The sequence below is a fragment of the Leuciscus leuciscus genome (genome assembly GCF_965113295.1).
Source record: "Leuciscus leuciscus genome assembly, chromosome: 6".
NCBI classification, from domain to species: Eukaryota; Metazoa; Chordata; class Actinopteri; order Cypriniformes; family Leuciscidae; genus Leuciscus; species Leuciscus leuciscus.
The window spans coordinates 27,418,105-27,490,193 of NC_138730.1; the positions used below are offsets into that span (position 1 = coordinate 27,418,105).

General features: G+C 37.2%; 1 protein-coding gene across 2 annotated transcripts; it reads right to left on the reverse strand.

Annotated features, from left to right (window-relative positions):
• Positions 1–5,454: 5,454 nt before the first annotated feature.
• On the reverse strand, positions 5,455–36,361 carry cdh6 (cadherin 6). 2 transcript variants are annotated; one of them, XM_082172238.1, is made up of 13 exons: positions 36,232–36,361; positions 22,693–23,029; positions 20,086–20,380; positions 19,355–19,474; positions 17,847–18,020; positions 16,954–17,141; positions 16,520–16,770; positions 14,816–14,952; positions 14,441–14,568; positions 12,305–12,422; positions 10,359–10,382; positions 9,822–10,073; positions 5,455–7,153 (listed from the first exon to the last, which is right to left on the reverse strand). In XM_082172238.1, exons 2-13 carry the CDS (start codon positions 22,903–22,905, stop codon positions 6,648–6,650), a joined length of 2,406 nt encoding a protein of 801 aa, XP_082028364.1. In that variant the 5' UTR covers positions 22,906–23,029; positions 36,232–36,361; the 3' UTR covers positions 5,455–6,647. The 2 variants fall into 2 exon arrangements, with proteins under 2 accessions (XP_082028364.1, XP_082028365.1); XM_082172239.1 differs by lacking the exon at positions 10,359–10,382.
• Positions 36,362–72,089: the final 35,728 nt, after the last annotated feature.

Sequence of the window (72,089 nt, forward strand, 5' to 3'; positions counted from 1 at the left end):
CTGCAAACAAACGAGATGTATAACCAGACACCAGCTTCTGGCAGCTTTTCTGAGGAATCTTAGGCCATTCCTCATGAGCAATGGCCTCAGTTTAGTAATATTTTTGGGTTTGCGTGCTGCAACCGCCTTCTTCAAATCATGGGGTTGAAGTCAGGTGACTGTGATGGCCACTGTAGAATCTTCCAGGACTTCTTCTGCAACCAAGCCTTGGTGGAATTTGAGGAATGCTTGAGATAATTATTCTGTTGGAAGGTCCAATGACGCCCAAGCTTCAGCTTCCTCACTGACGGCATGACGTTTTCTCCTAAAATTTCATGATACTTCAATGAATCAATCTTGCCTTCCACACGCTGCAGGTTTCCAGTGCCCGAGGATGCAAAGCAACCCCAGAGCATCACCGAGCCACACCATTCTTAACTGTAGGCAGTGTTCTTTTCAGCATATGCTTCATTCTTCTTCCTCCAAACAAATCGCTGATCCATTGAACAACCACAGAACAGAATCCCAAACTTCTGTGGCTGATTTGATTTGATATGATTTTGATCACTTTTCTTGTGCTTTTGGGTGAGTAGTGGTGAACGTCTTGGAGTTCTGGCATGGAAACCGCATGAGTTTAGTACACGCCTTACTGTGCAAGCTGAAACCTCAGTGCCTGTTGCCACCAGGTCTTGCTGCAGGTCTTTTGCAGTCACTCGAGGGTTTTTCTGAACCTGCCTTCTCAGAAATCTAGTTGCAGCCATTGAAATCTTCGTGGATCTAGGAAGTGTAACCACTGTTTCTTTAACTTTGAACTTGCGTGCTATGCTTTCAACAGTGTCTCTAGGAACATGCAGTGCCTTCGCTATCTTTTTGTATCCTGTTCCTTGTTTGTGAAGGGCGATGATATCTTCTCTTAGCTTTTTGGACCATTCTTTTGACTTAGCTATACAGTATTGAATGACATGCAGTCAATTGTGACTCTCAACAAACCTAGCCAGTTCAGATATTTCATGTGTTCTAGCTCAAACACACCTAATGAAGCGCTTGATTAGTTGCATCAGGTGTGCTTGAGACAACACCTGTTTTGCAGATTTGTGCTGTTGTAAAGGATTCTATTCAGGGGGTTGAATGATTTTGAGACAGCAGAAGTCATTAAAAGTTGCCTTTTCAGTTGAATTTGGGGAAACTGCTTGAAACATTTGTTGTGTTGAGCTATTTCAATTATTTTTGTTTGATTTCTTCATTGCAAACAGCTGAAAGTCTGTCATTTTTGCCAGTAAACCTGATTTGCAATGGGGGTTGAATAATTTCGATTACAACTGTATAAAATTTGCTTGAAATACCTAAAGGTTCTTTATTGGCATTTAAAATCTATGAAACACTTCCATTCCACAAAAGGTTCTTTATAGTAGAAAAAGGTTCTTTTGATTATTAAAATATTTCCTTGCATGAAGAAAAAAATGGTTTTCACTAAAGGGTTCTTTGGGGAGCAAAAAGGGGTTCTTCTATGGCATCGCTGCAAAAAAACACCCTTTTGGAACCTTTATTTTTAAGAGTGTATTTAAGGAGAGAGGTCTTATGTCCTAAACACACAGAGAGGACAGAGGTTAAAAGCTTTTAGGTCAGTCTGGAATAATGATAAATTATTGTTATTAGAAAACTAGTCCTTAAAATTCAAGTATTTCACACAATTAACGTAAATAGCTCTTCCATTTACAGCAGATTTAGTTCACATATAACTTACAGTTGTATAACCATTGATTTCATATACAATAAACCTGAATTAAGCGTTAACTTTTTTTGTAAAATATCATGAGTAAAAAGTAAGATTTGTAAGGCTATAGTGGTAAAAGTAATAAAGTAAAGATAGCCTGCTTGAAAATACACTTAAGTAAAATTGCTTCATTACCACCACTGGCAACTCATAGCTCAAAAGCTATACAACACCTTTCATATTTTTCATTATACATTTTCTAAATGGTTTAAATTTTACACATACAGTTTCTTGTAGTTTTCCCCACAAGCTTTTTTCCTCAATTTTATGGAGGCTTTCAGATACCAAAAAAAGAAAAAAAGAAACCATGGGCGAAGATCATGTTGCATTAATGCTGACAAGATTTTTTTTTCAGAGACTCAAAGAGTTTTCTATCAATGCATATTAGACTGAAAAGTTCAGGAAGTTTGGACACTTTTGAAACGAGAGATGTGTTGGACTCCGAGATAAGAGACTTCCCATCAGTACCATTCCAAGAAAAGCGCATGAGTCCATATATTAATTAGAATAATCCATCAAAAGCACTCACTGTATCAGAGTCTAATGATGGCTATGTAAAGTTTTAACCGTCACTGTTGCTTAAACTGTTGAACGATGGTATAAGTATCACTAAACATGCTGTTCGGGAGATTATTTTGAGCCATAGCTAAATGTCTTTTGTATGGAAAATAAACAGCCTATTGCTTGTTAAATGAGTCAGAACTACAAGTAACCGAAATGAGTGTACAAGTGAATGGGACTCATTCGGTGAATGACTGGAAAATAGGCCATGACACAACGTATTCAAAACAACATCAGGAGCTCTTAGATAACACAGACAACAGACCTTTCAGTGCTCTTCACAACATTTGCAGCTTGACAGATTGAATATAAACATCATTTTTGGCACAAAAGAGAGCGGGAACGGTGCTTTAGAACTCTCTGGAGTAAAGTTTAATCCGAACATTTTACATCTTTTTGTGAATAACAATGAAAACTTAGTCTGTCAGCGATGATGGCAACAGCGGATGATACGACACCCCATGAAAGCGTGGGGTAGAAAGAGAAGAAAATCAAAGCCCAAGATGAGGTAGATTGGTGTTCTGCATTTCCCCTAACATGACATGCCCATTACAGATTAAGGCTAAAGAGACAGGCGAGGCTAATGGGAAGCGACGCAGCGTTTTAAGCCTCGGCCATGATGAGTTACAACCCTCAGCAGCAGCACGGCTGCGGTGACATGTTGACTGCCCTTGATTCAGGCACGACCGCCGCGGATCCCCAGCGCACATCCAGCGCGGGCCTGAAGCACAACCAACCTTTAGTCGGCTTAATGTTACAGAGATTAAAACACACTTGAGTGTACATTTTTCTTCTGCTTCGTGCCGCCCTTGCTTTCATTACTGCGTATTTCATGTAATCTTGTCTTCGGGGCTTATCCTACGATTACCAGCCGTATTTGATTCGAGATATACGCTTGTAATGAACTCAAGTCTAGAGAGAGACGTCTTTAGAGTTTGCAACATTTTAGTGCAACATAACTTAATGTCTTATGCATATCAGGTAAAAGCTGTTAGGTTTTGCTCAGGCTCCATTATACTAAAAAGCTGTGCCTTATGACTGAGCATGTATTAGGCTATACGTTAACGAATAGATGACCCATTATTTACTCACCCTCATGTCATTCAAACCTGTAAGCTGTTGTTTCTTTTGAACATGGAACAAATAATTTTCCCCTAGATTCCCATAGATTTGTTTCCCATACAACAACAGTTTGTAATGACCGCAGTGGGACAACAACAACAAATCAATATAAAAACAACACAGAACCATTATCACTGAATTTGAACTGAGATGTGGGTCAGTTGTTCATTTAAAGCTATATCATAGCTTCAGAAGGTTTGGAATATGGCTTCTATGGATGAGTTTTATGGTGCCTTAAATGCAAATTAAATTTATAGAAAACCATACAAGAAATCTTTTTTTCCCTCATCTTTTTTTATTGACTAAAGACAAACAACAGACAATATTTTTGTGTTCAAATTTGTATTACTTTATATTATTATTTATTATTATTAAATTATTTTTATTTGATTAAAACAGCATATAGGAGGTAAATGTAAATTGAAATATTAAAATGATTTACATGGGGCCAAACTATTCCTTTAAACTTGGAATTATTTAGTTTTCAGATTTATCTGTGCTTCCGCTTTTTCAGTAGTGCATAAACCTCAACCAATTTCTCTTATAAGCGAAAGCCCTTCTGCTAGAGTACAATTTTTCCATATTTTTTTTCCAAGATATGCATACTGACCCTTCTAAATGAGTTTAGCGCACCTGAATCCTGGAGTGTTGCTTAAGCCCTTAATGGCCTTGTAGACACACAGAGACCAGATGAGACTAGTGTCTACGTACATATTTGCAGAGAGCGCTGGATGGCAGGGTGATTGAGTTAACATCGGCATTGTTTGAAATGTCACCATCTGCCTCACAACAGCTCATCCCCAATCAATTTAAAATGAATACTGTTTCCTCTCCCTCCAAATCCAGTAGCGAGCTTTGAGATCATTATAGATTGGCCTAATGAGCTGACGATCTTGGGCAGACACTGGAAATTTTCTGTTAACGATAATGACATTTGGCCTCTAAGAATCATGTAAAAGTCATGCCCATATATTGAGCATTAAAGATATACTAAAAATAAATTATATTGTATAATACTAATATGTGACCCTGGATCACAAAACCACTCACAAGTCACAAGGGTATATTTGTGGCAATAGCCAACAATGCATTGTATGGGTCAAAATTATAGATTTTTCTTTTATGCCAAAGATCATTAGGATATTAAGTAAAGATCATGTTCCAAATTTCCTACCGTAAATATATAAAACATTTATTTTTGTGAGTGAATGCAGCAAAATCGCGAACATAAATGGACAACTTTAAAGGCGATTTTCTCAATGTTTCGATTTTTTTGCACCCTCAGACTCCAGATTGTCAAATAGTTGTATCTCGGCCAAATATTGTCATATCCTAACAAACAATACATCAATGGAAAGCTTATCTATTCAGTATAAATAAGTATATATAGATATATAAATAAAAAAATAAAATAAAAAAAGACCCATGTGACTGGTTTTGTGGTCCAGGGTCACATATATACTTGTATGATTCTCTCTCTCTCTCTCTCTCTCTCTCTCTCTCTCTCTCTCTCTCTCTCTCTCTCTCTCTCTCTCTCTCTCATATATATATATCATAAAAAATACATTTATTTTAGGTTGATTGAACTTATCTTAGCTCACAAAATGGGCAGCAGACCAACTGTAATTTGCAAAATAAATAAATAAATACAAATTGCTTGTGATAAGTCAAAAGCTTAACGCAATGCATTTGTAAGTGTTTTCTGGGTGTGCAAAGAATTGCAAAGGTTTTCTGTAAAAGAGAACATTTATTTAAATGAAAGTTTGATTCCATTTGCACATCATCAAATGAACTGCAACCAGCTCACATTTATAGTTGAACACGTTCAAAACACGGGAACAATAATAGCGAATGTACATATTTCAAGAATATTTAGTCATCATTGTGGTATATAAATATTTGGTACAAAATTTCACAAGATATAAAGTAAAGTAGTACATGGACATAATCTACTCTCCCAAACCACTGGTACAAAGCACTGTTCATTAAACCAAGTTTTTACAGCATGAGTAACCATCTTTTTCTTTTTCTTTTTTACAGCATATCAATGACAAAGAATGGAAATTCTGCTTCTAAAACACAAATATTTACCAGCTCGAGCACTGTTCAGAGCTGACTCACCCCCTCCTAAGCGAAGAGGTGAAGGCAATCTCAAGGCTCATTTTCTGGTTTGAAGAGAGGGCGCAATCATTGCGGAGTGATTTACTTTAAGATTTGACTCACACCTCAATACAACACTGTTGTGGTTAACATTCAGCCGAGGAATAAATCAGTTGAGCTTTTATTACTTCCCTGGCTATTCGTTTGCAGCATGTCATTAAGGGACCGTGTGGAAGTGTGTCTCTCACAAGAAGAAAGTCATACTAAGCAGTTCTGAGTTCAACTAAACGTTAGTCAGACTGCTAAAAGAAGAAAGAAAAAAAAAACATTTAGGTCCAATGACATAGCAGATAATTGTAAGCTTCTGGCATTTTTTTTCATGTGGATGATGAAAACCAGTGCCAACCATGAAACATCTTCTGACCCATTTTCTAGATGGGTTTCACACAACCAGTCTTGATTCCGGGTAACACGACAACACATATTTTCTTGAGTGTGTAAGTAGATTAATAAAATTATGCAAATGGTTAATAGTAAGAGTTTGAAAATTCCTCCCAGTTATTTGACAACTCCTATGATGTTGAATTGTTTGATTCTAAGCCGCCTGCAACACATTGAGGTCTGATGGTGAATTCACAAGCCCGAGTTTGGCGGTGGCTTCATTACTTTCATAAAGCCTTTTAGTCAATGACCTGCTCAAGTTCACTTCAAGTGTTTCACAGGCTCACAGTCAACTGATAAACTGTTCTTTGCAGCAGTGTTTGAACAGCGCCTCCGCATCAGATGCTTGGCTTTTCAGTGATGGTTATAGATATGAAAAACCGTAGACATTTCCAGAAAAATCTGGGATTATGCAGAAAGATGTCACCGCAGATGATCTTTCTGATGAGAAGTCCGCAGACAGATACGTCCTCCTCACGGAGCGTTAAGTTCGTCTCCTCTTTTGAGAAAACGCACAGCCAATCACGACAGAGAAATCGGCTGCCTGATTGTAGGACAAAGAGAAGGATAAAAGGGCACTTTGTAAAAGAAATTAGGCTGCCTCATTCTGCCACTCCAGTCTTCATGTAGAAGCAGATCAGCAAATGAGTCTTGTTCCGCAGTCTGTCCATTAGGAGTCCCAGTCACTGTCCTCCCCGCCGTACATGTCTGCTAGCTTCCTGAAGCGTGGCCCCCACTCACTGAGGTAGTTATAGTCCTGCGCCCCCTCCGAGGACACGGACCCCAGTGAGCTGAGCGAGTCGGCCACCGATCCGTTACCTTCGTACGCGTAGGTAGCCAACGAGTCATAAGGAGGAGCCGTGGGGTTGCCGTCATTTTCCTGCACGCGCTGGTTGATAAAGTCCATCACGTCTGTGTTCTCTCGGGACGGCACAATGGTCCTGCGGAGCGGCGGAGGGGGGTAGAGTGACTCGGAGGGCAGGATGTCCCGACGCATTTTGCTGTCCTCCATTGCTTCCGGATGCCGAAGCGCTCCGATGTCGAAGGCCTGCGTGTCCTCCTCGCCGCCACCCTCATCATTGTAGCTGACGACATTGTCCCTCACGTCCTCCTTGGAGATGATCAGGGGCTCTTTCTTCTTCTGACGTTTCAGGGCAGCAAACAGCACTACAATCACTACAGAACAAGAGAAAAAGTCAATATTAGTGATGCACCAGAATGACAAAGATTGATGACTTTTACATTGTTAAAAACAATGTATTTTCTGTTCATCAAAGAATCCTGTAAAAAATATTTCACGTTTTCCACAAATATTAAGCAGCACAAGTGCACAACTGTTTTCAACATTGATAACAATAAGAAATGTTTCTTGAGTACCAATAGGGGTTATGCGCAACATACTTCCGGGTTCTACAAAACAGATATAACTACTTCCGGTCGTCAGCTACTGAGGTAAACACAGCGTAGGAATGGCGACCTTTTATAGCCGGTGTTTACAGGAGCTACCCATTCTATCCATTTCAGATGTACATCGTATTGCCAAACGGACTTCCAGAGCCCCGAGTACTCCGTTAGATAAAGGATTTAAGTTTTACGCCTCCTCATTTATTCATGATTATGAAGGTATGTAAGTTAGTATGTAGCTTTTGCTAATGGCACCCGATGTAGAGTTAGCTAACTATCAGTAAGTTAGTTTAGACTTGTATGCTATCATAGTAGTTTAACCTTTTATATTTGCTTGCTGACGATTAAAACAATCAAATGAAGACTGCATTTAATTTTTTTTATAAAAAATGTTTTTCTGATACTTAAGCATTGGTGACATTTTAATTAAAACAGAAATAAGATTTGTTTTCTAAAAAAGCGAAAAATAAGTTACCTCAGAGATCACCTACTGCTGCAGATGCGTACGGTAGTGCAAACCGGAAATGCTTATACCCGTTTTACGGTTCGAACGTTGGGCGTTCCGCATAACCCCTATTCAACATATTAGAATGATTTCTGAAGGATCATGTGACACTGAAGACTGGAGTAATTATGCTGGAATTCAGCTTTGCAGTTTAATTTCCTGTGGTTGAGTTTGGTTTCTTTGGTTTTTCATGGACTAATTATGATCTGCAAGTGTTCTCTATTTCATTGATTAGTTTGACTTGTTACTTAAACCTTAAACTTAAAAAAGTTCATTGTCCGTTCTCTGCAATATTATGTTGGTTGTTCAGTTCTACGTGTTTTTCTATCCAGTATTCTTAAGTGTTATCTTGACTACTGTGTTTGTTTTCAATAAACATTCACTGCTTGCAATTAAATCCAGCCTTTTATTTCATCGCGTTTGCAATCAGCACTGACAACTTTTTAAAGATATTGAAATACAAAATATTTATTTTAAATAGTAATTTTAAATATTTCACCATATTAATGTTTTTACTGTATTTTTGATTAAAAATACAATTAAGCATTGGTGAGTGTTAGATATATAGAATTACACCAACTTCATTTTGGTGTGGCTTTACAATAAGACATACTGTCTTCAACAAATTTTCAATATATATATTTCTACATTTCTACCAGATCCGATTTATATATATATATATATATATGAAGAGTTCAGATGCAAAAGCCTCTAAATGCCATCCGAAATTTTCTTCTAGAATGATCATTTTTATCAAGCTCGTATATTTAAGTTCAGTAATTTCACTTAAATGACAATTAATAGGTTATTTTCATTGCCATTTAAGTTAAGTTACTGAACTTAAATATACGAGCTTGATAAAAATGAACATTCGAGAAGAAAATTTCAGATGGCATTTAGAGGCTTTTGCATCTGAACTCTTCATATATATATTATATATTGTTCTTTGTTCACAAAAACTCTTACTCTGTAGCTATAACCACCTACGGAAAGCAGACGATAAACAAAATGTCATTTAAAAATGTGTACATAGTGTAAACTTCCATTTGATCTTTGCAGCAAATATTCATCAAATGATGTAGAAGAGCATTATAAACAGCCATATTTCCAGATGTGTTGTGTAGTAATGTATGCTTTCGGCATTTTGAAGAGGTGGTAATTAACCACACTATCAGTGGGAGCAATTCATTTTTCAGTAAACCCCCTTAGTACCATTTGGTTGCTTTTATCAGTGATCTTTCACTGCAATGGAGTAGGAAGAGTTTCATACATGATGCATTACCCTGTGGGTGACACCTACTGTAGGTGTCAGGTCATCAATATCTACTGCACACAGTTCACAGGTGAGAACTACGAGTAGCTGATGTTAACAGATAGCAAAACTCTATTAAGCAAGCTTTTCTATAGCAATTCAAATGCACTGTAAAAAAAAAAAGACAGTAAATTTATCAATTACACATGCATGTTAGTTATATGACAAGTGTTTCAATTAAAATTAAGTCTAGAACTCAAATGTGATATTCCATTTTTTGTTGAATTAAAACAAGACTGGATTCATTTTCATTTAATTGAAATGTAGCCCTTGTTTTTCAGTTTCCTGATTAAATAACCAACAAGTTTTATCAGTTCAGCCATCTGAGCATGTCAGAAACTGTTTCCTTTATTTTCTTTTTTCCCCTAATTGCTAATTATTTTACATGCAGATCAGGCGTGCACACTTCAAACCACTGGAATTGTAATTAATCAAATGGCAGCGCAGACAAAAGTGCTAACTGACAGGAAGACAGGTGGGAAAATGAACTGAAAAGTCTCTCTAACAAAGGGCTTGAAAGATGAACAGTCAGATGAATTCACAGATGGAGGAAGCGGGCATCAGACAGATGGACGTATGAGAAGTGAGCTGATTGTCAAAGGAGAGAACTGAAGGCTACTTACAGAGCAGGATGAGGATGCAGAGCAGGATGGCCACCAGCGCCCCTGTGCTGAGCCCCGCAGAGCTGCTCAGAGCCTCTGCATTGCACATCTCCATGTTGCCATCTCGGTCACACGTGCACACCCGAACTGTGAGCGTGCCCGTGCTCGTCTGCGTGGGAAAGGTTCCATCGGAGATCACCACCGCCACTAGATGGGTGCTCTTGTGCATTCGGCCAAATCCGGCGCGTTGTGTAAAGATTCCAGCTGTGTTATCTGTGGAGAGTTGAGCGCTTAGCTTATTAACCCTTAAACGCATACCTCTGGTCTTTTTCGACCCGGGACATCATTCACTACCCTCCCCCTCATTCATTTTCTTTTTTTGTTAGACATCCACCTTCTTCTTAGTATTCCTCAATCGATTCATTACAAACAATGTAACATTAATACTTTTTGTCTTACAAAAGAATGTCTGTTTTCTAATTCATTTTGGTAAAAAGTGTACAGGTATTTTTTTTGTGTATCAATTGAATCTCTGATGACCCAATAAGTGCAATTCACCTTTTTTCCTCAAGGTGGCAATGTCTGATACACAGTGATGACGTGATGTTTCACTCATAATTACCGCAGACATAAAACAAAAGAATACACAAATATAATCAGCAAAACTTTAAATGGCTTATTAATTTTATTTCAATCATCAGTTAGTGTCACTGTCACTTGATGGTGGATCTGGTGGGGAAGCTGTCAGTTTTGAAGACGTTGAAAATGATCGTTTTGAGAATATGGTTGAGATCGCAAATATGAGCCAGAAGCTGAAAGTACTGGGGATATGAGCTTTGACAATGACAGTGATGATAGTAAAAAGCATCTGCTCAAATCGAACCCTTCCAAATTAAAAGGTAACGAAACATGTTTATCAGGAGAGTTTTATACTATTGCAGCAGTTAAAGATTGCACGAATATGTATTTATGATTGGAGAAACATTTATGTATGTAAGGGTTAAAGTGCCCCTATTACGCTTTTTCAGATATTACCTTCTTATGCAGCGTGTAATAATGTAGCTGTTTGTGAATGTAAAAGGTCTGCAAAATTTTAAAGATCAAAGTGTGCGATAAATAAAGTTATTGTCTCTCAAAAAAAAAAAAAAAAAAACTGGACTGCTCAAACGAGTCATCAGTTGCCGTTCCAGTCTTACTTCAGTGACTTACATACGCAACAATGTAACACATTTGCATAATGCCCACCTAAGTTATTCATTGGCTGCACGCGAACAACGTCTACTTTGACCCACCTTCAAAAACTGTATCAGTGGTTAAAAACTGAATCAGTGGTTAAAATTACCACAGTGATACAACAGCAGTATAACCTTTTGACGATTGCTTCTCAAATCTCTGAGAGGTCTAAATGGGATTTACAAAACGCTTATCCATTAAAGATGGGACAGTACCCACTTTATTTGGACCAACTTGCTCCTCAGAATCACAGCCGTAAGTATGATTAATTATTGATGGATATATTTTCTTCCGGGTGTTTAAAATACGTAGTTTTGTGTTTTATATTGTGTAGGTCTCCAGCTAACCGGATAACTTGTGTTATTACTGTCTTACTGAAATAGTTCTGCTAATCAGCTGTGGGCCACTATTACCTAAAATATTGTCCATTAATACTGATTGTCTGTTGTTCTTACTACTTTGAGTAATGATAAAGGATGGAGCAAGATCTTTACAAACTTTAGTGCTCAGCTAAAGTATGCACCATAATTATTGATACAGTTAATGATACAGTTCCCACGTGTGCACCGCATTAAATATACACATCGGTTTGTTGATTGACATACACTTGTAAATGCTGGTGCTGAGGAATTACAGTTGCAACATCTCATAATGTACATCAAAATTGAGTAGCTTATCTCTGAGAAACGTCTTGCTCAACTCGTCCTTGTGATGGAGGTTCGGGTTCTTCCAGTGTTTCATAATTGGACTTGCGCTCGGATTGATATGGGAAAATCGACGGAAGCCTTCGGAGCTGAAATTCAGTTATAGTAATGGGCTTTTTGTTTATGACACATGCTGTGAGCAGTAGACCGATCACAACAGACTGGGCCATCTGGCCAATCAGAGCAATGTAGGCTCTCGGGAAAGGAGGGTTTAGAGAGACTGAATCTTCGAACGAGTCGTTTGAGAATCTTTGAAAAGTGAAAGTGTTTCTTGACCTTTTATGCATGCAAATTTGATGTAGGAGACCTCTAAAACAAAATAAGGAACCTTTAAAATAGCATAATTGGGGCACTTTAAGGAATGAGGCAACTGTCCTCTCTGCAGACCACAACAGGCCTAGAAAGACCTAAAGTTATGGCTACTGCAAAACAACATGGCTCAGTTTAAACAGCTAGATGTGAAAAGGCCATGTGTCCTAAAGATTTCTCCTGTTTGATTGGTCTGTGTTGTCATGAAGAGAGACAGTGAGCTAGTTAGAGAGCCAGACGATGTGAGAGGGCACCCACCTCCATTATCTCGGACTGAGAAGTTTGCTCGCACTTTGCTCTCTGGTGCCAAGGAGAACAAGAAGCGATGTCCACCGACCGGGTCATCTAGATCCACTGCACTTATTGTCTGGATTTTCTGTGGGAAAGAAGCAAATGATGAAAATCACATATTTACTGTACCAATATTCATGGGACATTACAAACTGTGTTTGTTTTGTTTTTTAGAAAGTCCACATTATAAATCTATTTTATTTATTATATTTAAATTAAATTAAAATCATATTAGTTTCTATCATCACTGTTATCTATTTAACAAATTTGGTTTAAGAAGATGTTGTCATTTTTGTCAAATTCTAATATCAAAACATGGCATTTTCTGAAGAAGTATTTGTGTTTTTTCTTCATTTCTCACACTCAAATAATGATATGCATAGGGCAAACAAAAAAGCTATTTTTTCCTATTATCTTTTTGAAATACATCAAGCAAAAATAAATAAATACAAATAATAAATTACATGATCAGTTTAGTTACATCATGATATGTTTTTATTAAATGTAGCAAAAAAATTAATATCCTTTTTAATTTAAATCTTTTCTTCTTTTATTTTTTTTTCAAACAAAACATGCATTCTTTAATATATATATATATATATATATATATATACACACACACACACAGTATACAATATTACACATTTTTTATACTGTTAGTTTTATTGTTTTCTGAATTTAGATAGCGTTAGAAATGGCTAACTTTTGCTCCATATCACTATCCTGTTAAGCCTCCTGTTAATTATCTTGACATTATGTAAATGGTGTGGAGTTATAATTAATAACATGTAATTGCATGAGCTTGATAGGCACATATTCATGCAAGTAACTACTTATTTTTTTTTTATTTAAGTTACAGAGCTGGAAAGGTACTGCATAACATGAATGACCTATTCACAATGTCATCTTTCAGACCTTACAAGTGTTTACATGTAAACACTATAATCATGTTTACAGCAAGGAAAGATGTTGGCTCAGTGATAGAGGCGCATGGTTATCTTTAGTTGTCACCAAGGGCAATTTTAGTTTAAATGCATCTCTCAAGGGTGCACTGGCAACACGCTGTGACAAAAATGTAATCATCCATTGTGTGCTTCATGATTTTTTTCTCTACCAGGCTTACGCACTGGCCAGATTTCTTGCTTGCGTGTTGCTGGCTGGCTTCCCTTTCCTCTGGGCTTTACTTCAGTCTGTTAGAATATAACTGCTGAATCAAAATCCCAGCCTTATCTCACACTGCCGTCGCTGAAATATAGCTAATAAACACAATACTAATGATTGTTTGGTTTCATCATGCATGTAACAGAATTGCCACAGTCTCCTTTACCTAAAGTTTCTTTTACCAAAATGTAATTAAATTGAATTATTACAATTATTATAAAATTTTTATAGATTTAGTTGATAGTATATGCACTTTATCTTAAATTTTTTAAATTTTTTTTTTATAATTTGTGTAAAATAAATAGTTAAATTGTTCTTGTTTTGAATATAAACCTCACTAAATTGTATTGCTTAAAATAGGGGGAAAAATGCAAGACGTCTATAGTATTTTATGTAATTTTGCTTCTCAAGTAAAATGAGAAAGATGTTTTGATATTTTTACAGGAAAAAGACCAAAATACTTCTGTATTATGCATATACATAGTCTTGGTTCTTTTTGTACCCAACAACTAAACCACGGCAAACACCAGGTTGAACAATTCTGCCAGGCGCTGAGGTGGGCGGGTCAGTGAGGTGGGTGATGACGGACAACGAGGGATACAAGAAGAGTCAGGAAATGGAGGAGAGGTGGACAGTTATTATGAAGTGCCTGTGATATGTGACAGCCCCTGTCATCCACCATGACACATAATCTCATCAAGCTTGACAGAAAAAGGCTCTGCCGTCTAATCCATGAAGGAGAAATACTCATCACTGATCTCTATCTCGCTCTGGAGGTGTGAGTTCTGTAGAGGTCACACACTGTTTAACAGACGCCCCTGCTTTAAATCAACACATCCATCCACTGGGCGAACAGGAGAAGTGGACTTATTCCTCCTTATCTTACATCGAAATTGACAATGTGGCAGATAAATGGGAAACGTATACTAAAATGCTCTTTACCTGTCCGACTTTGGCGTTTTCACAGACGAAGGTCTCGTAGAAGGATGCCAGCATAGGGGGGTTATCGTTGACATCCAGTATGCGGATGTACACAGGCTGGCTGGTCTGCTCTGGGTTGTCTGAGTGTCCTTAAAAAGATGTGGCAGATGATGGTTGACTACTTGAGATGATAGAAGCTCACATTATTGGAGCCACGGAAGGAAACTGGATTTCTAATTTAAAAAAGTAAACTAATATATTTAGTCAATATAAGCTGTCATGGTAAATGAAAATGCGGAAATCTTACTGGAGAAATGTAATGCTGGATGACTTGAACTTAACAACCTAAATTCATTCCAAATGAACTGCGGCTGTGAGCCGCGTGGAGTTACTTACTGAACTCGGTTGCGATCACTGAAATGTTGTGCCAAGCGAATTCCTCTCGGTCCAGAGGCCTCTGCAGGAATATAGATCCATTCCCAGCATAGACGCCAAAAACCCGGTCCACATCTGTGTGCCGATCAATTGAATACCTGCAAGTCAAACCATTCAGCTCAATTGTCACCAGTTCCAATGTGTTTGTGACAGTGTTCTTTTCAAAATAGTGTAGAGCAGTTAAACTATGATGTGACCTGTGACAAATCGGTTTGGCTCAATTATGCTCAGAGAAAATGGAGTGTGAAAATCATAAAAAATTTAGAGAAAAATGCAAGACTGTCAGTGTTGTCATAATCATCGTTTTGTAGGGAAGAATAATAAGATCCCCACTCCACCCATATTTGTCCCTTTCATTCTCATATGTAGCGTTGGAAAGTCCAATTCATTCTAGTGAGTATCAGTAATTGAAACTATTTGATTTGAGTCCCTGTGCAAAAATCCTTGGTGGCATTTTAGGTTTAGTTAAATATAACTAAATATAGATTTGAGTTGTAATTAGTTTAAATTGATCAGTTTAAGTAAAAATCTTTCAGCCTAGTTGAGTTTCCACTGTCATAGAAAACCTGGATTTGGCCTGGCCTGGAACCAGGCCTGGAAAGTCATCAAAAATCATTACAAAAGTATTCAAAATAAAAAGTCATAGAAATCTCTATAGTGACAGTAAAACTTAATTGAAGTTTGTTGAAAAAAAAAAACCCTCATTGTTTTGTGCCAGAAAAATTGAAATGATTGGATAGTTACTGTATACATTTCAAAAGATATTGCATCATCTTTTTCTGTAGTGAGCTCTTTTTGTTAGTATCTTGTAAAGTAAACTACTTTTTCAAAAAGGGTGCATTTACTAGTTTTGACTACTTTAAATTCTAAATTAGCCTGTAACTTGGCAAAACAGCTTCCCCAACACTGGTTTACAAAACCGTTAAGACAACTGAACCTTTAGAGCAGGAGACACTTGAGGATGCTTGATGCACACCACAGCTATAACTGCATGAAATCCCAGTGCCCTGAGCCCACACATGCCCAGTTCCCATTTGTTCTTCTTTCACCAGAAGATCACAATATTGCCCTTTCAAATGCAATCAATCAGTGGGATTGTTCAATTTCCTAATTAGCCTCCTGATGTTCAGAGCGACAGTGTTGCCCGTGCTTCAGATGTCCCTGATAATTACCAGCCCTGAAGTCCTGTTCTCTGCTGCAGAGGGCTTTTTAATTGCGCTTCCATTCTGCGTTCTTATTTACTGTGTTCTCCGGAGGGAAAAACATCCATTTATTGTCCTCCTGAGCCTTCTGCATCAGATTTATCATTAGGGCGCTTTGGACAGTGATAATATCCTCATTTATTCTCATAATCGTAGTTTATTACAATTATCTCATAAAAATGCTGCGACTGAAGGAGCTCTTGAATTAAATGTGAATTTAATAAACACGCTCCGAGGAAGCAGTCCATCTAAACTCATATTGCCATAGCTTCAGACAGATTATTCAGGGTTTTGCAGATATCAAAAGGTCAAGAGAAGAAACAGGCAGAGGTTTAAGAGGCTTGCAAGCTACTGTCAGGCTATTGTGTGTTGGGCAATGTGCATTTAAAGAGATTTATGGTGATCTTGTAAATCTAGATGATGAAAACAATGTGATGGGATGATATTAATGCAAAGCCCTTACTTGACCGGACTGCGGCGTATGTCAGGATCCATGGCACTGACCGATCCTATCACTGTGCCCACAGCCGCGTCCTCTTTCACCTCCAAAATATAGCTGATTTTCTCAAATTGTGGGGGCTCATCCACATCCTCAATGCTGACCCTGACAGTTGCCATGTCCTGAGCGTCCAGGCTCAGAAAGCGTGGGTCTGGATGAGTGTTTTGGACCTTGATATGAAGCAAGTATGATTTCTTCTTCTCATAGTCCAGAGGCTGCAACGGAAACACATTCACAGGAATAAACAACCCACTCCGAGTCGAATTTTCAGCCCCCATTCCCATTTTATTCACAAACCATCAAGTGTAATTTAAATTAAAAAAAACAAGCTTCTTAAACTTGCATGAGTGAAAATTCAGTTTTTCAAACTCGAAGCACGAAAGAAAGTTTCTTTGTACCTTCTTTACACTAAGTATGCCTTCTTGGGTGTTCCTGTCAGTGCTGATGTCAAACACATCCAGACCGTCTCCGCTAACAACGGTGTAGTCCATCTCTGCATTCCTGCCGACGTCGGCATCCACAGCCTTGATCCTGCCAACTGATGATCCTATGTTGGTGAGCTCTGGAACGCTGAACTGATATATACCTGGGGAACATAATGTTAATGTCAGGGTTTGTGCTTGAATCTGTGAATTCTCTTGAGAGAGGATCTACACTATATAGTGCAACAAGAGACCATTTACTTGTTCAAGAGAACATAAAAGAAGAGTTGAAGAACAAATCTCATTTGACCATTTGCATTTGTAAATCTACATATCCGATCCCTGTATCTAACACTGTAGCCAATTAAGTGCTTTTTAAAGCTTTTTCACCTACTCTTGGTGTTCTCTTTACTGTAAAAAATGGCGAACATGACCGATATTGTGCTGCCCGCAGTAAATCCGCTTTGTGCTGATAGCCTGCATTCCTCTAATTAACATGACAGAAATTCCAAGCATTTTCTATTTGCATGCAGGCTAAAAGAATAGATTATTTTAAGAGAAACACAAAAGAGTAAGTGAACTGAGCCCACTCTGTCCATTTAATCAGGATTAACACACAGACCTCACGCAGTTGGTAAAGCTTTGCCACTAACCGTTTTCCTTCCCACAATGAAAAAAAAAAAATGAAAAAAAAAAGTGTCTTTGTTTTGTTTTTTCAATTTGTGTATTGTATTTGTTGTTTATTCCAAATATAAGACTCAAATTAAAAGAATCATTGGAATTATGGAACAAATGTCTTGTGCAAATATCAATTTGTTGATATTTAAGAATTTACATATATATTTGCTATCTATTAAATGCATGCTTACTCTGTGTGAAATGAGGGGGGTTGTCATTGACATCGGTGAGGCTGATGTTTACTGTGGTGGAGCCTGTTAAGCCACCCTTCTGGCCGGCCATGTCTTTGGCTTCGATCACCACCTGGTAGTGCTCCCTCTGCTCTCTGTCCATATCGGAAGGTCCCAAAGCTGTCCGGATTATACCTGAGGGAAAGATGACTTAGTTTGTTAACATCCAATCCAGCCCAGTTCCTTACTCTAGGAGATGGACGACACCAGACCGCAGTTGCAGCTGAGTCTTTGTTGTGTTTTGAACAGTGCAGAACTAATTGCGTACATGCACTGAGACTGACATTTTGCCGCAGAGATTATTACAGGCAGCAGCTGCTGATTGAGAGATCGCTGCAGGTTCTGAAGAAACAAGACCTTGGATTATTAAAACCGGTGTTTTACAAGCTAAACCAATTTGGTGACAAGCAATTTCAGAGTAAGACACTGTTGGGGTTTGCTTGACAGTGTTGGACCAGTAATTTTTTTTGCAATAATTATTTTATATTCACAACAAGAATTCTAAAATAATACAAGACATAATGTACAAGTTGAATTGAATTGTTCAATTGATATTGAAATAAACTAATACAAAATAAATAAACAGGAAGTAATCATAATTCACTGTTAATCAGGCATAAAAATGCATTGTTATTATTTTTTATCATAGTCTTGATAATTTTTTTTTATCATATATATATATATATATATATATATATATATATTTATTTTTAATTTTTTATTGTCTTCATAATCTTTAATCAATGTAACAACTTTTCCTCTGATGTCAGTTAGGAAATGCAAGCTACTGGATAATGTTAACCAATAGCCAAATAGCTTTAATGGGATTGACTAGCAAACGTACTTTCTGACTAACGCCCACTTTTCATGACCCAATTAATTTTGTGTTGGATAAAATCAAGTCCCATCCTACATTCTTTCTTATTGAACATCCTGTTACATCACATTACAGAAGTAAAATGGCTTGCAAACAGTGATTCACGTTGACTTTGAACATAAGTATTCCTGATGTCCCGGTTAGATCCAAAAAAGGCAAAAGACAAATCCAGTAATTCACGTAAAGAAGAATCCAAGCCCTGCTGCTTCTTTGAATGGCACAAATGTTCTCAGATTAACCCCCACCTCTAATGAATATCCCTTTTTTCAGTCTTAGGATTTCATGTGCTCATGGACATCATCGTTCGTGTCCCATCTGGGCTAAAGCATATCAGTGTTAAGCTGGACACTAATCTGCCATGGGAGCTTTTGTGTTTCTATTTCTCTTTTGTTTAAACAAAGACCTCTGCGGGAAATGTTCCAGGGCACACATTAGCAATGATTAAACTCGCTGGGCGAATTTGCCCGGCTAAATTGCTTGAACGACAGAGCTGCAGTGCAACCCTTGCCCCATTTCAAATCATACAGATACACATTCTCTCTTTCTATTTCACCATTTATGTCTATTATATAACAGTTCAACATGAACTGACCTGTGTTTGGCTCTACTGAGAAGTACGGATGACCCTGGCTGATGCTGTAGGCTAGCTTTGCACTGTAGCCAAACATTTCATCGTCTGCATCCTGGGCGGTAACTTGAGTGACATAGGTGCCTGAAAAACAAGAAATTAGTTCAAGAAAGAGTTCACCTATAGTCATTATGTACTTGCTCTCATGATGTTTGTTATGACTTTCGTTCTTCAGTGGAAAGCATAAAGGAGGAAATAGGAAGAATGTGCCTGTCACTCTTGTCTATGACTAAGGAATTGAATTTCTGAATGATTCATTCACGAATCTGGCTGTTTTGGTTCTCAAGTTCAACTTACTGATTCAGTGATCCAGTTTCAGCAGTTAATAGTTCTTCAGGGGAAGATTATCAGTGAATAAAGACTAAAATGACTCAATTTGGATCCTTTTTTAAAGCTTGAAAGCTCTATAAAAACATTTATTAAACTGAATGGAAAATAGTGACCTGCACTTTCTTCAAAATATCTCCTTAAGTGTTCACAGAAGAAATAAACTCATACAGGTTTGGAACCAGATGCAGGAGAGTAAATAATAAGACTCAAAAAGTGAAAGACTTCCTTAAAGTAATTTAAGTTACAATTGTTTTATATTGCTATACTAAGCAATAGATTGTTTTGTAATATTTCTACAATATTGATATACTTCATATGCACCCACAAGACTTTCAGTGGTTGTTTTTGAAGCTGCCAAATCTTACCACTGTGTGACCTCTCAGGTACGGACGCTGTATAAACTTCCTTGTCAAACTTGGGCTCATTGTCATTGATGTCGTGTAGTTTCACAATAAACTCGGTCTCTGGCTCCAGTGGGATGCCGGTCTTCTTGTTGACAGCCTGAGCTCGGAGCGAGTAGAGAGGTTTCTCCTCTCTGTCCAGGCTCCTGGTAGCATGCAGATCTCCTGAGCTGGCATCTATCACAAAGATCGTTCCCGCACCTTCACCTGAGAGAACGTACATCACTGTGCCGTCTCCTTTATCCATATCTGAGTGAAGCTGTTGAGACGAAGCAATTCAAGCATTTCATCAGCACCTCCGCTCATTCTGCCATTGATATGGCTCATGAATATGTATTGCATTCGATATCCTGAATGTATTCAATGTCCGTTGATTTTGAAGGAATAAAACAATAACGAAATACTACAGGGGGAATGTAGCAATAGACAGGTACTCCATGGCAAATATGTGAAAATGAGTCCTTGTGGAATTGAATTCTGATGGCATATCAGATGAAAGTACAGCACCCTGAATATGCAATCAAGCTGAATGCCTGTCTATTATGAACAGTGACACTGCTGCATGGTATCTTTTGGTGCAACCACTTTTGTCAGATATTTATGAGGTAATCAAACTTTTTTACTTCTCGTCTCTATGTGTGTATAAAGCAGTTTTGAATTTGTGTTATTCACTATTGTTACACAAAATGATTAAATTGAGTGATAGGAACATCTCATTTTAGAGCTGAAGGTGGGATGTGATTAGCTTTGACAATTACATCTGATAGAGGAGTGAGAGAATGATTTGACACTTCTTTCCACTTGAATAAGCCGCTTTGTTACAGTAAAATAGGGTAGTAAAATACAAAAGACCATTCAAACACAATGGCTCTTATGCTCTACATGATTTTCCCTCTGAACACTATAGAAATGGCTGCTTCTACTCCACACTGACTGCTACATGATCCAGGCACATAATGTCCATAACAACAAAGAGAGCTTTGTGAATTATGCGCTTGCAACATCTCACATGAATAATCTACTGGTTGGTGATCCTTTGCAAGGCTTTCGAGTCTCTGAACCAGTGGTTCTCAGACTTTTCAGGCCAGGTACCACCAGATCAAATCAGAACATCCAAGAACCACTGAGTTAATTCACCTCTCTGCAGTGCAAGTTTAAGTTTATATTTAGATTCCACTATTCCTGTAAAGACCATTATCAGTTCTTTGACTGGCCTCATGCAGAACAGCCTCTACAAACACACAGCACGACATAACATGTTATTGCACTTGTTAATATACATATTTTACAATCAAATTTAAACTAATAAATATTCAATATTGTATAGTATACACTACTGTTTAGAGGTTTGGGGTTGGTAAGAAGTCTCATGAGTCATGAGTTCACCAAAACTTTTAATAAAACTTTTTAAATAAAAAACACAGTAAAAACAGTAATAGTGAAATATAATTACAATTTAAAATAACGGAATTTTCAGCAGTCATTACTTTAGTCTTCAGTTCCACAAGATCCTTTGAAAACAGCTTTATATTTTTGTGGAAACATGATACCATTTTTTCAGGAGTGGAAAAAACTGCATTACTTTGAAATATAAATCTTTTGTAAAATGTCTTTACTGTCACTTTTGATCAATTTAATGTGTACTTGCTGAGCAAAGGAATTATATAAAAATCTTACTAACCCCAAACCTTTGAATGATAGTGTATATTTAGGGATGCACAATATATCGGTACTACTGTATGTTTTTTTGTTGTTGTTTTTTTGCAATTATTTTATATAATTGTATATGTTAATTTCCCCTATTTTTACATTGAGATTACATTTACGTCATCTAATCTTTAATAAATCTAATAATTTAATAACACTGTTAAATGTAATCTTATTTAAAAATTTTCATATTGTACATTATAAAGCGTAAAATTGATTTTAGCTTTAAATCTTTTAATTTTTATTTATTTAGATATGGTAGTACAGAGCTTTAATATGGGCTATTTATCAGTTTTCAGCCATAAAATGAAAACTACGATCCACTTATTAGTATCTTCAGATTTTTAACACTGGTGTGATATTTCATATAAATTTGAAACACTGCCTCAATAATATGAAGTGTCTTGCGCCTTCATGTTCTGTTCGCAATCAATTCTTTTTTAAAGGAACTTTTTAATGGATTAACAGGTTCATCTAACAACCTTATTTAGTGTAAATCCTGAGGTGTGTCGCCTACCACCTGATGGCCAAAGTTTGAGATCTTCTGCAATAAGAAACAGTAGCATACTGTTATACTTTATTTTAATATTTGATCCTCTACAGCTCTGAGCTTCAGATGAAGTGTGAGGTACCAGGGAGGTCAGATTTCACCCAGCTCCTTATCTCAAATCCAGCAGGCTCTATGCTGGAGATCCCTACATATGACTTGGCCACAGTTTTGATCATTCTCTGTTTATTAACCTCAGAAGACAGAATTAGAAGGAGTGATGAAACCAAAACTATCTCTGCAATCGACTCTATCAACATTACTCCAGCATTGCTCAGACCACATTTATACTCTGAAATAGAAACATGATCTCTTACCTTGCCAATATATTGGTGGTCCGTTCCTGTGTATTCCTCTTGCAGAAAAAACTGTCTCCACATCCATCCTCTCTTTGAACGTCTGAGCAACTCTTTGTCTTGCAGTCCTTCAATTTCTTTGGTTTTCCTTCGAACCGGCCCTCTTGAAAGTGCAACTGCATTCACGGTTTTGTGTGCACATGCCCACAGAAGAAGTACAATCCAAGTCCTCATCTTTCCGGCTCTTATGGTGTCTTACAGGGGGATAATGATCCTATCTGCCAAAGTTACAGAGCTCTGCAGTGCAGGCGGCAGCCACCCTCATAGTCCTTCCTGCTGCCAGCGAGCCACACAGTACCTGCAATAAAAGATAGAAACTAATTGAAAAACAATCAGTTATTGGGCAAAGTCTCAGAGTCTCCTAGGGCTGCTGGGAATGCTCTTCCTAATTAAAGGCAACTTCAGCTCCTGTATCATATGACAGCCATCCCCTTATTAAAGATATCTTTGAAACATTCTCCATAAGATACCAATTCCACTGCAAGTCTTGTAGCCGATGCTCTGATATCTATATAATTGGCGTCCCACATTCACGAAGTATAAAAGCAGAGGCCATTCGAAGGGCTGCAGCCATCATGATAAAAGGCAGAAAGGCTTTTTTTCCCCACCTAGCCATTAACCCCCAACTTTTAAAATACTGCAAAGCAGGCCAATGGGCGAGATCTCACAAATCTGTAATCAATGAATCAATACGCATGCTCTCTAAATGCCCTGCTTTAAAGATCTAACCACTCACAGCGCTATTAATTCAGAGTTTCTTTGAAAAAACCACAACAACAACAACAACAACCAATGTGTGTTGGGTTTTATCAGCATGCATGGTCACAATAGCCTGCTGGCTCTGAACTGACCTGCTGGAATGACAGTCTGATAGACAAAAGCTTCCTGCCACCACATAATAATCAGCAATCAGCACGTTTCCTGTTTCCACATCAATCTGAGGCTTTGTCTGCGACTGAACGCATGCCCTCGCTCCCTCTCGCACTTTATCAAGCAGATTGCAAATGTGATTGCGCAAAGTGGTGAAGGGGAGACGTGGGCCTCTCAATGAATCGCATTTAAGTACCTCTGCTTTTTTGATTTACAATATTGCTTGCGACATTGGCGCACCTCTCTCCGTCAGTGTAAAAATGCATCAGGTCAACATCACCCTTCATCCAGGAAGAGCGACGGCTGAGGGCCAGCGATTCAGATGGAAATGCACAATTGCGATGCCGAATTGACTTTCATAGTTCCGTGTATGACTTAAATGGTGCAGCTATTCCCCTAATAACATTTTCCATTAGCTCCATTATGTTCTGCTTTATGAATTGGCCTAATTGAATTAGGTAACAATAGATAGCACAGGATATTGATTTACTGTCAAAGTCAATGAGCTAGAAATTATTATGGGGGCTCTACGTATGTATAAACATACTGTATGCATGCGCATGATTCTATGTGTGCATTTCAGTACAAACAGGGAAGCAAAATGGGAGATGTGGCCCCTGTTATGTCCAACAATTGTAGTTTACGGATGCTGCTCTTTAATGAATTTCAGCCACCCAAAACTCCTGGGCAAAGAGAACGGGCTCCTGGAGCACATTAGTCAAACTCAGGCAGCCATTTTGCTCAGCTCTGTGACCTGGCAAATCCCTTGACACAGTCCTGCCGGGGGAACTCAGCTGGATCTAAAGCGGTTTTGTTACATGGTGTGTCAGACTGAACAGACACAGTTTCCAGCACAAAATGTCTGCTCGTTCATTTACAAGTCCATCCTGCTGGGAGGGAGATGGATAGTGAAGGATGAAAATTCCCCTGCTGTCTTTAAATATAAGCACAAACCTAAGACAACTCAATGGGACACTTTGGTTTCACATAGTGTCTCACACAGCACTTCATTTTACAGCCTCACCAATGTGTCATTTGATACATGCTGATCCACATCACTACAGACTCTTTATATCAGTCTTATACTGTGAAAGTCATGATTGAGTTCCTAAAAAGAATAATACACACAAAAATGAAAAAATCTGTCATCATCTACAGTATTTACCCTAATGTTGTTCCAAACCAAGGTCATTATCATAAACTAAAAAAGAAGACAAAATAACATTACTAGGAAAACTTAATAAAATATATTTTCATGACTCTAAACCTAACTAAAATAAAATAAAAGTGATAATGTCTAAATAATATTTTCTATAAAATAAGAATTTTTTATTATAATTATATATATTTTTTTAAATTGTGCCATATCCTTAAACCCGCCATTGCCATTATGTAAAAGTGTCACTAGAGGGTGATAATATATATGCCTATTAACCTCATCCTTTAAGATTTTTTATTTTTTTTTAAATGTAATAAGATTTGTTTGCATTGGAGCGACTTCCAATTTCCAATTTAAAATGAAAAAGGGGTAAACATGTTAGTGTTTTATATTTTTTATGATTTTAATGGATTTAGAAAACTTAAAGGGATAGTTCACTTTGAAATAAATTTTTGGTATGTTTTAGCTTACCTCAAGGGCATCCAAGATGTAGGTGTCTTTTTTTCCGCAGTAGTTTCAATTTTGATATTTTTAGGTCAAACCGTTCTTGTCTGTCAGTCATATAATGCAGGTCGATGGTCACTGTCTCAAAGAACAAGCACAGAGTCCAAATTAAAACAATTCCCCGTCGTCCAAATTAAACAATTCCCCATCGTAAGTACACATTGATGGCCTAAGACACGAAACGAGCGGTTTGTGTGAGAAAACGAACAGTATTTATATCGTTTTTACCTCTTATACGCAGTCATGTCCGAGTGATCTGATCTGACGTGTACGCAGACTGGTGCATAGATATATACACTAGATGTCGCCTTAAAGACATTCGTTCCAATGAACTGCCGTAGACAAGGCGACATCTAGTGTGTATATATCTATGCACCAGTCTGCGCACACGTCAGATCAGATCACTCGGACATGGCTGTGTATAAGAGGTAAAAACTATATAAATACTGTTCGTTTTCTCACACAAACCGCTCGTTTCGTGTCTTAGGCCATCAATGTGTACTTACGAAGGGGAATTGTTTAATTTGGACGACGGGGAATTGTTTTAATTTGGACTCTGTGCATGCTCTTTGCGACAGTGACCATATACCTGCATTATATGACTGACAGACAAGAACGGTTTGACCTAAAAATATCAAAATTGAAACTACTGCGGAAAAAAAGACACCTACATCTTGGATACCCTTGAGGTAAGCTAAAACATACCAAAAATGTATTTCAAAGTGAACTATCCCTTTAATGTTGGTTGCCCCTGGTTATTTTATTATTATTATTATTATTACATGACTACTGAAGTCCAAATAAAATGATAATATATTATTTTGGTAAACTAACAATTAACTTAAAGCTGTAGTGTGTAATGTTTGTGTCACTAGCATCACTAAATCGAACTGCAAAAATAATAACAGTTTCTCCAAACACACCCCCTGTCAGCGATTGGTCGCAAACCAAATAGTCCCGCCCCAAACTCACGCCATTGATTAAACCAATGTTGCAGTGTCAAATTGGTGTGGAATCTCAAACAACCAGATGCTACCAGTTCAACTTCACACTTTTCTGAGAAATCAGCCCACATGGAATAAATGACACACATCACCTTTAAACTGACTCCGTTACACTAGCATGTTTACATTTTTCATGTTTCAATTAATGCAACGATAAAGTAATTAACTCTCAGGGTGCCTGCCATAAACTGTGCCACGGTTGTCTGCTATCCAAAACACAGACAAAACAAATTAACCTCAACAGCACCTCACTCGCGTCTGCCTGAACGTAATCTGCTTTTGTTTTCAGATCAGGCAATTTACCATGCAGTCTGACCTTGAGACATCACATCCTATTTTTATTCTATTTTTTTTATATATATTTTTTTTTCTTTCAAAGACACAGTACCCTCAGAGGCCCTTTGGGAACGCGAGCGAAGTGGGGGCTGACAGGTGAGGGAGGAAGACCGGCGACACCTGTGGAGGACGCGGGGAGTCGGTCAGACGGCAGGAAGTGCCAGAGAGAGAGAGAGAGAGAGAGAGAGAGAGAGAGAGAGAGAGAGAGAGAGAGAGAGAGAGAGAGAGAGAGAGAGAGAGAGAGAGAGAGAGAGAGAGAGAGAGAGAGAGAGGGGCGGGGGCCCTCGCGCGGCCCTCGCTGAAAGCTCTGCCACGCTGCAGACAGCCACAGCAGCCCTGATAAGTCCCACAGGGGCAATTAGGAGTGAGAGAAGGAGAATGTCAGCCACGGGCAGCGAGAAGGGAGGCGACAGGTAACAATTCTTGCTGCAGGAACACAGACCAGCAGAGCAGAGAGAAACAGAGCTAGCTAATGCCACACACTGTCTCCAGGCTCTCTATTAAAATGAATAAGTCACCGGACCACCAGCCATTAACTAGAAAGACTAGACGTCACGTTTTTTAAATAGGTCATTCTTGTTTGCATAGCCAAGGTACATGATATAGCGTCTCATGATAGCGATAGCATAAATGTTTGATTTCTCTGAGCTGTGTGAATCTGTTTTTTTTTTTTTTTTTTTTTTTGGGATCTCTGCAAAGAAATTCTCACGTAGCTTCTGGCTACATCACAGCTTAGTGAAAACACCAAGAGAAAACTCTCTAGCTAGTACTCATCTCTCTCGAGCAAATGGTAGGAGACATGTGCCATGTTTGATTGTGGTTCTCTTCCTACCACTGAGCAACAGTGCATGAGAGGCAAAGTCGAGATCAGGTGAACACAAATTCAGTCAGGGTGGCACACTTAAACAGATTCGAGCTCCTCTTCGGTCCGCTCGGTGCACTTGCCTGCCAAGCAGCGTATCCGTGTCATTCCCCAGGGCATAGTGGGTAATCAATATATATTGATTTGTCTGTTTGGGGGGAAAGGGCTGTCTAGACAGCTGGGTTTTCGAATGCTAAGGTATCACTTATCCTGCAACACTCTAGCTCGGCTGTAAGCGATGATTGATTTATTCATTTTAGACATACGTTTTTTTCCCATATCTGACCTACCCTACATTTGCCAGGGCTATTTATACACATCACTTGAGGTTTAAATGCAATAACACGTTTACCTGATGGCAAAAAGGCTAAGATCTGAAATAAATCAGTGATAGTAAGCAGATAAATATATACTGTGGGACTGGAGTATCATATAACAGCACACAATCAACTGATATACTGTTTTTATGATCGATACTGATGGATTTTTTAATGTTAAGAATTAAGTATCCAATGACTGATATTCCAAACTAAATTTGAAATAGCCTATTGTATTTGACGCAAATGAACTAAAACTACAACATATGCATTATTATTTTTATTATAATTATTATTATTATTTTGCCAATAATTATAACAATAATATTTTATATTTAATTATTATCATCACTTTTTAATTTTTATTTTCATTTTCATTTGCAATAAGAATAATTCTTTTTATAATAATACAAATATAATGCATAGTGTTTAGCTATAACAATACAAAAATAATAATGATACAAATAATTGTTATTATCATAATGAAAAAACTGAAATGTCATATTTTTGCTGTAATATTACCACTACTACTACTAATAATAATAATACATGAAATTACATTACCTATTGTTGGGTGCTATTCTTTGGAGACTTGCCAAACAAACCCAATGTCCCCCTGTAGTCAATCATTTTATCCCTTAAAAAAATCATTTTATATTTAAACGTTTTTTTTTCCTTTAAAAAATTAAAAAAATATAAATCTACACCCTTGCCTCATTTAGTATGCGCGTTTCTATGAATATGCAAATTAGCCAGGCCTCCACTCATGCCAGCTCAGAGATCCACTCGTTGACGGTCACACGTTGACGTGATTGGTTACAAGGTAGTTTGTGAAGTCAGAAACACCAGCGATTTCAAAACGCGTTTTTGAGACTGTCTTTAGATCACTGCAGTTTGAAAGAGAAAATACTCAGCAATGGTGTTGACTTGTGCATTTGCACATGGATTGTCTTAAAGCATATTAAAACACCACATAGACATATAAACAACATTAACAGCTTGATTTTCACCACAGGGGGAATTTAAAGAACCCCCTAACATTTTCATAAAAAGTATGAAAGTATGAATATCGGCCAAAACCGATTATCTCTAGTCTACACACACATAAAAGGAGTCACTTGATATAACAGCACATTGTAACATACTCCCGGCATGTGACTAGATTGTTGGAAGTGCTTAACCAACAGGGCTACCACACCGTAGACTTAATCCTCAAGTCTCGACCCTACAAGACACAAGCGTCCCCCGAGCCTCCACCATAATCTCCCTGGAAACATGTGCACCCTAATCTGAACAGTAGGAGATAATGGATTCATATGTTGGAGGTCTTTTTTTGCTCAATGGGATGGCCATGTGCACACCAACACAATTAGTGTCAGGGAGCGCTGCCCGTACCAGATGGGTCCTCTTAATTACGTAACGAGAGAGGCCATAATGTGATCTGGAAGCAATGTTGTGCCACTGACTTAGAATCTGCTTTTCCTGGTCGGCCATAAAGACGGTGAAAGCGTGTGTTTTTGCTGCACAAATTGCCTGGAGCAGACCGTACTGTGTGCTGAATTAAAGCAATTTAGCCAAACCTGCTAAAATCAAATGCGCCTCAAATCCCCATTTAGCCGCATAACATTCATTTGCTCACGAGAGCGTCGCGTGATAGACTGCAGCTTGTCCTTCCTTTGTCAATTCGTACAGACTGTTCAAATAGATAGCACAAAACACCTGTTGACCTTTGTGTCAGTGTGGCCCTGGCGTTTACAGTGGAGCTGGAAAGGTTTCCCTGTAATCCCATAACAGCATAGTGGGGTGTTTGTTTAGGGTTCCCCTCATGAGGCAAAGGAGAAGCCGTGGGAACAGCAGTTTTACGGCGTGTGTAACGAACTCCGCGGGAGCCTACGAGACAGAAGCCTCCCTTCAGCATTGTGATTCAGCCCTGGAATGCAGCTCCCATTGCAATGCAAATGTATCCGCGTCTGGTTGTTTTGTGCGTGCGCGTTTACATGCGTGCTTGTTTACTTGTCACTTCCATGACTGACAAATACGCAGATCACAAACATGGTGCTAATGGAGTTTTTGCAGAGGCTGTCAAAGTCAAACAGACTCTTTCTCGGATCATAGTTTATATTTATTGTGTGTTCTACCCTGAAGGCCCTTTTACAACTTGACAATGCCATTAACTCATCCTCAGACTCACAACATCTTGTAAGTGTGGCACCTTTACCTTGGTAAACACAAGAGACTTGTGTTTCAGACAGAATGAGACGTGGTTGTTTAACCCCCAGACTGTGTTTCAATTTATGGCCGTGATTTTCATGAAGGTATCTAAATGGAACCGTTCCTGACTAGGTCGTAATTCATTGTGTTGTTTTATGCCTTTAACTCTTGCTTTGTGGAAAGAAGTTTCAAAGACAGGATTTTTACAATCAAGGTAACAATGCTTCCATTTCAAAAGGTCACAAGAAGTCATCGTGATTGCAATCACAACATACTCTGACATTTGATTCTGCATCTTTGTTGATATAGTTCAGGCCCCACACGACAAGGAAAGAAAAAAATATATATCAACAGAAATAATCAATAATGACATTTATTGACATTAACAAACGCAACAATACAATTGAAAATATCAATGCTCTGTGACCACAAATAAATAAACCCAGTGACTGGCAACTGGAAAATTCTTTGAATTAAAAGCCACCATATATGCCGAAGGCAAGCAGAGAGCAAAGGTTAAAGGCTGTTGATTAAACTGACTTCTTTTCTTTTATACTTTCTTTCTTTGGACCAAGCTATGTAACGGTGGAAAAGCTGTACTCTGGCGGCCCGGGATTTGTCAACTGTGATGAAAAGCCTTATAAAATAAGATTTTTATGCTAGTATGGACAATGAACAATAAATGGCTGATATAAAAATGCTGCAAGTTTGTCTAGATAAGTAAAAAATAATAATAATAATTGTTTTATTGCTAGGTGCTACAAGTGAATATATTAATATTGTATATTATAATTAATATGAAAATTAGATATACATTTTGAGAAATGCTAAATATTACATTTAACAGTAATTTTAAAGGTCAACTTTAAGTGAGTGCAAAGGTAATCTAAATGAAGAAATACGAGAAATTAGAATGCACAATTAAATATCCAATATCAACCAATTAAAAACAAACTGATAAGCCGATTATTTTTTATGTAATGGAACAATAAACAATAAATATTGGATATAAAAATTCTACAATAGTTTGTCTAAATGAATATATATATATATATATATATATATAATTTAAGTTAATTAATTAATATTGTGTATTACAATGAATATAATTTTTTTTATATCTACAATACATTTACAGATTTGTTAAAGATGACTTCAAGTGACCAAAGGTAATGTATAAAAAAATAGGAGATGCACAATTAAATATCATGCACAATTTAACAACAAATTTAAAAGTAACTGATAAGCTCATAATTAAAAAAACAAAAAAAACAATTAGCCGATAACTGATGTAGGGGATTTTACTGCTACAGACCCAGATATGATGAAGGAAGACCAGGAGTCACAAGATGCAATCTTCAAAAGAAGAGTTTGCAGTTTCATCAAGAAAAGCCAGCCACAACACTCAGCAGGAGCTTAGACATAGTTGTCTTGTACAGCTATTATGAATCTTGGCTAATTTGGTTCTATCATCAAATTAATTGATTGCAAAGCAAATACATATTTATTATCTGGAAGCTGGGCTAAATGAGCAAGCACTGTATTACTAAAATGGATCAGACCCTCAGTCACCTCTCTGATACCAAATACAGATATTACCTGTAATACAAATACCATATATATATATCCTTTTTTTTTTTTTTTTTACTATGATTTCCAATTCATTATTGAATACAAGAAAAGGAATTGTAAATCCACTCCTTTCACTGATTAGGGACAAAGATATTTGTGCATACCTACTTCTTAAAAAAAGAAAAGCGTATTCTTCCAATAACAGATTGTACTTCATTTGCCATTAAATACATCAGCCATACAGTAATCTGTATGTAGCTTGTATTTCTTGCTCTTTGCTCTTGGGGCCTGTGCCCTTTCTGTGACCACACTCTGACTGTGTCGTCTTCCAGTTAATAACTATTTGCTTTTGGGCCATGCTGCTTGTATGACAGTTTGTTTTTCCAAGGGTAAATATATCAGTATTGCAGTTTCGGTGTGAGATGTCACCGGCAGAAAATATCCAGGCTAGATTGTCTGACCAATCTAGGTTTGAGACAACTGTGATTCCTCAACAGAATGGACATTTTCGGTGCTGGTGTAATTCATTTCACACATGTCCAGGGCAGGTTTGAAAATTGGAGAGCTGTAATACATTCTGCCTCATTTTGGACTGACTCGCACGTAATAAGAGAAAGCAATCAATTGAAAGAACCATGACAACTGAAAAGAACATTAATGACATTAGGCCTATTATTGTGCCTGAAAGTGGACTACATGATTGGATGCTGCCTGCGCAGATAGCCCATTTTTGACAACTCAGCTCTGCTGAGTAATTAGGTGCCGCCACATTTTGTGGACACAGTTTCAACTTCCAAAGGGGGGAAGCTTCTCAGTTATGCAAATCTAGACTGTGTTACAAGCTATGCTGAAGGAGATATATCGCTACACAGTGAGCGCAATAGAGTTCAATGGGGCTGAATTTCAAACACCAGCCACCAGATGATTAGCCACACACAAATTTCCATGCACATGGGACTTGTTCCCTCCTAGTGTAAAATGGTGGACATATGGAGACAGTTAGAGATGTCTTGTATATGACTATAAAAAATGTATATAGCGGACTCATGTTTCTCTGCATACATGGGTGGAGAACTCCGCTTCGACATGTACCAGCCAGAGCATATCACATCAGCAGAGACAGCCGAGCTGAGCAAGTCACTGCGAACATGAATCAAGTCACTTCAAACACAAATAACAAACTTTGAGGAGGATTTACGATTAAAGGATCTCCAGACTCGCAAAATCAAATTTGTGCTGAACTACTAATAACGCTTTATCAAAGCATCTCTAAATCTTAATGTTGATGACTGAAGGATACATAGGCACCGCAAACGTTTAATTAAAAAAGTGTCCCACCCTTCTGATTAACCGTACACACACTCAGAAGATTCAGAACTGAAGTTTAGCTAATTCACCTAATTCACTGTGATTAAGATGGGGAGAGTCACAGGTCACATTCAGAGTAGTCATGCGTTGACCAAATAAATAATCTTACATAAACGCAGCCATGGCAGGACCGCTAGCATGGTGTCTCTGTCATCTGCATTCTTATTACACACTGCACTCAGCACAAAGAAAGCAAGCGATCCTTATTTATTCTTAAGCACCAGCATGAATGGCAGAAATATTCATTGTGCATAGCAAATTCTGTTTCAAGTTTGTTTTTCATCATCAATGCTATTTTTTCCCCCCAAATTCCCTCCAACTCGCACTCTCTGTGATCTGCCCTGTCATCTTACACACTGACTGATGTGTTGAGTATCTATGGAGGACGTCCAGAGCTCTCATATCCCAATTTCCTATAGGGATATGTGGATGAAAGAAAATAACAACACCCTGCTGGAAGATGCAAACTTATTATCATAGACAAAAATGTTGAAGAATATTTTCCTTTGCGAGCCCATTTAAAGATTCACTTGAGACACGGTTTCAGTCGCCAGGCCCTCCGTTCCCATCCGTTCAAATTAGCAAACAACAAGAACAACAAGCCAGGAAACTGAAAACAGATAGCGGACGATGAATTGGTAAAGAAAATCAATCGCCTCGTATTGGACTAAAGCGGCTGTAGATAAACACTGTTCTATTGATTTTGGAAGTGTTCTACACATAAGAACAGCAAATTACCCATACCTTGGAAAAATAGGCTTAAACTCCAAGTCATGCTTTTCTTGAGAGAAGTTTTTTTTTGTTTTGTTTTTTAGTTCAATTGTCTGAAAGTATAATTTTTGTAGGTGTTCCATTATTGAGGTAAAAGCATGATGGATTCATAAATCACTCTTGGGAGAAATTAATCATGTGCATGTGCTAATCAATGTTATCCTGCTTCATCTCCTGCGAGCAAACACAGCTTTTACTGGGCCATTGTCATGTCAGGTGACAGATAGCTCTGATCTAATTATCATACAGAGACTACTGAAACATTTGCATACAGGCTTCCTCACAATCTGAGAACGCAAAACTCTCAAACTATTAAGACTGTCAAAGTGTGAAACTTTTGATCACAAAAGAAATTCTATTGTTTCTTAGAACATCATATTTTAAAATCTGTTTGTTTGAATGTAGCATGACAGCTATGACAATTGCCATTAAAATGCTTTTATTGTTTTGTGTTTTTTAATAAATAAATAACCTCTCAGACAGACTCTTAGATTTAATTAAAATGGCCATGATAAAAACAACAGCTAATATGCATTTGATTCTCCATCCAGTTGTAATGAGGCTTGTTGTCAAAGAATTTCAGCAAGTCAAAGGTCATTTGGCCTTACTATCTATCTATGTACAATTTGGCAATCTATATCTGAACCCAAACAGAATTGCAAGCATTTTCTAACCCTTTGATTATTAGGTGACATATTTCTCAATATGCTAACATTTTCTCAATATGCTAACAAATGATACGTTTGTATTTTAAAAAGCTGTTGGATGTTGTAGGCTTTCCATTATCTCTTAAAAGACCCATGTTTAACATTAAAAAAATTAAATAAAGGAGAACTGAACTTAAACTTGCATATCGTTGCATCCAGTATGCTATTAACTAACATCAACTTGAATAAACCCATCTAGCAGTTGCCTTATTATTTCTCAAAAATATTCTTAACATTAGAATTGTCATAAATAACCAAGTCTGCTGTTTATTACGTACACTATATGGCCTAAAATCCAACCAAAGTATGAGTAGAACACCTTAGAAGCAACCATATCTTCTGAGGACCACAGTTGTTCAACCAGTATTTGCCAGACTAAGATTTTTTACAGTGTGTCAAATCCAGCAATTTAGTGGATTAAAAACGGCATTGCCGCAATGACTGGAAAGTATAAATATTAATATATTTTTGTACAAGTACAACTAAATAATAACATTGTCAAAAAAAAAAAAAAAAAACCTCTGACACATTTTAGAATTTTTTTGCAACTACTGTGGTTCTTCCTCATAATAAAATCTGAAGAAGTCCTTGAATTTATGAATAATTTACATAATATAGAACAACTTTAATCAATCCACCCAAAAATCTACAGGTGCCTGACATAAAAGGCCTTGAACAGTACTACAGTCTGAACATGTTCCCACACCTTTTGATCATTGAATTCCCATGACTTCTCCATTAATTTTTCAGTCATTCATAATTACTGGATGAGGATTTTAAAATCATTTTATAGAGATTGTACTCGCGAAGAGTAATGTCTAGCATATATATATATATATGACTTTTTCAGATCTGGTAATCACAATAAAAAAAATTAAAAAACTCAGTTTTAACAGGCCTGACACTGAAATACGATGAATGCTGGAACAGGTTTACAAATAAATACAATAAATACACTTATTGTTTGGTGTTATCACCTCAAAAAAAAAAAAAAAAAAAAAAAAAAGCCATAATAGGTTACAAAAATAACCAATGACATTACTTTCTGCCATGCTACACAACAGACGGACAGTGCATAAACTGTACAAAATGTCAACCCACTAAAACTGAAAAAATTAAGTTTAATAGCTAAATTGTTAAGTAAAACCACCCGGTCACAATATGCAGTGATACATTCATTACACCTTTCCCCACTTTGAATTGAATTACTTGTTAAGAAAATCAAGTTGAAACCATTAAAAAAAATTATGAAAAAGTTATTATTTTCACAAGTTAAATGGACAGATGGAAACAAAGATGACAACATTTTTACAGTAGGTTGTAGCTTATAGACAACAATAGTCCGAACTTTCCTCAAAAAAATCATTTTAACATTTTGCATTAAAATATTAAGTTACGCATTTAAATAAAACAAGAGTAAATAAACAGCAGTTCCAAGAGGGTCCTCGCACCTGGGTGTTCGGGCCCTGACAACACTATCGCGTGCAGTATTATATCTGGGCGTGTAAAACTAAAAACAGAAAATTGGAAATACAATGAACAGGAAATAATATGGTAGGCTACACATGTTTTGATGCTATGATACGTATCACGCTGCGATACAAATCACTTAAAAGTAGCTTAATAGTTTGCACACAAAAAAAAAGTATCCCGGCAAATTTTGACAGCCATCATCATCATCCACGCGCATCCATGAAAGTCAGTCTACGGCATAAGCTAAGATCTAACTGTTGAGGTCACACGTTAAATGTTAAATGCAGAGCCGTTACATTAAACGCAAAATGAGGTAAGTAGGCTACAGTTAATTTCCTCCACTCACCTCAGTGCTGAGGAGTCGACAGTAGTCCTGGTTTCGATGTGTATCCTCTGAGCGCTGTGAAGACACTACTGTGTGGACTGAGTCAGGACTGCCTGTGTCCCCTCCACTGTGCGGAGCATCTCTCTCTCTCTCTCTCTCTCTCTCTCTCTCTCTCTCTCTCTCTCTCTCTCTCTCTCGTGCGGTCTAAGCGACAGAGCCGCTGATTGGCTGTCACATAGCGCGGTGACTGAGAGGGATCATGAACATTAAGGGATGCGAAAGTAGTTTGAAAATTAAGCCTGCATTATTTGATATCGTCTCGTCTGTTTGGAGATTTAGGTCACTAGCTGCTATTACCTCTACTTTAATTCAGTTTATCATGAATCTATTTATTTATTTATTCATTTATTTATTTTTGGCCGTAGAGGGAAATTTATTTTTATTTATGAAATAAATGATTAAAGTTCATTGCGTTTACCTGGCTTTTAAATATATATTCCCCCCCCCCCCCCCCCCCCCCCCCCAAAAAAAAAAAAGAATTCCTGTAATGTACTCATGTTATTTTAAACCTGACTTATTTTCTGAAGAGCTCAAAAAGAGATGTTAGGCAGAATATTAGGAACTGGCAGTCTTAGTCATCATTCACTTTCATCCTTTTTTTTTTTCTTTTTTTTTTTTCTCTATAGGCTATAATGAAAGTGAATGGTGACTGAGGCTGTCATTCTTACATCTCCTTTTGTGTTCCACTGAACAAAGACAGTCATATGGGTTTGGAACAACATATGAACATATGAACAAGTGAACTATCCCTTTAAGTCTTCAGAAACATGTTATGTGAGATGGAGAACAAGCTTTTTAGTTCATTTTTCAAAGACTCTGACTTGGTGTCATAAATCTGTTGACCCCGTGAAGCAGTTGTGGGCATGAAGCCTACCATTTTACATTGAAGTTTTACCATCCATATACTTTTTCTGCTGAGAATCAAAACCCCCAGAAGACCCCAGCTGACTTCTTTTGCACTATGATGTTTTAGCACTTTTCTGACTATTCTAGTGATAAAATAGTTACTGATGTATGATCTCTGGTTATAGAAGCAGCAGTTAGTCTCCTCAATAAAGGAAACGCATCAGGCTTTCTATATGAGAAGGATTCTGTTATTTACATCTAACTATGTGATGTTCTTGGCCTTCTTGCATTTAACTGAGCTCTAAATGAAAGTTTGTGATAAGCATGTTTATCTAGTCCAGTCCAGTAAGAAGCAGCTGCTCAGCTCACTTCCTTTATTTTGTAGTATCTCTACTGAATATTAAATGATGTAGTCTCGAGAGGAAATTTGGAGTTTGAGCGCTCCATTACAGACATTAGATAAGGGGTTACAAACTCAAAAGACTTAGCTGAACATTTGAAAAAACAAAAACAAATGGTTTACAACCATTACAACATTTTATCGAAAGTTATGGGCACATTTATACAGTTAACTTACAAACTGGCAAGTGTGTACAGGCTTGTTTGTTGCTGTCAACTAGACTTTTTCAAACTTGGGTCCAGGGGCCAAAAATGTATTTTTAGGGCTGTCAAAGTCACACATTTTCTAATCTGATATTCAATTTCCGAAATCATGAGATTAATCAAAACTATTTTATTCTATTAACAGTAAAACTGCAAAAAAAATTTATAATTATATATGTTATATATTATATTATATATTATACATTATATAATTATGTATATATAAAACTGTAAGAAATATATATATACACACATATATTTCTTACAGTTTTATATATACAATATAGTATGTACTATAAAATATTTATACATATATATAGTATGTACATCCAACACAACTGTAATAGTAAGTAGAAAAAAAAGATTGCAGTCAACATGCAAAGTATATCTCCATATAATATATGAACATTTTTGCAAATTAATTTTGAAAAGATTTTGTCTTCATAATATCACACTTAATTTTTTCACAAAGCATAAACAAGTCATGAAATAAAGCTGCCTTTCTTTTACAGAGAGGAGTCCCAGTTGCATTGGAACGGTCATGTTTGACAAATATGAAACTAGAGATTAATTGCTTCTAAGAATATAAATAAATAGGTGTTTAATTCCTATAAACCATGTTGTTCAATTTGTATCTACAAACGATTAGATAGAACTTGTGAACTGACTTGCTTTGATAACGTAAATAGCTAGCTATGCATCAAAAGTCAAGCCCTAAAGTCAAAAACCACATACCATGTTCAGTCATCAGTCAGACACCCCATGAAACCTGGTCACACTTTAACAAAGTCAGCCCCCTTCCTGTTGACTCCAACAACTCCTAAACACAATGGGAATTCCTCTAGGCCTGATGATGCCTCATTAGTGGGTCTGTTGGTGGGGGCACAGAATAAAGTTACTGTTTAAGCAGATTTATGACTCAGCATTTAGAAACAGACTTGAATGATGTGAATTTTTTCATTGCTTTGCTCACAAGACCCTGAGACATTTCACAACATCAGAAGACATTCTAAAAATTGACTTGAAAAATTGAAAAAAGAATGACCAAAAATTTGAGTTACCAGGAATGTGACAAGTGCGCTTACAGGCATGATGCTTGACTCAGGAAATGGCATGCGTTTACACACACCAGCTGAATTCTAACTGATGAAATCCTGACATGACCTAAATGTATTCTTTGACATGGCTGATGCACATTCCACTTGACTGCTGACAAAGCAGAAAGTCTTGCTCAAGTCAGCGTGAATGAATCTATAAATGCTTGTGTGTATAAAAATGGGAAAAATGGGGAAAAAGTGCATATATTCAGTCATACACTTAATGATGTATGTGCATGTGAATTAAAGAAAATGTTTGTCATGTACACAAATAGACTACTAATAATACAAATGGTTTTGAATCCAATAAACCGGCCTAATACTGAAAATTCTCAATCTTGCTGTCTCCAGTCTCATGCTAACAGAGATTACGGCTGTAATGTGAAGATGAGTATGAATGTGTTGACGGAGGACGGATGGATAGCACATGCTATATGTAAACAGCCAATCACTCAGCAGATGTTTATGTTGCATTAAGTGTTATCTAATCTAGCATTGCTACACACTCCATCACTCATTAACTATGAAAATATCATGTGGGGATTGTAAAGAACCTGAGTTTCATCCAAACAATATATATATATATATATATATATAACCAATCTACATGGGTAAAAAAAAGTCTTGTTTCGTTTTCTAATCCAGGTCTGCCAATATGAATATTTTAAAGGATTTCACTGAGGCTTAGGACAGCAAACGATAATCCGCTTTAAATCAGTAACAGCATATTGGCTCAGGCTTATACCTTATACCACCCAAGACAGAGTCAAGGAGCAATGGGTGCAATGTAAAATAATAAGCAGCCCAGATATGTCATGCAATGCCGTCAACATTTCAAAGTGGGTGGGGTGGGGGGGGGAGGAGTGCACAGAGCAAGCAGCGTTTTGTATAACATACATAATTATGGTGATGACTTCTTGTCACATTCCGAGTCTTCGTATCTCCATGTTTCCGATTGCAAATGTCTGAATTTCTTTTAATGAATGTGGAAACTTCAAGGGCATCTTATTTGCATGTCCTGTAAGGCTGGTGTGTTAAAGAGAGGAGCTGTAAAGTTTCTATTCCCTGAGGATCCAAATGTGAGTCATTTGAGGCCTAAGAAAGTAGTCCCGAGTGCTCTTGCTGAGCATGGCAAATCGCAGGGGTTGACCCGTCTCCACTACTGGAATGTGATTTCCACCCTCAGCAAGAGAGCAGATCCCAAAGACCCAGGGCAACATCACTACAGCAGGGGGAAACATTTATTAGACGTGCTTCTCAATAGACTTTGTCATGTTGCATTTATAGGGCTACTCTCATGGGGAAACAAGAGTGAAAGAGACAAATACTGGCCTTAACAGTTCAAGAAGGACATACAAGTACGTGTGTGTGTGTGGGTGTGGGTGTGTTTTCAAATAAAAAACGACCAAAAAAATAGGGTAACTTTGCAAAAACACAATTCGTTGACAATGTATTAGGTATAAAAAACTAACAATGAACAATATTGTTACAGCATTACAACTTAATGTTAACTTCTACATTTACTAATGCATTTTTAACATTATAAGATATATAAAATAACTTAAATGTATTATAAACACACATTAATAAACTAAATAAATTACAAAAACAAATCTATAGAAGATATGTAATACCATACAAAAACAATTAAAACATTTACAATATTTTAAGATTTAAGATAATTTCTTTAACTCTTTCCTCACCATTGACGGAAATTTCATGCTCTCTGTGTTTTCGCTGTCATAAGGTAGTAGGGGGCGCTATTACACATCTTCTGAAAGAGTACTGAATCTCCTGATAAAAACACAGGTGAAGAATAAGCAGAAACATGTGATATGTAAGCAGATGCATATGCATATGCAAAACAAGGTGATCTTCAATATTAAACAGCATATAAATCAAAACTGCCTATATTGTTACTGAATGAAATGTCAAGCTTTGGGGGTGTTGATGGACTCGATCTACCCCATGTAGTGTTTTGATCATCATTCTGAATCCGATCTAGATGTAGTCCTTGACAACAACAAACATATATATATATATATATATATATATATATATATATATATATATATATATATATATATATATTTTTTATTATTTTTTTTTATTTTTTTTTTTTATTAAATTTATCCACATTCAAGTGTTGATAAAAGAATGCATTAAGCTAGAATCAAACAGTTTGTTGTTGTTGTTCTTTATTTTGATATATATTCAGATATTCATGACAGAAAATATTCTGTAGGCCATGAAACTTTTGTAAAATTGATAAAAAATGCTGGCGGTGGCTGGCAACTTTTTTCAAAAACACTGGTGGGGAAAGAGTTAAAAATAGTTTATTTGAAATAAATATAACCATGATTGATAAGTGCTGTAACACAGTTCACACAAAACCCATTTACATTGTAGGCCTATATATCAGTAGGGGTGGAACGGTACATGTATTCGTATTGAACCGAAACGGTACAGGCGTCACGGTTTGGTGCACACGGAGAATACACGGTATAAAAATAAATAAAACTCGCGTGCAAATTAATTAATGTAATGCGGAACTACTGTTAGATACGCGGGTTCTTTAGGGACACCTAATCTGTAGCTCTGCCTTAGCTCTGAAACTCTGTGGCTATAATGAACAGGCTGCGATGTCAAGATTGCAATGCTGGAATATGGTGTGTGTGTGTGTGTGTGTGTGTGTGTGTGTGTGTGTGTGTGTGTGTGTGTGTGTGTGTGTGTGTGTCGGCTTTTAGCTATTATGCCAGCCGCAACTGGAACCAGCTTCCAGAAGAGATCAGATGTGCTCCTACAGTAGTCACATTCAAATCCAGACTCAAAACACTTCTGTTTAGCTGTGCATTTACTGAATGAGCACTGTGCCGCTGTTCGTCCGACTGTTTGTACTGTACTGTATTTTATTTTATTTTTCTAAACTGTTTTAATTATTCTTATTTCTTTTTATTATTTTAATTTCTTCTATGTAAAGCACTTTGAATTGCCATTGTGTATGAAATGTACTATATAAATAAACTTGCCTTGTGTGTGTGTGTGAAAGAGAGAACACAACATTGTGCTTTTGTCAAACTGTATACAGAAATCAATTATTTATAATTCAGATGAGAATAAAGTTAGTGTTAATTAAAATTTGAAGGAAAACAAATATATTGATCTGAAATATAGCAAATTCATTTTAAATTCATTCAGGTACAATTACCAAACATATCTCAAGGTCTTTGTCTTTTTATTAAAGGTGCTCTAAGTGATGTCACACGTTTTTTTAGGCCAACATATTTTTTGTCACATACAGCAAACATCTCCTCACCATCCGCTAGCTGCCTGTCCCCTGAACACACTGTAAAAAAACGCGGTCTCTCTAGACACCACAGGCTCCACAAACGGCAACAAAAACAAACTGGGCTCACCCGCACCACGAAAACATAACAAACTGTTCCAGCCAATAGCTGACAAGAATGATTTGGGGGTGGGGTTTGGGGGGTTAGTGCGCGGATGAGGAGGAGGGAGGGTCTAGCTAGCCTCCGTTTTGTTGCTGACAATACTTCGAACGTCAACAAGAAGTGACATCACCCAACATCACTTAGAGCACCTTTAATTTAATTAATAAACTAATTATATAAAACTATTGTCAATGCACTACAAATAAACTGGTTCTATTTCTTTACTTTATTAATAAAACTTATTTAAAAAACCCCCAAGGCTTAAGACATTTATTTTCCTTTGGTGGTACAGCCTGAGACATGCACAATAAAAAATAAAAAAATTGCCTAATACATTTTTGTTTTGCTTTTCCCTCCATTGTACCGAACTCGTACCGAACCGTGATGTCTGAACCGAGGTATGAACCGAACCGTGACTTCTGTGTACCGTTCCACCCCTAATAATCAGTAATTACGATTAACAGCCAAGACAGTGTTGATGACAGTCAAAATGTTTCTCATTGTTTATCTGATAATATGATTGATTTGTATGAAACATTAGCATCAATTACCTGTTACCTCTTACCATTGTTTATACACTGATAAAGATGCTGACAGATGATAAAAGCGATTGAAAAGCGAATTAACAGGCGATTACGTTTGTATTTTGAATGAGATTTTCTGCTGAGGTGTTGAGCTAATCTAATCTTGTTTATATTCTACAAAGGCATCTCATGTGGGTTGGGGAAATTACTATTTGAAGGGCGAAGGCAATCAAATCAATCATATTTCGAGCCGTAAGCCATTTCGTGCGATATAGAGACAGTTCTCTCTGCTTTCATTCTATTTAGACAGGTCCTTTTTCAACTGTCCATTCTTAATATCCCTCATACTGCACAGAGCTTCGGATTAATCAGCCCCCCCCCTCGCTGGCCCAGATGGACAGAGCCTGTTCACTGTTATTAAATCCCTAAGTGTTTTGTGCTTTAATAATCAACACATTTCACAGCCCCTGTCTTCATCAGATCACATATATACAGTCTATATATTTCAAGTGAACAAACAGAGTAACGTATATACTGTGAGCTAGATGGTCCAGCGATCTCTTTGTGGGTCCTCTGACGATCGCTCAGAAATCTGGGGTTGGCCCACTAATCTAGCTGCATTACTCTTTGCCAAGGGATTACGGAGTGACAATTTCAAGAGGAAGGAAAGATGTAATGCCGTGCTTAAGCCTCTGGCCCTATTAAAAGCCAAATTGTGCTGTGACATCAACACAAGCGCTGCTTCACAGTTGCTAAACATTTCATAAAGTTGATGCATTCTCTAAATGCAAATAAGGATATTTCCGTTCCGTCCCTCAGGAAAATCACTTTTCACACTTGTGCGGTTCCGGCTGTCTGAAGACTACCCTTAAGCACTTGGCATTTCTTAAAGCTTTAGAGACTGTTCAGTCGATTAATCCAAGAGGTATGTTTAAATCCATCTTCAAATTAACAAGGCAAAAAATGAAAAAAAATCTTTAGCCAGAGTCTGGCCCGTTTACAGGCCTTTTCAGGTGTTGGTGCTTTACAAAGCCAATGGACGTAATCCTCTTTTCTTTTTTTTTTTGAAGTGCCCCAGAATCTGCTTTTTCGAACTGCTAAGGACTAGGTCTTAGGTTTAAAAAGAGCCAAAAGGTGATGACCTACAGAGCCTTTGTCTTGACAGAAGAGAACACAATGAGAGGATTAGTCAAAAATACTGTTAACGTATAATAAAATGACAGGGCTACAATAAGAGTACAATATGAGTAGAACCTGCTGAAAACCTATGGTAACATTCCCTGGACATTGTTCATTTTAATACGAGGTAAAGGGCTCCAGGAAATGGCATGAATTCGCAAGTTACTGCTTTATATATTTTTTTTGCACTGAGGAAATCCCGCAGGAACACAAAATAACTTCAGTCTACGGTAATTAACTTTGGTGCACCCTCTGGTTGGAGAGTGCACTCGACCCTGCAATTCTTTTGCCACAGCACTTCAACAGCTGCCTCCAACTAGACCTTCAGCAGTAGACTAATGCTTTCATACAAACTAACCACGCTGGTCCATGCAATTTGTAGCGCACTTCTCATATCTAAAACACATTAAAGTTGAACAAAGACGAGCATTAAAAAAATGTTAGGTGAAATCTCTTAAGATCAACAGTAGGTCTAGCTAATTCATTGAATTTCCATTCCTTGAACTGTATTTGCCACAGATTGCTCTACTGAAGGAGGATTTTGTCAAAGAGCGATTTGTTCTCCAAGCTAAGTGATTTAGTCTTCTGTGTCAATATTTTGTTTTCCCAAACAACATTCTCCTTTATTTCGCATCATAACCCAAGCAAAAATGTATAATATATATATTACGGACAAAATTAATATATTCAGATTGGAAATATGTCAATATTGGCCAAAAAATATGTTAGGAAATAGTACAATGCACCAAAAATATACTTACGTACATTTATTTTAAAATACATTATAGCAATATATTGGTTGGACATTTTTCATATATATATTTTTTTAATTATATACTCTACCATTCAACAGTTTGCGGTCTATACGATTTTTTAAATATTTTTGAAAGAAGTCTCTTATGCTCACCAAGGCAGCATTTATTTATTTATTATTGTTACTATTATCAATAATACAGTAAACACAGTAATATTGTCAATTACTATTACATTTTTAAAATATTTTATTTGAATATATTTTAAAATGTAATTTATTCCTGTAATGGCAAAGCTGAATTTTCAGCATCATTACTCCAGTCTTCAGTGTCACATGGTCCTTCAGAAATCATTCTAATATGCTGATTTGCTGTTCAATAAACATTTCTTATTATCATCGATGCTGAAAACAGTTGTGCTGCTTAATACTGTTGTAGAAACCAAGACACATTTTTTTTCCAGGATTCTTTGATGAATAAAAAGTTCAAAAGACCAGAGATAGAAGATAAGAAGATAGACATCTTTTGATTCATTTAATTCATCCTTGCTGAATAAAAGTATTACTTTCTACTATATCTTACTGACCCCAAACTTTTGAACGGTGGTGTATTATGGGTTTTCAGGTCAGTTTAAATTGAAATGTACATTTTGTCGATATAATTACTATGATTTACGGTGATGGCATCGCCAATCATTACATGACACCCGTGGTTTGGATTAGATGTTAATACTCAAAACATCATTAAATAAAAGACCACCAACTTCAGTTGACCGGCAAGCTCAATTTAAGGAGCTCTGCGCTGAAATTAAAATAATTTTAATGTCATCTCCTGGTCTGATTTTACTTTATTCATAGGTTGAATTCTGTTTGAAGGATTTCTCCTTTGATTGGTACCTCATTAGCAGGCCTGCAAGAATCTGAGTGTGAGGAACTCCACAAAAATCTCTTTAAATATGGAACACCAGCATTCAAAACGTTCTACACATCCCTGTTTGTTTATGAAATATTTTGGCTAATTTGATTAGGCTTTCAGCTAGCAAAAAATATCTAATACTCTCAGCTGTTAACAGATCTTATTTAAATACATCCTGTAGATTTCCCTCCAAAATCATGCACAGAAAATACAAAGAAAGTCCACATTATGTGCAAAACTCTGCTCATTAGTGAGAGTGTGAATAGCAATGCTGAGCCAGCCACCTTAAAAATGAGCACTATAGTTTAGGGCCAGTACCACAGTGCAGACAATCACTCATTCATCTCTCTGTTGAAAAGGCTTCAGGGTCTAAAATAAGGCGAGAGGGGATTGTGAGATGTAGGGCTTTCACTAAATTCAAAAGATAGCAGAAAACTGCCGAAGATGAAAAAAGACATGTAGCATTAAAAATTGAAGACATCAGAGGTTTGATTTCTTAATACCACTTTGTAATATCTAACATTAATTCATAACATGTAACATTAAATCATACTGTGTGTGTGAATAAAAAAAGATGAATAATTCATTACTAATTTGGTATAGTTTTACGATCTATTTTGTACATGGTTTATGTTTAAATGCCTATACATGTTCATTTACTGCTCAAGAGCTCAAACGTTTTCTGGTTCCTACCGAATGTGCTTTACATAAATTGAAATGCAATGGACAACAGTTTGTACTCTCTATTTCTTGATGTTACCTCGAAACTAGAACTTTTTCCCTGTTTATCATGATGAGACAGGCTGATTAATCTGCTGTTATGTGGTTTAGGAAAAGCCAGAGAAAGATCCTCTTGTTTCCCTCCACCTGCACACGTGTAGATATGGAGGCCGGGAGACAGGCTGGGTGAGGACACTCTGTGTCTGATGTCCACCATTATCAGTAGTGGCGTTCTTATGTCTGTGTACTTTTGTTCTCTGACAGGTGATTAGCATTGTTTCACTTATCTTCACTTGATGGCTGAACAATGGGGCCCTAAAATGGGAAAGATGAAACACAGTTAGGGCTACAGGGGGTTCTCCCCTATCTAAATGAATCCTGAGCTAAATTTAACTGCTGTTTGGTATGGTTTAAAGAGTAACTCTCCTAACCATTAGCCATCTTGGCAAAAAAAGAAAAAAGAAAAAAAGAAAAAGAGAAGCTATTTTAGCATTATCTACTAGCAAAGCAACCAGATCATCCACGAATGTTAAATGTAATTTATGCTTTTAGCTCGGATTATAATTATACACTTGTACCAAATAAACCTTTAACTCAGATAAACCCTTAACTGATGGATGCAAATACCCAGCAGCAGATTTTTTGAAGCAATGCGTCTGATTTGCTCTGTCAAAGTATTCAGTGCAGCAAGTTTGCTTTAGCTGGTCTTGGTAGATCTAAGCTGGGTTCGCTGGCCAATCACCAACAGCACTGGAAATGCAGTCGGCACTTTCAAGGAACTTCAAAAAGAAGGTTCAATGAGAGTGCACTTTAATCAAGCACATCTCTTAGGAAGCTGTTTGTCAGGAGAGAAACTTTACTGATGTTAATTTTATGGTCAATATTTTACATCAGTTGCCCAGTAAAACTAACAAAATGTATATCTTGTTCTGTGAAAAAGGAGTCAGTCTAAAAGTATTAGTGGAGGTAATCGTAGCAGTATCTTTATATTAGCATTAGCATAGTGTTACATTTTTGCATTACAATAACAGCAAAAAGTATTTCGGAAAGCAGTGAGTTCACGGAAATATAAACTATGTATGTCCACTGATAAAATTCACTGAGCCTGGGATGAAATGTTTATGGGTGGGCCTGGACTCAATGAGAGGGGTTGTCAAACTTTTTGGTGCCAAGTGCCCCAAAATATAATGATATTCTTGCAATGGACCCCCTTCATAAAATAAAATGGCAGATAAATATGTTCATGGATGAAAAAGAAAAAAGAAAAACATTACTGTGTGAAAAGACAAAATATTTAAATAATTGCATTTGATTAAATCATTTTCTTTTTATTTACTACAGTAAGTTAAAATATATCTGTAACAAATACTGTTTCCCCCCTCACAAAAACAATATGCAGATTAGTTTTTATTTCTGTTCAGAACTAGAAAGTAGTGCTTTTATTGAATAAAATACTCACATATTCTCATTAATTATCGCAGAAATAGTATGTGTATGTATGACATGTATACGTATACACACACACACACACACACACACGCATGCACACACACACACACACACACACACACACACACACACACACGTCGTGTTTTCATATTTTATGGGGACTTTCCATAGACAGAATAATTTTTATACTGTACAAACTGTATATTATATCCCCTTCCACTAGCCCTACCCCTAAACCTATACCCATTACAGAAAACTTTATGCATTTTTACATTTTCATAAAACATAACATATGATTTATAAGCTGTTTTCCTCATGGGGACCAAAAATGTCTCCACAAGGACAATGATTTCAGATATTGCTATCTTTGTGGGGGATTGCTATTTTGTCCCCATAATGTAGGGTTTACTCTAGTCCTCATCACAGGACTATTGTCCCCCACAATGATAGCAGCTCTGCACTATATGTACTATACCATTACTGTAAAATAAATAGTGAAATAAAATGTGTGTTGGCCTCAGTGTAGCAGTATTTCAAAGACGGCAACCTGAGTAAATGACAACCTGAGTAAATCTACTACTGTATTCTAGCAATACGGCATTTGAAGAACCTTATTTAAATGAGTTTTGGCTTTTTCTTTTATTTTTTATACCTTGTCAATAACTATTGACACATATAACATATTAGCTCGTGCCTTGTTAGTGAAGCATACAGAACCAGGCCCCACTACCTCACCTACACCAGAGGTGTACAGTCAGAGCATATACCGTAAATAAAAGCGCAGGCTCTCTATTTTTGGAATATATTCTTCAAAGCCTTGTGGATAATATTGTGTTCCAGATCAATTTAGAGAGAAAAATGAACAGCATCACAGAACTGAAGCAAAACAATGCTAGTTCTCTGAGTGACTCCAACCACTCTGCAGCCCAATAATGAAGTGTGAAATTGAACTGTCAGTACACAGTGATTGTGTGTCTTCTCTTGCCAGAGGGATCACATTGTGGCTGATAAAGCTGCACACAATGCAGGTTCTGACACACGGTCGCAGAGAACATGTCCCCCCAACCTTCACTTATCTGCTCGTCATTTGTGGAGCTATACAATGACACCCCCAACACAAATCTGCTGTCATATCAGACGTGGTAAAAGGCTGATAATTCTGATGAAACGATGATAAACCACTGAAGAGTTAAGTGCTAAATGGTGTGTTGATTGGATTGTTTTCTTCTCTCACGTTTCTTCTAGGATTACAGTCACCATAGTGGCTTCATTTCTGAAACTAGCTCTTGCTACTGTTGCATGGATAACAGCTGCCTGAGCAACAACCAACAAGGAAAGGTGACACATTCATCTAGTTACTTAATGAGGTGACACTGGGAGCCTTAATTGGAGATAAATTAATCATTATTGTTGTGAAAATAATACAAATAATATGAAAGCATTTTTTCCATGTTATTAGTTTGGGGTCAGGTCAAGTACTTAATACTTTTATTGACCAAGGATGCTGTATTTTGATCAAAAGTGACAGTAAAGACATTTATAATGCTAGAAATATTACAATTATTTACAATAATGGTACAATATTTCTATTGCAAATAAATACTGTTTTTTCCCCACAAAAATATTTCGTAGTACAACTGTTTCCTGAGCACCAAATCAGTACATTAGAATAATTTCACCAAGTGAATACTTTTTTTTTAAAATATATTAAAATAGAAAGCAGTTATTTTAAATTATAATAATATTTGATAATATTATTTTTTTTTTTTACTGTATTTTTGATTAAATAAAATGCAGCCTAGGTGAGCATAAGATGCTTCTTTCAAAAATTTTTACAGACACCAAACTTTTGAATGGTAGTTCATATTAATAAATTCATAAACAAATTCATATTCAAATAAAACAGCCATTTGCAATGACAATGTGACCTAGACTCATCAACTATCAATGACAGTTGGCGAGATTCGGTGACATGACTAACAGTGAGCCTTGAGAACTAGATGTGGATGGATCCAGCAACAAAACAAATTTCCATTTATGCAAAGGCAGAGTTGATGCAATGACTACCAATAGGAGTAAAGACAAGGAAGCTCACATGATCCTGTCAGCTAATTTAATATAAAATAATAAAGAAAACGGATACATGAAAAAACATGCTTGAGATCCTGTATTGCATTCATGACAACTTATTGTGTCTGACATTCATAAATGTTTCTAGGGCAACCAGTATTAAGAATGCCTACAAGTGACCAACTAGTACATCGGCTGGTGACACGCAGCCAGAAAGACACTGGCACCTTGAATGGGGTTTTAGTGAGGGACGTAGCGCCCCATGCTGCTGTAGACTACAGAACTGTGTCTAGGTGATTATGTTGTCTCTGTCAGAGTCACTGATTAGAGGGGAAAATAATGTTTACTATAATAAACTGTAGTTCTGACCGAGTACACTTACTAAACAGAGGTAAAATGCATATACTGGATACAAAACACACAATCATACAGGAAATGGAATAGATTGACCAACATATCGAATTGAAGGTACTGGCACACTTTGCTGGATAATTCTGGCCCAGTTTAAGCCATAATCCATTACCCAGGACATATCAAATTCCTGAAGAAGAGACACTGACCTACATGCAAAGGAAAGGTGTGTGTGTGAGAGAGAGAGAGAGGACGTGCCATAGCATGGAGACAGAGTGAAAGTGAGCGAGAGAGAGAATTATCACACTTCCTTCTGTTGGCTCATGGTCTCACCTGTCTAATCCCATTGTTACAGTCATGCACATTGAGCCATTATCCACAGTATGCACCAGTAGCCCAGAACCACAGGTGAGGTCCGTCCGTCCTCTTCCACCCAAGAAAACAGCACCGCAAAAGTCAATTTCCTCACACAACCTCAAATATGGTTAGGCCTGGTAACAATTTTGAAGGAAAGTACAAGCAGAATTGATCAGTGCTGCTTGTGGGTGAGGGGTTTCGTTAGGGCGAATGAGGCGATATCGAGAAACCTGTCTCAGCCCGAGCCATTACTGTCTGTACAGGAGCGTTGTACGGAGATACATTCTGCCAAACACGTCGGCTGTCTCCTGTCGTTTAGTGGAGACAGATACGTCTGCAAATACGGGGGTTTGGCTCAGGGGTCTCGGTGAGGCATAGGGATGAAATGAATTCTGCCTCTCACTCCTGCTTTAAATTGACTGTGACATTTAAAACGCTGCGTGAGACAAGATGTTTGCATTAATAAGTTGCGCGAGCTCCCGATTGGAGGGTTCCCTCTGGAACAGCACTCATTTGCACCCCTTTTCCTCAGCTCTAGGGAACCTATGAAGCCTCCCTGCTTTATTGACAGATGTTGTTGTTATTGTTGTTGTTCTCATGTCAGCTTTACTTCTAATTTAACATTCTCTCCTATGATTAGAACAGGTTTGAGACCAAACGATTTCTGACGGTGAAATAGGCTTGGCAATATTCATAGAAATGAAGAGATCTTATTATTATGCAGTCATCATTTTTTTCCCAACACACACACACAAACATTTAGAGGACTCACCTCATTTTAGACCTCATGTATGATTTTTCTATTTTTAAGTTTGGGTTCTTTATTTGAACAAACTTGAAATTGATTCTCAAAATCCTAAGATCGATTTTACTTTATGCAAGTGTTTTCTGAATCGAACACCCTACTGCAAAAGGCATTATATTTTATTTTATTCAGATTTACAGTCTGAATTCAAATTAAAAGCTACATGAACAAATTACTCTTTTTAGCTGGTCATTTTAATGAATTAATCAAAAAGACAAACTTTTTACACCCTTTAAAGTTTATATCTGAATTAATTATGATTTTATGATTAAATAATATAGCAAATGAAAACTATGTAGATTGTGTTCTGTTATTATTATTATTATTAAATTACTATTATTTGTAATGTCCCAAGTTAGAATGTTTCCTGCATAATCTACAGAATAGCTGACAGAGAATTTGTCATATGCAAGATAATAATATTATTATAAATAAATAAAAAATCGGAAACTAATCAGATTGAGAGCTTATGAATTGAATTGGGAAATCATTATCGAGACGATACCCAGTCATAATAATGTGAGTGTAAAAGTAATGGTAATTTTGAAATTAACCTCTTATTTTTCATCAAAATTATTTTAGTAAGTTTCTCCCAGTCGGTTGATGACACTGAAGCCATATACATGCCTTATATATGAGATATATTATATATATGATATATATTATATACAGTATATAATGTAAATTATATAAATAACCATCTGTATAAAATAAAATGTATTATTATATATAAATTATAAAATATAAATTATTATTATTTATTATTTTAGAATGTCTGAGACTCCAAACACACAATGAAATATTTTTTTTTACCTTTTAAGATTATCGAGTTGAATTTTTGTTTATAATCAGTTCTCATAAGATTAGACAAAGTCAAAACATATGAACCACTTATGTTAAGTATGTTTTTGAGATATTAAAGGGCCTTGTGGGTCTCTCAGACCTCAAGCATAATATGAGGCTTAATAAACTGTTTATATCTTTTTCTTTTTTACAGTCTACACCCTCACTGTCCCACCAGATGTCTTCATTCAGAGAGCCGGTTACCCTAAACTGCTTACGCCCAACACATGATCCTCTCTCACATCTGTCAATTTATTTCCTCAAGGTTGCGATATGTATTTCCAGACCCTGTCAATTACAAAACTCTTCTCCTCTCCCCTGCCACATTCATAATTAAACTCTTGAGGTACAGTGCCTGAATGTGAGCACCGAACACATGGAAAGAAAACGGAAATAAGTGTTTTGGCTTAATGAGAAGCCTCGGCTTTGATCAGGTGGAATACGAGGGAAAATATTACGGGATCATCAGGCTTATATAAGCTGTCTGGCCCTCTCACTCACTGGACATCACGACACAGGCAGCTGTCAGTCAGACGTTTCACTGCAGTGTGCATTCATGTTTACGTGCACTTTTAGGTGAGTCTCTGTGTGCCCGAGTTCCACAGAGCATGTGCACACAACATTGTTTGTGCACAATACAAAATTTAAGAGCGATTTGGGAAATGTTGGGAAAGTGTGCGTCAGAATTTTTTGTCTCTGTCCTGGTTTTGATGCCTTCTCTCCGCAGGAAACATCTGGCATGTGATGCTAGATTTATCGTGGGAACAATAATTAAATGCATCACAGATGACCCCATCAGCGGAGCGAGATATGAGAAACACGAAAAACAAAACCAATAGATAATACAGCAAAAACTGCACTCGGTCACAAAACCGCTTTTAGAATCAGAGAAACAAAACAGATCAAAAGAAATTACTCTGTAATTGAAGAATAATCACAAATAGAATTGTGAGAGTAGGCGAAAGGCCTAAATGAACACCTTGTACGTTCATGATTGTTTTTTTGTTTTTTTAAATACCCGTTCTTATGTTTCTCTGTCCCTTTCTTTCACACACGCACACACACACACACACACACACACACACACACACACACACACACACACACACACACACACACACACACACACACACACACACACACACACACACACACACACACACACACACACACACACACACACACACACACACACACACACACACACACACACACACACACACACACACATACACACTGAAAGGCAATTGTTTGAAAGACCTTGATTCTTTTTATTAGCTTGGTAGCACACTTTGGCTCCAAATGATGCCAGGCTTTTGCTTTCAATAGTGCGGGTGCGGGGTGGGGTGTACAACAAAAGCTTTTGCCAGCAAGAACGAGGGGAAAAAATGGAGAGTCTGTTCAAATGACCATGAAATGCAGGCCAAATGAAATGCCTTGTGAATAACTAGGCCCACAGAGAGTAGCCTTCACTTTCTAGGCTTGAGTTATAGGTTATATATCATCTCCTCGGGAGATCATAATTTTGGCAGCGGCGATGCTTTTCAAAGCACTGATGAAATGAAATCACTACGTTTTAAAGCAGTGGAGAGGCATGTTGAGCATATGGGCGTAAGGCATGTGTCTTTCACAGTTTGTGATTTCAGAAATCACCGACTAGAGTGAGTCATGGGCCTACGGGTCATTGTGCAGGGAATTAAAATGATTTCCAAATGGCAGCATCTTACTTGTCTTCACTGGTCATATTCCTCAATTTTACTACAGTCATTTTTTTTTCCTGCACTAATTTGCATGTATAGCGCATGCTGTTAACATGCACTGGCATAAACTATTTGTGGTAATTAGCTGACTAAAGGCTGGTGTTAGCTTACTAAATCACTACTGACAGCGATTTAATTTTACTCTTTACAGAAAACAACAGAAACACCAAAAACCAAGAGAAACAATTTGGTCTTTGACAAAAAATGCAACGTTCTCAGGTTTTTGTTCGAAATGTTGTTTTTTATGAAACTTACCCATATTCCAGTGTTGATAAACATAAAAAAAAAAAAAGAATGAATAAAGCTAGAATAAAATGTAAATTTTCTTGAAGCAGATGCTCTGTTCTTTCTTTTGATATATTGACTGTTTGCATATTCATACAACAAAATATTCTGGGGGCCATTAAACTGATCAAAAATCCTGCTGCTGACTAGCAACTTTTTTTTTTTTTTTGAAAACACTGGTGGGGAAAGAGTTAAATATATGTCTGGTCATTACACTAACAAATCTCACAATGAGAAGATGAGTGCATGACTATTTTCTTTATTATGTTTTATGGTATTTTAGTGCTTCTTGGAGCTTTCATTGTTTTGGAAAGAACAACCTGAGAACATTCTTCAAAACTTCTCCTTTTGCATTCCTCAGAAGACAGAATATATCATATGGCTTTGGGAGGACACGGCAGTGGATAAATTATGACATACTTTTCATTTTTGAGTGAACTATCCCTGCAAGGTAGCTTCTAATTTTCCTAAGAGCATTGCCGTTTGATAAAACATACAAAATTATACCAAATAACCATAGACTTCAAATAACCAAGATACAAAAAGAGAGATTTGGGGTGTTACTGGAAACTGGTGGGCTAACAGCTAACTCTGACTGTAATTACAGGCTCTCTCAGCAACCGCTAGTCAAGTCTTATTACAGTCACTGCATGATGCCATAACTAATGGTGACCAACACAGCACCTCCCCAACACCTAAAAGACCAACCATGTTCATCTTCCATCCCTTCCATTTCTCTCAATCTCACTTCTGTACAGCTCAAATTCACTTAGAATACCTTTTCATGTTTCCTTCTATCCATTTATTCCCCCCCTTTCACTGTCATTTACCCTCTCTCTGTGAGTGCCTCTGTCTCTGAGACTCCAATTTACTCTAATTCAATTCCATATCGAACAGCTCATTCACTATGAAATAAGGTCTTTTTCAGCACTGCAGTTCTATGGACCGCTGACACTCCAGCTTCCCCCCATCATCACTTTGATTCTGGCCCTGTTGATTTGTTTCTCATGGGTTCTGCATGTTCCTCACTAAGTCTTACTGTGAGAGGGAGGTTGGTTTGTGTACTGCACACTGAGTAGATGTCGTTATGTCTGCCGTATAAATGAATGACGGCTCGTAAAATGTCACGTTTCTATCGGTCAGCCTGACTGATAAATGAATGCATCTTTTAATCATAACTCCCTAAGGACCCTAAGATATGACTGCTGTATTGTTGCCCTATTCTTTGCTAAATTATATTCATGAATTTGTGAGAGCCATTAATATACAAATGCAACTTTAAAGAACCCATGGTATCACATGACAAGTGCAGTTTTCTTTCCTACCTTCATATTTTCTATTGCGGGGGGTTTCAAACTGGGGTCCGGGGATCCACAAGGGGTTGTTTGGGGGACTGCAGAAAATATGAGGGGGAAAAAATCTGTCAAACACAACTTAAATATGTTAATCGCAACTATTATGATCAAGGAGAAACACTTTAGATTATTTAAATATGCTGATGACATGGCCTTAGCTGGCCTACTAGAGAAAACAAACCCCTCAGGCGATGCTGCCTATCTGGCTCACAGTAAGGCCTTTGGAACATAGTCACTTTAGCATTGATTATTTGCACAAAACATGATATGTTTCACTCGATGACCGACATGATGAAATTGTGGGAAACTTTAAATATCTTGGTACAGCTCTGGACACCCAGATGAGCTTCTCTGAAAATACAGAGTATATTTTAAAGAGATGCTTGCAGCGACTCTATCTTGTCAGACAACTCAGCAGCCTTGGTGTTAGTCAGCATATCTTGGAACTTGGTGTTAGTCATCATATCTTGGAACTTGGTGTTAGTCAGCATATCTTGAGTGTTGAGTGAACATGTTGAATGTTTTAACCTTTCATCTCCCTGCCTGGTATGGTCACCTAAATTGTAGATTTAATAGATAAACTTTCTAGAATTTTGTCAATGGCAAGTAAAATAGTTGGTAATCCCCAGAAGCCCTTAAAACAGCTTTTTCACAGAAAAGTCAAGGAAGGCGGCGAAGAGTATTCTGGCCTCTCTTCAGCCAGTTTGAGCCATTGAAATCCGAGAGGCGCTATGGAGTGTCTGGCAAATAAAAATGTGTTCAAGAAGTCCTTCATCCCAAATTCCACTAAAACTCTTAACTCTGCAAGTGATTGACAAAGCAACAGAAAGTGACATGAACGTACTTTTTTTATATATATAATGTGACCTTGTCTGTGTGTTGTTTTATCAATTCCTGTTAGTTTTCCAAAGACAAATTTCCGTCCCTGGTGCACAATAAAGATGTTCAAATTAAAATGTTAACACTTTTATTCTGCTTTTAGAAATGAGATTAATCATGTTTATTTTATTGTATTGGCAGTATTAGTAATATAAAACTCACAGTATTAATTGTGGGGCAAGGAACATTTTTTAAATATATCGTTGCCTTTTCAAAGGGATCATCATATTTAGTGGTTCCTGGTCAAATTTTTTTTGAAAACCCATGTACTATTAAAACAGAAATTAAGGTCACTGTCATGCACCATGAATTGTTACTTACCATTTTGTTGCAGATGGTATGGGAGGGACATTCTCATTCTGATTGGACAAAATGTGTGCTAGTGCAGGATGAGTCATCAATATTTTTGCCGCATTTTCCTGAAAGGCAAAGAATATTATATGTGTATATCTGTTAAAAGATAATTTTGTTGATTTTTTGTACACTAGCAGATATATTTAGACCTGCAAAAGCTAATACACAAGGACTAAAAGTCCCAAAACTCTAATTTTAAAGATTGAACTAGTAACACAAATTCTCACTCTGTATTTCATTAACATCTTTCAACTCTGAAACAAAACTAAAAAACATTTAATATCTCATTTACCTCCTAGTTTGATTCCAAATTGGAGTTAATCTTAACCAAACAAAGACCTCAGTGCTGTGATATTACTGAATCTTCAGTGGTAACAGTCTCCCAAAGCTTAATATTCAAGTAAAAATAAACCTCTTACCCCATGCTGCGGATTTCATGTAACTCGTCATAAATACTAATTTCCCCCATCTCATCATCTGCAAGCCAGACGCTGATGCAGTCTAGGGAGGAAATATAAAGCTAAAAGATCTAAAAAGAAAAAAGAACATTCCAATCTCATCTGATAACATGGTAATGTTGTAATAATTCAGTTCTGATATCATCTATGAATAATGTATTCATGATTTATTGGTGTTCAATCCACAGTGATGTTGAGATATGGGGTGTTGTTAACAAGCTCAAAGAGGCAGACTAACCAGATAACTTTAGATGATCTGCAGACAGAAAGGAGGGCATCTGCGCAGTAGAAAGCTTCTATAAAGCTCACCAGGGGTCAAGAAGCCTGAAGAAGTCTCAAAGAACTGGAAGCAGGAGCTCCCAAGGCCCGCCAAGTAAAGGGCATCATTACCATCTCCCCAGCAGCCCACCCTCGACAACAGCAGCCCAGCTTGGTGTTCTGTGCTTGGGGCAGAAATACCATAGGCCATAGGGTGCCCTGTCTGTAGGAGGCACTTCAACACAGCAGGAAACACCAGCAGCGTCTCCACAGAGTTTTGATCTGGCTATTAAATGTATGGCAGATTTAATATGCATTATTTCTGACAATATGCACTAGTCTGAGAGGGATACTGTTCAAATAACATCAGTCAGAGAATTAGGTCCAAGTGGAATTTAGGTCATAATTTGTAGAACCATCTTAGTGCCAAATGTCACAGTTGGATCAACAGCTGGTTCTCATCATATAAATGGAAAAGATTTTATAGATAATTTCCAACATGTCAACATTTTGTTCCTGTCTGTTCTCTTCACAATGGACAATGGTGGCCACAAATCTTGTGTTAATGCAACATTGATATTAACTACATGAGGTTGACACTCCTCAACAGATGTTTGAAATTAAAATATTTTGTGAATGACCAAATATAACAGGTTCATTATTCTTTGTAATGAATTATGAGATGCTTATTGTACTTCGCTTAGATGGTTAGATTTATTGCAGTAATAACATGTTCCTTTCAGTGCATTTTAAAGTCTTTTGGTCTTGAAACCTGAAGAGAAAAAAAACCTCACACTTAAAGGATGAATGTTGAACGTGGAGTTATATAGTCTGGCTTATGTGTGTTATCAGTTTATTGGGATGGAAATGTGATGTGGGATAACACAGAAGGCTCAAAGAGGAGAGCCGTTACCATTGCACTGAAATGGCGAGACGTAAATTACAGAGAATAAAGATGAATCAAGAGGATCTTCTTTTATTTATTATTTTACAATCCTATCAGAACAGCAGACAGCAATGAAGAAAATCCACTTAAGTAAAAACAAATGAGGTTGCTTTGAATTCATAAAGTATGCACTGCATGGCTCAGGCACATATTATTATGGGTCATGCAAGTGTACACCTTAAAACTTAGTTCAGGATGTGCGTATGATTCCTAAAAATTGATCCATTACAGCGAAAATCAAATTCATGCAGTACAACCTTATTGCTTTTCTTTATATAAGACCAATGGAAGCTATAAATTACAGTGGGGCTGCACATTATGCTGAGCTGAGATTCTAACCAACTCAACCAAGAATGCAGAACAATCATTTAGTTTTTCAGTTGGCTGACTTAAAGCAGTGCACCACTGCTCATTAAAAAAAAAAAAAAAGAAAAAAGAAAAAAATTGTAGAGTTAATAGGCAGGTTCACTTGTCTGAACCGAATGAATCATGTTACAAGAAGTCAAAGGTCTGAAAAGTTCAGCTCAAATCTCCATGGTCAAGGACTTCATGATCCCAGATGGTCCTTTGCTTATAAAGCAAATGATAGCATTATTAGCTCTGAGTGGTAGCACATGTCTTCTATTGATTCTTCTCATCGATTGGTCAATTACTAGACTTTTCAGGGTCACTAGGTTATATGGGTGTTGGCAACAATTATATCTAAAATTACCCCAGTTAAACTGAAACAGCTGGTCAATTACTCCCAATTGATTGCACTTTACTTCAGCTGCCTTCACGAATTGATTATTTATTAGTAATTACAAGGACATTCTTTATAGAAGTTGGTCCTGTTTTGCATTAGTCACAAAAAAAAACAAAAAAATTCACCATGACACTAGAAAAAAGCTTGGAAGTCAATACTTTCCTATCTTATCCTTTTCACCGCATGCTTAAGTTTCCTTGACGATTATAAGTAGAGTATGAAAATGTCGACTGGATTGTCTTCGTATTTCGATGCTTCAGGGTTTGTGAGTGAGCATCTGTAAGACATATGTGATTTTTATACATCAAGGCCGATTTCCTGTAATGGGAGGTAATTCAGCGATCCGGTCAGCCCAAGGCCAATTATTTTTGAACCTGAATCCATTTGCTTCTGCTCTGTGAAACTGCCTCTGGTAAAGACTGTCTAAAGGTCCAAGCAGAAGATGGGAGTGTCCTCTGTATAACCAAAGGGGATTCAATTGCATACTGTGATATGATGTCCATATGTTTACCTTTTCTCAATTAAAAAATACAGTTCATAGTCTAGAATCAGTTAGAATAGTGGAAGACAGGAACATAAAAAGAATATATATTGTCATATCTCTTTGTCCACTTTACAGCGGATATTTTCCCTGGCTGCAAGGTTGAGCAGGGAATGACATGTTTCCAAATTGTTCCTATAAAAATGCCACCCCTAAGGCATCTCTTCACTGTCAAAAAGGGGGTAAAACCGGGAATGATGACGCCAAGGAACAAGGACACAGGGGTTTGGAACATGTCGAGTCCTTGTTTGGATACAATACAAGGGAAATTGAATCATTCACAAGGAACTGGGCCTGATTCAGGGATTAGGGGACTTTTGTCTCATTGGTCAATGGCTGGCTGACTTAAAGGCGGGGAATGTGGAAAGCCCTGGTGGGTGGTGGAACTCAGGAATCGGAGGGGGGGTCCGCGACAGATTAGCTCATCTGAGGTCTGCAGAAACATATCTGGAATGGGTACATGATGGTTTTGCTCAAAATGGTAAGAATATACAAGTGCAGGCGCTGAGTTTTTCTTAATCCTCCTCTAAAGCGCACAGGCTCTTGGTTGTTTGCGCCCTCCATCTGTTGCCTGTTTTGGCAGTCGGAGCTGCGCTCAGCATTTTGAACACGTTCACCCAGATGGCATAGACAGACCCATAGTAACCTTGAGTGCTGGATTTGAAGAGAATTGAAATATAATCCAGATAAGAATATGTTTCCAGATTATTTAAATAAAAAAGAACAATTCGCCAGTGCCTGGATTAGGAGGGCGGGGGTGGGAAACGAAAAATAACAGCATCAGAAAGCAGCTGCGGGTCATAGCAAATGAAAGGCAGCTAAAACATGATGACAGTTTAGAACATGAGCAGAATATAAGGGACAAGGGACAAAATGACAATGGAATGATATAAATTTATTAAGGATCAAGAGGAGTTTTTCTACATCTTAAACTGTTAACCATAGTTTCTTTATCACAAATACTAATACATAGGCCCCATATCAATCTTTACCCTTAATGGGTTTGTGCTGTTGTTATTGTACAGACAGTCGATAAATCATACAGGCTAATCTAATGACCAGCACATACCTCTGTAAATTTCCATCCAGTTTTGCAGGTTAAAATATGGTTGGCTTAGCGACTCAGAGAAGACAGGAAGGGGAAGGATCCCTCCCATGTTATCTTCTCTGAGTCTGAGCAACAATTTGTCATGTTCTCAGAACCGTACATGAGCACGTTCACTGAAAAAATACATGAAACAAAAACAAAATAAACATGAACATGAACAGAATACAAGAAAACAAAATGACACAACTGATGACCGCGAGTCATGTGATAATCTACTATTCACAATCCTTTTATTGGCTTTTTCACATTTTGATACAAACTGTAAATTTGCAAACCCTTGTAAACTCTGTAAATAACATTGAGTGGATAGAGACAAGAGGCAAAAAGCACATAATGGGTTTCAATATCTGCTTGTCAATCTGTATACATATTATTACTTTATGTAAATGCCTTTTAAATATACTACTGGCCCTCTTCTGATAATACACACTCCAGAAAAAAAGATTGCTGTCACTGTTCAACACTTAACTGTTTCTCTCAGACGCTGAAACTAATAGCAGCGTGTGAGTTTTTGCATATTGTAGCATTTTACTTTATGATTGGTTGTTACTAGAGATGAAAATCCTAATTCTGGTTCTTTAGCGGTTCCATTAACAATTCTTTGAATAACTTCGAGGAACAAATATTTGGGAAAAAGAAATGTAGGTTAATTGCAAATGATGTGATCACTTCGATAAATCATTTTAGAGTGAATGTAAATGCAATCCAATAATTGGACTTAACAGTATACTAAATAACACTAAACAAACTATTTAAGTCTTAAGGTCAAGTACATTTTATCTGTGATTTCCTAAAAAGAATCAACTCATTAGACTCATTTGTTCCAGAATCAAACTATACTAGTGCACTTTTTGATTCATTAAAAAGGAAAAAATATAATATACTATAGTCATTTGTTCAGAAATCAGACTACAATGGTTTGCTATAGAGAATCAGACCATAAGAGTAGTTTGTTCAGGAGTCAAACTACATCAAACTACACTTGAGAGCTGTATGTTTCTGACTCATTAAACAGAACCAGCTCATAGTGGCTGCATCTGAAATCGCATACTCTCTTGTGTAGGTATTTGAGCCCGATCTCACGGGAAAACGTACAAATTCTACAAAGTGGCTTATTCGTACGAAATCATACGACCTGACTCGTACGAATTAGTACGATTTTTGCAAAATCGTACATATTTGACGAATTGGCCAATTCGTATGAATTCATACGAATGACCTACCCCTGACCCCGCCCCTAAACCTACCCATCACGTGGGTTTAGACAAATCGTACAAATTCGTACGAGTGAGGTCGTACGAATTAGTACGAATTAGCCAACTTTTTATCATTCGTACGAATTCGTACGAATTGGTCGTGAGATAGCGTTGGGTATTTGTAAGTAATTGCTTCATGACTGCTAAAAAAGTATGTAGTATGAGTGTGTGTATGAATGTAATCCGGACGTACTACATTCACCATGTTGTCATTATCATGTGACAGTGTCAGATGCATCGCGTCACCGCCATTCACAAATCCTCTCCTGTGGCCTCATGGGATAGTAAAGCGTTCATCGCGTGCACACTTCAGAATCTCGCCAGAAGAAGTACGTTATCCAGGTCATTTTTGCGTACTCTTTTATGAGGACTGTGAATTCGGACATTATATTGTTGTCACATACTGATTTTCACCTACTATATATTCACAAGTTCACACTTACATACATTTAGAGGGAGTAAAGTTTAATGCATATTTGGCGTGCTGTCCGGGGAGGGCTGTCCGAAGGGACTTTGGTCCGAACCCAGAATACTCCCCTCCCCATAAGTAAATGATCAGGACTACAAGTGTGGAGAAGGGGTGGTGGAGGGATGCTGCTAAACTTTTTGATTCACTAAAAAGAACCAATTCACAAAGTCAATTAGTCAAGAAACCTAATAGATATCATCATTGTCTTTTAATCCAAAAGCACTTTTTTTTTTTTACTTTTGACAATTTTATTATGTTTTACAACTGTTGTTTAATGTGCAAAATTGTTAATGATCTTGCACCCCCACCCTTAAAAGTATTTGTTTATTCGCGTAGAGAAAATATAAGATAAACAAGAGCTTCATCAAGAGGTGACTGTGAAGCACATTTTAGAGTAACTGAGTTTGGTCGATCAGCTTTTTCTGTAAGAGCTGTTAACAACTGGAATAATTTACCAATTAAGACAGTGTCATACTTTTGCACAGTTCAAGCTACATTTGAAAATGTGGTTAAAGAGGAGTCAGGTCTGTAATCATTAAATACTCTTATGCTTTGTCAAGGTTTTACAATTTTGGAGGATTGATTTTGTTATATTGTGTTATGTTATGTAGGATGTATATTGAGGTTTATTTGGTAGTAATTTGGACTGCTGTTTTTATTGTTAAGTGATGGACAATATGTCGTATATTTTCCATTTGTGGGGAGATTTTATTGTAATGATTTTTTTATATGTAATGATGTGATATGGTACTTTCCTGCCCAGGGACTGCAGATGAAATTTAGCTTTGTAGCTAATTCTGGGACAGTTTCTTACTGTCCTTTGTCCCAGTAAAAAAAAAAAAAAAAAAAAAAAATTTGGGGGGGAATCAGACTACCATGGTTGTGCTGTATGTTTTTGATTCACTAAAGAGAATTAGCCCATAAGAGGAATCAAACTACACTGGTGCGCTGTATATTTCTAATACACTAAAAAGAAAAAGCTAATTTATTAATTTGTTTAGGAATCAGGCTACCATGGTTGTGCCACATGTTTCTGACTAATTAAAAAGAACCAGCTAATAATAGTAATTTGTTCAGGAATTGTATTATACTGGTCACGTACGTTATGTGCTGTAAATTCTATTGTCACCTAACAATAGTTTAGTCTGTAAACACCCTCAAAATACAAGTTAGTGGTCCCTTGAAATTTACCCAAGGTTCATAGTGGACCACACAGAATCTGAACTTCCACCAACAACAATACCTCAACATCTTTCTTTCATCAACCAAAAAGTGTGAGGAAAACAAAGACCGAGAGGTATATAGCGCACACTTCCTTTGTAAAACGGACACACATTTGCACACACACTCAGTCGGTGACTGCAGGGAATTGAGTTTGACAGAGTACGCTGAGTGAGTAACTTCAGCTCTGTCGTGCAGGTGGACAGATTTAGGAGGACTGGCGGAGGGAGAGAACTTGCTCCACAAATGTTTAACGAGCTGAAGAAACATTCTCTCTCCACCCCCACATCAGAGGCTCCAGCTCCGTCAAATGAACTTCACCAGACAAGCTCCCCCAGAGCCTGTAAATCACTCCCTATCCTTCATTGATAAGAGCCCGGGGAGCTGTTTATGGGGTACGAAACCGGTGGAGCTGCGGCCTGAAACTCAGATGAACTATAACAGCTAAGCTCACCGCGACCCACGAATCACTCTCAGTCTAAACAGGAGGTTCGAGAAACAAACGCCTAGTCAGAGAGCAATAAGCCCAGTGTGGGAGCGCTTACCTCCATGACTCACATAGCCTTCTTCGTGGTTCTCATGATGATCATCGGACTCATTTGTATTTGGAGCGGGACAAACAGTTGCTAGGGTTACACTGATTAACCGCGAGCCAAAACTCTTGTATCCCATAGGTTGAACACATTTTGTGAGCCATCTCTGGCACAGCAGGTCAGGGCTGTGGCCTCTGTTCTGAGCATCTGCTGAAGGATCACACGCTCTTTGATGTGCTGTTGATCTGCTCAGGCATTGGTGCAACACCATCTGCTTTTAGCTGGTGGAGAGATACATTTTTCAGTGATATGAGATTCTCTCTCTCTTTCTCGCACATGCCATCTCACTTTCTCCCTCTCTCTCGAAATACAACTGCAAAGCACGTGTTTAGCTTTATTTAGCGCATTATGACTTCTCAAACTTAATGTTATCGGCAAAGTTGCTCAAGGCCAGGAATGATGGATCAGACGGTGACTAAATAACCCAGGACAGGACTGTTTCTTGCCTTTTGGGAAGCCCACCATGGTGCATTTAAGGTGCAACAGCTTGTACAATTAATCATGCCCCCATTAGCACAAGGTCCTCCATGAATCTCAGTCCAATGTGGGGAGAGACTCACTTATAGTTCAGAACAAAAGAGAACTTTCCCACACTGATGATGAGGAACCTGAGAACACAGAGCTGGAATGTCCAGGAGGTCAGATGGATTGTTCTGTTGCTTGCAGACGTTAATATATTGTTCAACTCGGTTCAACAAGATCTAGTGCACTACTCAAAATCACTGGCATTTAATGAAACCCTTTTCATTCTTTCTTTTTCTGACTATTTTTTCTCTCTCTTTACTCATTTTCTCTCTTCTTCTTCCTCCCTCCTTCTGCATCTTTCTTTCCTTCCTCCTCCACTTCCTCCTCCTCTCTTCTTCCTTCTCATTCCATTTTTCTTAATTTCCTCTTATTATTTTGTTCAGTTTCTATCTTCTTCCACCTATTATAACATTTTTCTTTCCTTCTTTCTATTACCTAATTTCTTTCTTTCTTTCTTTCTTTCTTTCTTTCTTTCTTTTTTTCTTTCTTTCTTTCTTTCTTTCTTTCTTTCTTTCTTTCTTTCTTTCTTTCTTTCTTTCTTTCTTTCTTTCTTTCTTTCTTTCTTTTTCTTTCTCAATATATCTCCATCTGCTAACTGACCTGACAATAACTTTCAAAACATGACCTTCAAAACCTGCAAGGTTTCATGATTTGGAAAATATGTGTTTTCAGTCACATTCTGTTTCTTTTTTTAATTTGTGCTGAAACACAATTTCTTCACTAAATGGACATAAGAGATTCATTAAACCAACTCAACAGATGGGCAATGGTCAAACGCTCTTAGCAAACTCTCATCAGCAGCCCACTGTATTATTATTATTAACACACAATGACTGAAATATCTCTTTCTCTTAGTAACAGCACCGGGATGTTTATTACCAGCTCTCACACTAACAACAGACACCAAAATAAGTGAATTATAATGAAATGAAACAGGCCACTGCTGCGACGATATTCAAAGCCAACAGCTAAATGAGTCTGACCTTGAAGCTGCTGAGGCAGAGAACTCCTGCCCTACAATTACTGGGGAATTGGGAGATGTTAAACCCATCAAAACACCCCCCACCTCTCAGATCTGCCCAACATCCAAATTTGACCTTGAGGGTGGTATAACGCCAGGCATGTCGACACTCTCCCCAGCAGCACTTGAGCTATTTCAGACACCTGTGTGAAACTAAGCGTTCTGACAAGGCGGAACTTTTTAGCAAGCGCTTGTGAAACAGAAAAGGTCAAAATATCTTAAATCACAAGGCTCGATATCGTCAACGCCCATCTGCATTGACATTAAACCATTGGTTAATAAACAACTAATGAAAAAGAAAGTAATTATTTTGGACATTGAATATTTTTTTTAACATTATTATTGTGGCCCAGTGCAACACAAGAGAATAAAGGTTGTGTAAATGCACATTATTGTATCATAATTCACAAACATAACATTATTTGGTTGCATTATAAAAAAAAGACCATTTTAAAACAACAAACAACTCTCTTTTATTCACAATTATTTGAAGGAATCATAAACATCATGAAATTATGTTATACTTTGCATTTTACTTCTGTTCTGGCTTTTATTCTATAATCGTATAATAATTTGTCGCGTTGGATAAAAGTGTCTGCTACATGAATAAATGTAAAATTGGCATTTCCTTCAGATGCAACACAGAAAATGTTAAAATAATTATTAAAAACAAATTTCTAAAACAGTCCTATCAAAATGTCCACCTTCAGATTATAGTTAGTAGTTGATCAGTTGATGAGTCACATTTCCCGCTCTCATTCATTTTTCTCAGTGATAAGAGTAGAAGTTTATGCTCTCCTCACTTCCTGATAAGATGTGAAGGCTATGGGGAACAATGAAAGCACTGGAGAGGTTTCCTCAGAAACCAAAGATAACTGCTATTCACCTCCTCTTTAACAAGGGCATCACAACATCAATACGTTTCTCTTATCCACATCACCCAGCAGTCTTCTCAGTGCTACTCCTGCTGAGAACAGAAACTTTCACCATGGATGTTGTAGAAAAATATTAGCAATTCAGGAATGGATACCTCTACACATCACACTTTCCTCCATAGTCCAGGAGCAGACATCTAACAGGCTGTAGGGTGTCATAACAGTTCGGAATGAGAATAAGATGCTTATAAACATGCCTTTTCTATTCTCTAGCTGATTTTCTGTCTTTCTTTCTTGATTAAAAGACAGGTGTTCATATCCTATGCAATATGTCAAAATTCCTCCTAACTTTAAATAATAATTCTTCAAATGATTACTTTTTATTGTAAAAACGTTTAAGTTCTTAATATACTGAAATTAATTTTTTGTATTGTGGTTCAGCATCTATTTGATCTATGAATTAATTGTAATAAACTCTTTAACAACACACACACACACACACACACACACACACACACACACACACACACACACACACACACACACACACACACACACACACACACACACACACACACACACACACACACACACACACACACACACACACACACACACACACACACACACACACACACACACACACACACACACACACACAGTTCAAATTCATAATTTGCCAAAATAAACCACAACAGTGACTGTTCACTTTTTAAGTGGCCCTGATTGCGGACGTATTTCTGCCATTAATGTTTTTCAGAGGCATTTAAAAAAAAATTCTTCAACAGCAAATTTTAAGCCTTGAACTAAAGTAACCTCTGAGATGAAGCAAAATAACTATTCAAGAATTGGGAAAGAGACAAAAGTACAAGAACGTCAATGTTTTTTATAATTGAAAGAAAAATTCTACATAAGAATTCTACATTTTTTTACATCAAATTCTATTGCAGAGTCACTATAAGAGAGCAACAAAACAATGATGTTATAATAAACAAAGCCATCCACAGATTCCACACTGCAAGAAAGCATGTTAATTAAAATGCAGTGTGGACAGCTTTTATCACAACGACCCATTCTAGTGTCACGTGCTTGAAGTGAAGAGCAGACAGGGTGTAAAAGGCTTTATAGCCTATATTAAATTCAGATTAATTCACACACACACACACACACACACACACACACACACACACACACACACACACACACACACACACACACACACACACACACACACACACACACACACACACACACACACACACACACACACACACACACACACACACACACACACACACACACACACACACACACACACACACACACACACACAAAAAAAAATCCAAATTCATTGAGCTACTTCTATTTGTAGTACCCGTGAAGCAAAGCATCAGGGTTTGCAAAATACAGCATCAATAATTGGGAATTTGTTTTCTTGAAAATAAATGTGAAATAAATGTTAATGTAAACACATGGAATTTTAATTACAGAAGAAGAAGAAGAAGAAGAGATAAAAACTAATGTCTGGCGTGATAAATCTAAGTTCTAAGACATACAGTAACTACGATTGTTGGATACATCACATTTTAAAACCAAATGAAAAGGTACTATCACCCTTCCTCACCAGGTCATTTTATTCTCTGGCTCATAATTACCTCATGTTTTCAAAAAGAGGCCGTCAAGCTATGACATTTCTTGAGAGACTGACGTCATTCAAAATGCTTTATAGGAGCGGACAGTCACTGTTGAGTTCATTTGATGTTTTCCCATTTCCTCGCCAAGAATTCAACAATTAAGCTTACTAATTTTCATTTTCTAAAAATGAGGCTGAGATCACACAATATCTGGCTTCTAAGGAAGCATACACCATTGTTTAACAACCTTAGAAATCATTGTAGGCCCATCTCCACAGGTTTACATTTAATTATATTGTTTACTTCTGGAACGCTACTGTTGCACTCAGTCGTGGCAAACTTTGATGCTGACTTTGATGTTGATTCGCCACTGAAAGTCACTCAAATCTTTTTATGATATCTTTGAACTCTCCGGCCTCATCATCAGGTGAATGAACACGTCGAATGAGAGGGAGGATATGAGTCAGGAGTAAAATGGTGTCAAAGTCTAAACCATACCTGGGGAGTTCAAGCATGTAACACAGGAAGGAAGTCTGTGCTGACAGCTCAAAGTCATCCCTTTTATGGGCTGAGCATCAGAAAAGGCTTTGACACATTTGACGCGGTGTCAGATCTGCCATAAATGGGTAAAAGAGATGTTGCTCTGTTATTCAATGTTATTCATGTTTATATGTATACAAACATATGATATTTTAACAAAAATAAATAAAAAGGCTCATATTTTGAAGTAAATGCGAGTAAATTCCCTGCGTGTTTGTTATCGCGAGTGAATAATAAATCTAATGCAAAAATAATACACTGTGAAATCCAATTATTGCAGCGACCAGTGGATAATACCACTCCACAGGGGCCTCAGGAGTCTCAGCATTCAAAGCTACTCTTCAAAGAGCATAAAACTTTACAGTCTCTTTAATCATGTCTTACCGGATGCACTGCGGAATATGTTTTGGGTCCCACACATCAGCAGAGGGAAAAAACAAAAAACAGAGGAATCTTACACCGGACACATTAAGATGAATAAAGCTAACAAAACTGCCACTCAAAAATAAAGAGCAAAACAACCAAACTCACGAGTCATATGATTAAAACCGTAGGTGCGCATCGGCTTTGGCTGGACCTGCTGTTCCTGCAACTTTTCAGAAGCACAAGTTCAAAAGGAACACTGCGAGGGGCTCAGATAACATCACAGAGGCCCCAATGGATTTTACTCGTCAGCTTCTCTAGATCTTTCAGGGCCGTCCTCCAGCCAGCATCCCTCCAAAGCACTGAGCTTAACAATCAGGAGGAGTGGTAAGATGGCAAAAAAATACATTTGAGTTTGATAGAGGGTCTGCAGGCATCAATGCAAAAACAGAATACGGTTTCTCTATGTCCCCGTTTCCCCCAATAGGATCATCACCTGGAAGATTACCCTGGTTACGCTGCATTGAGTCAAGTCATCCCTTCTTTTCTCGTCAATCAGACTCCGGAAAGTCTGCGTCTGGAGGGAGAAAAGCCCCCTATTGGATCCCAGTCTCTGCAGAGAGAATATGACAATGGCGCCCAACAGAGAAGCTCTCAGAGGTTGTAATTTTCCACAAGTGTAGAGCTGTTCCTCTGGGAATGAAGGGAAAGGCATAGCTAATTAGTTTTAAATGTAGGCCTTAATTCTGAAAAAGTGGGATATTAAAATTGCATTAATCTGGCCGTGAGCGACTCAATGCAATGGTCATTTTAAAAGGAATTAAATATTTTTGCTATTATGAGCAGTACCGCAAGCACTCAAAGACCAAAGTATACTTCGGCCGTCCGCGTGACTTAATTTTCGTCATCAGGAGGGTCCGCAGACATCCGCACACCCCATCCGCGTGCAGCCCAATTTTTGTCACCGCACGGACAGTGCTGTGCGGGCGTCCGCGGACCCTCCTGATGACGAATACAAATAGATAGATAGATAGATAGATAGATAGATAGATAGATAGATAGATAGATAGATAGATAGATAGATAGATAGATTAAATTTATCAAAAGTGACTGTAAAGACTTTTATAATGTTACAAAAGATTTATATTTCAAATATTTTTCTTTTGAACTTTATTTTATATAAACAAACATAATACATACATTAAAATGTATCATGGTTTCCACAAAATTATTAAGCTGCACAACAGTTTTTTTGAGCACCAAATCAGCATATAGAATTTTTTTTTGTTAAAGGATTATGTGAAACTGAAGTTATGGTAATAATTCAGCACTGCCACAGGAATAATTTACATTTTATATTTAAAGTTTTTACATTTTTACATTAAAGTAAACAAAACATTTAATTGTAATTATGTCACACAATATTACTGATTTACTGTATTTTTTATCAAATAAACCTTAGTGAATATAAGATATTTCTTAAAAAAAATTAAAGAATAATAATACTGACCACAAAATCTTACTTGGTAAACTATAAAATATGCAAACAGACCCAACTTTTTACAAACTGAAATCATATTTAGTGCATCCACTGGCAGATCCGATGGTTTCATCTTTATAAACAAGGATAACCTCATTCATAGACGCGTGTAGAGGACAGGCGAACACAGAAATGTCACTCATTTAAGTGAGATGACATCAGAAGTATAATACTATGCTGGTGAGTCATCATCATTTTGATAATGAAACAATGATGAAATCTGCAGATAAAGGTTACAGTCTCAGTTCATTGTGGATATTTGACACTCCAGGCCTGCCCATAGCCCAAAACCAGCAAGCCCAAGGGGCGCAAAGCACAATGCCTCCATATGCTCACAGATACACGGCTTTATCTGCCTCCCACAAACATTGTTGCGAAAACATGCAAAAGCCAGGGAACAGACTGACAGTTCAGTGCATCTCATTTCCCAATGCAGATTTATTTGTGTAATCATTTCCCTTCATGCAAACAATAGTATAGACCATAACAGCCTTTCTGAAGATGTAAATACTGTTTCACCCATTAAAAAATGTAATTTAGCAAATGGTAGTGGTTTCCATTAATTTTGAAAATTACACCGCACTCAAAGTCTCTCATTTTTATTCATTGTGCTATCACTTTGTGCACTCCAGATACTAAGACTATTAACAAGGTTTAAAACAATGTTATCCAGGGATTTGTGGATGAGAGTTAAACCACCCAGTATTAAATTGATTCTGAAATGCCAAGAGCATTTGCATTTCATTAAATCTCAACAGAACAATTATACCTTTGTGAACAATGATACAGTTGTGAAGGTGTACAGATTACAAATTTGCATTATTTGCACTGGGGGCTGGGCTTTCTCTGCTTGAATTAAATTAAATTTCTAGTATTACTGTTATTTTGCAGTCTAAAATGAGCTTTCTAGAAGCGCTTACAAAGTTGATCTGCCACGTGTACTGTGACTTTTGCCTTTGTGCTCTCAGGAAGGTTTTGATTTAGGTCTAAGCGAGTTTGATGTATAATAGATGGAATAAAATATATTTTAAATACCTTTATTTCATACTAAGTATACTACAAATCCATTATTATCATATTTATTGACATATTACTTGAGACCTACTGATATAAATATTATAATTAAACTTTAT

Excerpts from the sequence above, each read along its gene's own strand:
- cdh6 (XM_082172238.1), bottom strand. The coding sequence starts at position 22,905 with ATGAGGACTTGGATTGTACTTCTTCTGTGGGCATGTGCACACAAAACC. Across the intron at positions 20,381-22,692 it reads ACCACCAATATATTGGCAAG|CTTCACTCAGATATGGATAA; the intron begins GTAAGAGATCAT and ends TCGTCTCAACAG. Across the intron at positions 14,953-16,519 it reads ATACGCCGCAGTCCGGTCAA|GTATTCAATTGATCGGCACA; the intron begins GTAAGGGCTTTG and ends TTTGACTTGCAG.